Below are 72,089 nucleotides of genomic sequence, written 5' to 3'. Positions count from 1 at the left end.
ATTCAATACTGTACTGAAAGTGAAAAACAAAATGGTTATATGAATACTTAAAGTATAGTTTCTACTGAATATGTATTCTTTTGCACCATTGTAAAGTTGAAAAATCATAATTCAAAACATCATTAGTTTGGTATGTCACTTGAGTAGATACTGGGACTACCATAGCTGCCCTTGAAAAGAACCTATGTCATGTTTTTGGATACCCTATGAGACTTCTTTCTGGTCAAAGAACATCCTTCACTCCCCCAGCAACATGACAATGAATACACTCTAGTGGGATATGAAGGACTTTACATGCACCCCATCATCTGCAGATGAATGGAGCTATTCAACAATTAAACAGCTGCCTCATAAAGCAACTGAAGAAAGAGCATTAAGGAACTCTTGTAGTGGGTTGGTACTTCCATTTGACTAGGGCAGTGTGGACACTAAACACTGCACTCCATCACAAGAGAAACACAGCAATGCAGCATATGTTGGCAAACACTGAGTTTGTTTGGGGTGGAGGTGGACCAGGTAGCAGTCCAATTAGGCTGCACCTATGAAATTCCAATCTGAGTGCTCCTGGTCATTCATTTTCCTTTTTTCCTTTAAAGTGCAAATCTTGGGGGTGGTTTATGGTTCACACAATAGTGCTCCAGACAGTTTTCTAACTCTTATCGGGAAGTAATGCTTTCCCTGGGATCCTCCCTTCTATGGGATCCCACAGGGGTGGGTGACATCAGAATGTCAAGTTTATACAGAATGTGACTTCCTTTCCTGGCCAAAAGATTGACTGGCTCTGTCACGTGGGCAACAGAGCAAGACTCCATCTCAAAAAAAGAAATTAAGTTAAATTAAAAGTAAAATAAAATAAAATAAGCTTTATGTTAGATGATTTTGGCCAACTGCAGGCTAATGTAAGTGCTCTGAGCACATTTAAGGTAGGTCAGGCTAAGCTGTGATATTCCATATGTCAGGGGGTGTTAAATGCATTTTCAACTTATGATCTTTTCAATTTACAATGGGTCAAACATCAAGGGCAATCAACAGATGCCTGCAGAGGTAGTGGGCTCGGGACAGGGACAGACAGACAAAGTCATTACACCAACTCAGAACAACCCCTGTCTGATAGGCAGAGAACATCTGAGGCTGAGGGAAGGAGAGAGGGGAACTAACCTGTCAATTCAGTCTTTCTATAGGATCATGGATGCAGAGGCCTGGAAGCATGGGACCTTTGTGAGGTTTTCCCAAGCTGGGGACACTATGACATAGTGTTGGATTTGCCATCCTGGACCTTACTCTGTCACTGACCAGAGTGCCTTGTCCTGCCAGTGATCAACTATGCTGGCAATCCTAACACAATGGATTCTAGGCTTCTTTTGTCTTCCTCTGCGTATCCGTAAGTAATAAATCTGCTTCAGGTAACTTGTTGCATGTTAGTGTGTTCTGTCTCACTGGCCTCAGGCAATTGGTAACACTGGAAGTGTTTAGAATCCTATTCTTAGTGGCTGGCATAGTGATGATCTTTGTTGTCCTTTCTGCAGTGGGAGTCCCCCTTTGGGATTGGTTATTAGTGAACCTGCTTCACAATAGAAATATGAACATCAAAGGAGATTCTCTTCCAGAGAAGAAAAGAGAGAGCTGGAGAGAAGGCCTCCATCTTCTCAGATAATATATAAATAATCATGAGCAGAATATTGGCAGAAATACAGTGTTAAAGGCCATTCTGGTGAGATCTCAGATGAAAATCAGGAACATGTTATTGGAAACTGGGGAAAGGTGATTTTTGTTATGAAGTGGCAAAGTTGGCCAAACTTTGTTCTACTGTTTTGTGGAAGAAAAACTTGCCAGCAATGAAACTGGAATTTTTAGCTGAGGAGTTTTCTAAGTGTTGAAGGTGTGGCTTGTGCTCGCTTCGGCAGCACATATACTAAAATTGGAACGATACAGAGAAGATTAGCATGGCCCCTGCGCAAGGATGACACGCAAATTCGTGAAGCGTTCCATATTTTTCCAGAAGAGCAACTCCAAGACACATAATTGCCAGATTCACCAAAGTTGAAATGAAGGAAAAAATCTTAAGGGCAGCCAGAGAGAAAGGTCGGGTTACCCACAAAGGGAAGCCCATCAGAATAACAGCAGATCTCTCGGCAGAAACTCTACAAGCCAGAAGAGAGTGGGGGCCAATATTCAACGTTCTTAAAGAAAGGAATTTTAAACCCAGAATTTCATATCCAGCCAAACTAAGCTTCATCAGTGAAGGAGAAATAAAATCCTTTACAGATAAGCAAATGCTTATAGATTTTGTCACCACCAGGCCTGCCTTACAAGAGACCCTGAAGGAAGCCCTAAACATGGAAAGGAGCAACCGGTACCAGCCATTGCAAAAACAAGCCAAAATGTAAAGACCATCGAGGCTAGGAAGAAACTGCATCAACTAACGAGCAAAATAACCAGTTAATATCATAATGACAGGATCAAGTTCACACATAACAATATTAACCTTAAATGTAAATGGACTAAATGCTCCAATTAAAAGACACAGACTGGCAAACTGGAGAAAGAGTCAAGACCCATCAGTCTGCTTATTCAGGAGACCCATCTCACATGCAGAGACATACATAGGCTCAAAATAAAGGGATGGAGGAAGATCTACCAAGCAAATGGAGAACAAAAAAAAGCGGGGGTTGCAATCCTAGTCTCTGATAAAACAGACTTTAAACCATCAAAGATCAAAAGAGACAAAGAAGGCCATTACATAATGGTAAAGGGATCAATTCATCAGGAAGAGCTAACTCTCCTAAATATCTATGCACCCAATACAGGAGCACCCAGATTCATAAAGCAAGTCCTTAGAGACCTACAAAGAGACTTAGACTCCCATACAATAATAATGGGAGACTTCAACACTCCACTGTCAACATTAGACAGATCAATGAGACAGAAAGTTAACAAGGATATCCAGGAATTGAACTCATCTCTGCACCAAGCGGACCTAATAGACATCTATAGAACTCTCCACCCCAAATCAACAGAATATACATTCTTCTCAGCACCACATCGCACTTATTCCAAAATTGACCACATAATGGAAGTAAAGCACTCCTCAGCAAATGTACAAGAACAGAAATTATAACAAACTGTCTCTCAGACCACAGTGCAATCAAACTAGAACTCAGGACTAAGAAACTCAATCAAAACCGCTCAACTACATGGAAACTGAACAACCTGCTCCTGAATGACTACTGGGTACATAATGAAATGAAAGCAGAAATAAAGATGTTCTTTGAAACCAATGAGAACAAAGATACAACATACCAGAATCTCTGGGACACATTTAAAGCAGTGTGTAGAGGGAAATTTATAGCACTAAATGCCCACAAGAGAAAGCAGGAGAGATCTAAAATTGACACTCTAACATCACAATTAAAAGAACTAGAGAGGCAAGAGCAAACACACTCAAAAGCTAGCAGAAGGCAAGAAATAACTAAGATCAGAGCAGAACTGAAGGAGATAGAGACACAAAAAACCCTCCAAAAAATCAATGAATCCAGGAGTTGGTTTTTTGAAAAGATCAACAAAATTGACAGACTGCTAGCTAGACTAATAAAGAAGAAAAGAGAGAGGAATCAAATAGACGCAATAAAAAATGATAAAGGGGATATCACCACCGACCCCACAGAAATACAAACAACCATCAGAGAATACTATAAATGCCTCTACGCAAATCAACTAGAAAATCTAGAAGAAATGGATAATTTCCTGGACACTTACACTCTCCCAAGACTAAACCAGGAAGAAGTTGAATCCCTGAATAGACCAATAGCAGGCTCTGAAATTGAGGCAACAATTAATAGCCTACCCACCAAAAAAAGTCCAGGACCAGATGGATTCACAGCTGAATTCTACCAGAGGTACAAGGAGGAGCTGGTACCATTCCTTCTGAAACTATTTCAATCAATAGAAAAAGAGGGAATCCTCCCTAACTCTTTTATGAGGCCAACATCATCCTGATACCAAAGCCTGGCAGAGACACAACAAAAAAAGAGAATTTTAGACCAATATCCCTGATGAACATCGATGCAAAAATCCTCAATAAAATACTGGCAAACGGATTCAGCAGCACATCAAAAAGCTTATCCACTATGATCAAGTGGGCTTCATCCCTGGGATGCAAGGCTGGTTCAACATTCGCAAATCAATAAACGTAATCCAGCATATAAACAGAACCAAGGACAAGAACCACATGATTATCTCAATAGATGCAGAAAAGGCTTTTGACAAAATTCAACAGCCCTTTATGCTAAAAACGCTCAATAAATTCGGTATTGAAGGAATGTACCTCAAAATAATAAGAGCTATTTATGACAAACCCACAGCTAATATCATACTGAATGGGCAAAAACTGGAAAAATTCCCTTTGAAAACTGGCACAAGACAGGGATGCCCTCTCTCACCACTCCTATTCAACATAGTGTTGGAAGTTCTGGCTAGGGCAATCAGGCAAGAGAAAGAAATCAAGGGTATCCAGTTAGGAAAAGAAGAAGTCAAATTGTCCCTGTTTGCAGATGACATGATTGTATATTTAGAAAACCCCATTGTCTCAGCCCAAAATCTCCTTAAGCTGATAAGCAACTTCAGCAAAGTCTCAGGATACAAAATTAATGTGCAAAAATCACAAGCATTCTTATACACCAGTAACAGACAAGCAGAGAGCCAAATCAGGAATGAACTTCCATTCACAATTGCTTCAAAGAGAATAAAATACCTAGGAATCCAGCTTACAAGGGATGTAAAGGACCTCTTCAAGGAGAACTACAAACCACTGCTCAGTGAAATCAAAGAGGACACAAACAAATGGAAGAACCTACCATGCTCATGGATAGGAAGAATCAGTATCGTGAAAATGGCCATACTGCCCAAGGTTATTTATAGATTCAATGCCATCCCCATCAAGCTACCAATGACTTTCTTCACAGAATTGGAAAAAACGGCTTTAAAGTTCATATGGAACCAAAAAAGAGCCCGCATTGCCAAGACAATCCTAAGTCAAAAGGACAAAGCTGGAGGCGTCACGCTACCTGACTTCAAACTATACTACAAGGCTACAGTAACCAAAACAGCATGGTACTGGTACCACAACAGAGATATAGACCAATGGAACAGAACAGAGTCCTCAGAAATAATACCACACATCTACAGCCATCTGATCTTTGACAAACCTGAGAGAAACAAGAAATGGGGAAAGGATTCCCTATTTAATAAATGGTGCTGGGAAAATTGGCTAGCCATAAGTAGAAAGCTGAAACTGGATCCTTTCCTTACCCCTTATACGAAAATTAATTCAAGATGGATTAGAGACTTAAATGTTAGACCTAATACCATAAAAACCCTAGAAGAAAATCTAGGTAGTACCATTCAGGACATAGGCATGGGCAAGGACTTCATGTCTAAAACACCAAAAGCAACGGCAGCAAAAGCAAAATTGACACATGGGATCTAATTAAACTAAAGAGCTTTTGCACAGCTAAAGAAACTACCATCAGAGTGAACAGGCAACCTACAGAATGGGAGAAAATTTTTGCAACCTACTCATCTGACAAAGGGCTAATATCCAGAATCTACAAAGAACTCAAACAAATATACAAGAAAAAAACAAACAACCCCATCAAAAAGTGGGGAAAGGATATGAACAGACATTTCTCAAAAGAAGACATCCATACCGCCAACAGACACATGAAAAAATGCTCATCATCACTCGCCATCAGAGAAATGCACATCAAAACCACAATGAGATACCATCTCATACCAGTTAGAATGGCAATCATTAAGAAGTCAGGAAACAACAGGTGTTGGAGAGGATGTGGAGAAATAGGAACACTTTTACACTGTTGGTGGGATTGTAAACTAGTTCAACCATTATGGAAAACAGTATGGCGATTCCTCAAGGATCTAGAACTAGATGTACCATATGACCCAGCCATCCCACTACTGGGTATATACCCAAAGGATTATAATTACTCTACTACAAAGACACATGCACACGTATGTTTATTGCGGCACTATTCACAATAGCAAAGACTTGGAATCAACCCAAATGTCCATCTGTGACAGACTGGATTAAGAAAATGTGGCACATATACACCATGGAATACTATGCAGCCATCAAAAAGGATGAGTTTGCGTCCTTGTAGGGACATGGATGCAGCTGGAAACCATCATTCTTAGCAAACTATCACAAGAAGAGAAAACCAAACACCGCATGTTCTCACTCATAGGTGGGAACTGAACAATGAGATCACTTGGACTCGGGAAGGGGAACATCACACACTGGGGCCTATCATGGGGAGGGGGGAGGAGGGAGGGATTGCATTGGGGAGTTATACATGATATAAACGTCATGCACATGTACCCTAGAACTTAAAGTATAAAAAAAAAAAAAAGTGCAAAAAAAAAAAAAAAGAAGGTGTGGCTTGTTTCCTCCTGACTACTATAGTAAAATGCAAAAGGAGAGAGATGAATTAAAAAGGGAATTTTTTAAACAAAAGAAACAAAAACTTAAAGATTTGAAAAATTCTCAACCATCCATATTGCAAAAAAATCAAACTTTTTTCTAAAGGGAACATCAAAGATATGGCTGGATTATCGCTTGATAAAGAGTTTTTGGGATTCTATTAGCAGAAACACTGCCAGTTTGAACTGAAGGGAATGGATATGGGATAAAATAAAGGCTGCCAAATTTTTGGAATTCTATAGCACAAGATCATAGAGCTACTTGGCTGCAAATGCTTGCTCTTCTTCAAGAAAAGGGGAGAATAACCCAAAGGTGATTTCAGTGATCACCAGGGCTGCCACTCCCACCACAGGTCCAGGAGGGAAGGATGTTTCCTATTGTGTTTCAGAAAGTGGGGTACTTACAGAGAGCCACATGGAAGGGACCCTGGCAGAAAGCCATAGGGGCAGGGCCCTGGGAGAGCCCAAGGAGTATGACCACCCCACAGAGCCATGGGGGTGATGCTGTCACCCCATGGGTCCAGAAGATGGGACCATCACTTCAGTGGATCTGGAAGATGGAGCATCAAACAAAAGAGGATTATTCTTTTTTTTCATTTCAACTTTTATTTTAGATTCAGGGGATATATGTGCAGGTTACATGGGTTTATTGTGTGATGCTCAGTTTTGGGATATGATTGATTCCAACACTGAGGTAGTAAGCATAGTAACCAATAGTTTGTTTTTCAACCCTTGTCCCCTCCTACCCTCCTTTGTGTAGTTTTCCATGTGTATTGTTGCCATCTTTATGCCCATGAGTACTCAATATTTAGTTTCCATTTATAAGTGATAACATGCAACATTTGTTTTTCTGTTTCTGCGTTAATTAGCTCAGAAAAATAGCCTCTAGGCAGGCGCGGTGGCTCAAGCCTGTAATCCCAGCACTTTGGGAGGCCGAGACGGGCGGATCACAAGGTCAGGAGATCGAGACCATCCTGGCTAATACGGTGAAACCCCGTCTCTACTAAAGAATACAAAAAACTAGCCGGGCGACGAGGCGGGCGCCTGTAGTCCCAGCTACTTGGGAGGCGGAGGCAGGAGAATGGCGTGAACCTGGAAGGCGGAGCTTGCAGTGAGCTGAGATCCGGCCACCGCACTCCAGCCTGGGCGACAGAGCCAGACTCCGTCTCAAAAAAAAAAAAGAAAAAAGAAAAATGGCCTCTAGCTGTATCCATGTTGCTGCAAAGGACATAATTTCATTCTTTCTTATGGTTGCATGGTTCCACAGTTTTCCATGGTGTATATATACTACATTTTATTTAGAGGATAATTCTTTTTTTTTTTTTCTTTTGAGACGGAGTCTCGCTCTGTCACCCAGGCTGGAGTGCGGTGGCCGGATCTCAGCTAACTGCAAGCTCTGCCTCCTGGGTTTACGCCATTCTCCTGCCTCAGCCTCCCATGGGACTATAGGCGCCCGCCACCTCGCCTGGCTAGTTTTTTGTATTTTTTTAGTAGAGATGGGATTTCACCATGTTAGCCAGGATGGTCTCGTTCTCCTGACCTCGTGATCCATCCGTCTCGGCCTCCCAAAGTGCTGGGATTATAGGCCTGAACCACAGTGCCGGGCCTAGAGGATAATTCTTTAGCCTTAAGGTCTAATGAAATTTGCCTTGCTAGGTTTTGGACTTGTTTGAGACCTACCACCATTCTTACTTTCCAATTTCTCTCTTTTGGAAGGGGAATGTCTATCCTATGCCTGGCGTATCATTGTATTTTGGAAACTTGTCTGCTTTTGCAAGTTGACAGTGGGAGAGGAATTTTGCCTCAGAATGAATCATACCTCAAATCTCACCTATATCTGATTTAGATGATGTTTAGATGAGACTGAACTTTAGACTTCAGAAATCATGCTGGAGTGAGTTAAGACCTTTACAGCTGTTGGAACGGACTGAACATATTCTGCGTGTAATACGAGAATGAATGTTGGGGATTATGGATGGAATGCTATGAGCTGATTTGTTTCCCCAAAATCCATATGTTGAAGCCCTAACCCCTAACATGACTGTATTTGGAGACAGGGCCTAAAAGGAGGTCATTAGGGTTAAATGAGGTAGTAAGGACAGAGACCTAATCCAATGGGGCTGGGGACTTATCAAAAGAAGAGGCACCAGAGCTGTCTCTCTCTACTATGTGAGGACACAGTGAAAAGGTGGCCATCTAGAGGCCAGGGCTCAGGTGATCCTGCCACCTCAGCCTCCCAGGTCATGCCACCATGCCTGACTAAATTATTATTTTGGAGACAGAGTCTCACTGTCACCCAGGCTATAGTGCAGTGATGTGGTCATAGCTTACTGCAGCCTTGACCTCCCAGGCTCAAACCATCCTCCCACCTTGGCCTCCTGAGTAGCTGGGACTACAGCTGCACACCACCACCCCTAGCTAATTTTTAATTTTTTTTGTAGAGACCTGGTCTCCCCATATTGCACATAATGGTCTTGAATTCCTGGGCTCAAGCAATCCTCCCACCTTGACCTCCCAAAGTACTGGGATTATAGGCATGAGCCATCATGCCCAGTGTGAAGACGATAAAAAAAGAAAAAATCTACCGCTTGAAAAAGGCTCTGGTACCAGAGCCTTTGACAACTTTTAAAGAACAGATCATTGGTTTTTTCTTTTTAAGGTATTGCTCAGATTGTAACACTTCCCGATTTATTTTAGGATGTCAGAATAAATTGAAAATCCGTTTTCTAAATAAAAGTAAAAAGTGAAGTCTGGTATTCAAAAAAAAACCAAATTCAAGCAAGATTTGTTTCAGGAATGCAATAATGTTTGAACATCTGGAAATCTACCAACATAATCCATTACTATAACAATTAAAAGAGAGAAAAGTATACAGTGAGATCAACAAATGCCAAAAATCTTTATTTGACTAAATTACTAGCCATCTGTATTAAGCCATTCTTGCATTGCTATAAAGAAATACCTGAGACTAGGAAATTTACTTAAAAAAAGAAAAAACAGCTTTAATTGGCTCACAGTTCTGCAGACTGTACAGGACACATAGTGTAGGCATCTGCTTCTGGGGAGTCTTCAGGAAGCTTTGACTCATGGCAGAAGGCAAAGCAGGAGCTTGCACGTCACATGGTGAAAACAGGAGCAAGAGACGGAGTGGGCGGGAGGTGCTACACGCTCAAACAACCAGATCCCTCAAGAACTCACAATGCCCGAGGATAGCACCAAGCCATGAGGGATCTGCCCCCATGATCCAAACATTTCCCCCCAGGCCCCACCTCCAACACGGGGGATTATAATTCAGTGTGAGATTTGGTGGGGACATATATTCAAACTAGATCACCGTTCTAACAAAAATTCTAAGTAAATGAAAATAGAAGGAAACTGCCTAAATATAAAGAAGACCATTTAGCAAAATACAGTGGAAAATAGTTTTTTAAATGGCAGGCCAAATAAACAATTTACATTCAAATCAGAAACTAGGCATAGAATCATATTGGCACCATATTTATTTAACACTGTCTTAGAAGTTTTCATGAATACAATAAGATGAGAAAATGAAAGAACTGGCATAAAAATTTTAAAAGAACAGTTTAAATGATCTCTTTCTGCTAGTGACGTTATATACCTAGAAAAACTTAAGAAAGCTAGTGAAATACTTGTAGAGTTAAAAGATAAATTGGTAAGGTAGCTATATATCAAAGCAATATACTAAATTCAATAGGTTTTTTAATTTTCTGGCAATAAGCACCTAGAAATAAAAAGTGAGAAAAAATATTCCATTCATAATAATGGGAAAACTATATAAAGTGCTTCGGAATAAATTGAAAATAAAAATATGAAAAGAAAAAGAAAATTTTATTGACAGCTACAATTTAAGAACATTAGACCTGAGAAATGGGAAGATAAATTATATGTTTGGATGAGAAAACATAACAGAATAAAAATGGCAGTCTTTTCGAAAGTAATGTATTAATAGTTGTCATCTAGTTATGTTTATTTTAGAAAAGGATAAAAATAACTGTAACATTTATATGAAAGGCTAAATGCTACAGAACAGCCAAAAAATATAAGAAATAAGAATAGCGAGGGCCAGGCACAGTGGCTGAAGCCTGTAATCCTAGCACTTTGGGAGGCCAAGGCGGGCAGATCATGAGGTCAGGAGACTGACACCATCCTGGCTAACACGGTGAAACCCCGTCTCTACTAAAAATACAAAAAATTAGCCAGGTGTGGTGGTGGGCGCCTATAGTCCCAACTACTCAGGAGGCTGAGGCAGGAAAATTGCTTGAACCTGGAAGGCGGAGGTTGCAGTGAGCCGAGATTGCACCACTGCACTCCAGCCTGGCTGACAAAGTGAGACTCCGTCTCAAAAAAAACCAAAAAAAACAAAGAACAACTAAGTGGGATTTGCCTTATTAGATCTTAAACACTTGATACAAATACTGTACCAAATCAATATGATATTACAGTAGGAAAACACAAAAAACTCAATAACCTAGAAAGAGAATGTCCCCCTCTCTATATATGAATTTAATATATTAAAAAGGCTGGGCACAGTGGCTGATACCTGTAATCCCAGCACTTTGGGAGCCTGAGGTGGGCAGATCACTTGAGGTCAGGAGTTCGAGACGAACATGGCCAACATGGCAAAACCCTATCTCTACTAAAAATACAAAAATTAGCCAGGTGTGGTGGTGCACACCTGTAGTCCCAGCTATTGGGAGGCTGAGGCAGAAGAATCACCTGAACCTGGGAGGCGGAGGTTGCAGTGAGCTGAGATGGCACCACTGAACTCCAGCCTGGGTGACAGAGTGAGATTCTGCCTCAAAAAAAAAAAAAAAAAATATATATATATATATATATATATATATATGTATATATACACACACACACACACACACACACACACACATATTTAAAAAGATGATAGTTTAACTGGAGAGAGGATGGGTTATGTTTTAAATGGTGTGGCACAACTCGTTGCCCATCTGGAAGAAAATAAATTTAAACCAGTTATTTACCATATTCAAATATAAATTGTAGATAGAATATGACTGAACTTTTTTTCTAGATATTTCAAGAAAATAAAAGACCATATTTACAATTTAGGAGGGGAGAAACTTTCTTAACTACAAATGAAAACTCTGAAAACATACAAGAAATGGTAAACATATTTGAATTTAAAGAAACAAAAATAGGACAGGTGTGGCGGCTCACACCTGTAATTCTAGCACTTTGGGAGGCCAGCCTGGGCAACAGACCCTGTCTCCAAAATAATATATAAGAAATTAGCTGGGCATGCTGGCGCAGCCTTTAGTCCCAGCTACTAGGGAGACTGACACGGGAAGATTGCTTGTGCTCAAGAGGTTGAGACTGTGGTGAGCTGTGATCACATCAGTGCACTCCAGACTGGATGACAGTGACACTCTGTCTCAAATAAAATAGATAGATAGATAGATAGATAGATAGATAGATAGATAGATAGATAGGTAGATTATAGATAGATGATAGATAACAAAAATAAAAATAAAAAACAAAAAAATCCCCTTAATGGTCAAAATTCCAAATCAGCCAGTCAATTTCTACAATATGTTACATACAGTTGGCAAAATCAACTGGAATTTTGACTGAGATTGTGTTTATCTATGTAGCAATTTTCAAATAATTGACATCTTAACATTATTTAGCTTTTTAATCCATAAACATTGTACGTCTCACTGTTTAAGTTTTTTTTGTTGTTGTTGTTTTTTTTTTTTTTTTTGAGACGGAGTCTCGCTCTGTCGCCCAGGCTGGAGTGCAGTGGCTGGATCTCGGCTCACTGCAAGCTCCGCCTCCTGGGTTTACGCCATTCTCTCGCCTCAGCCTCCCCAGTAGCTGGGACTACAGGCGCCCGCCACCTCGCCCGGCTAGTTTTTTGTATTTTTTTAGTAGAGACGGGGTTTCGCCGTGTTAGCCAGGATGGTCTCGATCTCCTGACCTCGTGATCCGCCCATCTCGGCCTCCCAAAGTGCTGGGATTACAGGCTTGAGCCACTCTCAGAAATACCTAATAGTTTTCAGTGAACAGGTTGTTACAAGGTGAACAGGTCTGTGCAAACTTACCCCCAAAGTCCAGAGTGTTATAAATAAACTTTCAGTGCCACAGAAGAAATCACACTTGAATGTAAAATTTTCTTTTTAATTCTCAGCAAGGCAAGGTACTTCTATAGAAGGGTGCACCCTTACAGATGGAGGAATGGTGAGCACACACTTGGACAAGGGAGAGGAAGGGGTTCTTATCCCTGAAGCAAGTGGCCCCTGCTGCTGCTATTGGCTAGGGTTAGACCGCACAAATTCCAGTTGGCTAAAGAGAGTGATGGGGTGAGTGGTTTGGTGGGAAAAATGGTTATGACAGAATGAGCCAGGGTGGAGCAGGTAATCGGAATGAGTCAGGGTGGAGCAGGTAATCAAAAAAGGTTGCTTTATGAGGAAGTTAAGTTTAAAAGTAGAAGGCAAAGAATTGAACATACTGACATATTGATTCTTTGAAAAGAAATTTAGAACTTATATCTAACAAGAGGAAGCTAAGAGGCCAAAGAAAGAGGCTGATGGATCCAGTTTCTCAGAAAGAAACATTTAATAGAGACTTACGAACAGAAGCCATGTCCATGTCTTGAGCAGTAGGGAGACAAGATAGTGTCTCGCACCATTACTCCCAAGACCCAGGACTTACATACTGTAGGAAAAGCGTGATTCAGAAGGATGTGTGGGACAATTGAAGTACGATAACATTGTTACTGAAGTGCTGGGAAGGGAAGAGTGTGGTCCTTTAAATGATGAAGCGGGGAAGGGAGGAAGGAAACTGTTGGGTAGAGTAGGGCACAGTCCCTGACTAGGGCTCCACCCCCATGGACCTAGCTGAGGACGGGCATTCCTGCCTTGCAGCCCAAATGTTGCATTTCCCAAGACCATCTTGGCCCACCATGCCCCCAGTCCTGTGCCTATAAAAACCCAAGACCCTAGCAAGCACACCCACAAGCTGCTGGACGTGGAGAGGAGCAGATCTGTGGAAGAAGACACAAGCGGCTGGATGAGGGCTGGCATGCCAGCCCACCATCGACCAACGAGACAAGGTGGAGTTTGGCCCAGGCAGTCGGAAAACAGCCAAACCGCTCAGCGGTCCAACTCCAGGAGAAAACCATCTCCCTTCTTGCTCCCCCATCAGTGGAGAGCCACTTCCACTCAATAAAACTTTGCACTCATTCTCCAAGCTCACGTGTGATGCTATTATTCCACTGCACCAAGGCAAGAACCCAGGATACCGAGAGCCCTCTGTCTTTACGACAAGGTAGAGGGTGTAACTGAGCTGGGTGTAACAAGCCGCCTATAGATGGCAAACTAAAAGAACACCCTGTAAAGCACGCCCACAGGAGCTTCGGCTGTAAACATTCACCCCTAGACACTGCCGTGGGGTTGGAACCCCATAGCCTGCCCGTCTGTATGCTCCCCTAGAGGTCTGAGCAGTGGGGGCACTGAAGAAGCCAGACAAACACCCATCGCACACCCTGTGAGGGTGACAAAGGATCCTTTCTGTTTCAACATCAAAGTTGTTTTGACCCAAGGGCAAGATTTACTGTAAGTACATGCTGTTACACAAGGAACAATAAACTGGAAATCGTAGAGGTCTTCCCAGAATAGGAGTTAATCAGAAGTCAACATGGCAGATGAGCATCCAAGGTGGAGTTGCTTTGGCCTCCACAAAGATCTTGCTCATGTTTTGTTAATTGTGTCTTATGTATTTTATTTTTTTTTGGATGCTATTATAAATGAGATTGTGGACAGACACACTAGCTCACACCTGTAATCCCAGCACTTTGGGAGGATGAGGCAGGAGGATCGCTTCAGGCCAGGAATTTGCGATCAGCCTGGACAACAAGACAGACCCCATCTCTCCAAAAAAAAAAAAAAAAGAGGAAGAGAGAGAGAGGCCTGTGCTCACAAATTACAGGCTCACACCTGTAATTTCAGAACTTTGGGAGGCCAAAGTGGGAGAATCAGTTGAGCCCAGGACAACATAGACTGGCCTGGACAATGTAGGGAAACTCCATCGCTACAAAAAATGTAAATAAATTAGCCGGTCATGGTGGGATGCACTGGTGGTACCAGCTGCTTAGGAGGCTGAGGTGGGAGGGTCACTTGAGTTTGGGAGGTTGAGGCTGCAGTGAGCTATGATGGTGCCACTGCACTCTAGCCTGGGCAACATAGTGAGATCCTATCTCCAAAAAAAAAGAAAGAAAGAAAAGAAAAGAAAAGAAAAGGAAAAAGAAAAAGAAAGAAAAGAAAAAACAAAAAGAGCCTGGTTGCAGTGGTTCATGCCTGTAATCTCAGCACTTTGGGAGGCTGAAGTGGGAGAATTGCTTGAGCCCAGGAGTTCGAGAGCAGCCCGGACAACGTAGTGAAACCTTGTCTCTACTAAAAATACAAAAATTAGTCTGGCATGGTGGCGAGCACCTGTAGTCCTAGCTAGTTGGAGGATGAGGCAGGAGGATCACTTGAACCTGGGAGGCAGAGATTACAGTGAGCCGAGATCGTGTCACTGCACTCCAGCCTGGGTGACAGAGCAAGACCGTGTTTAAAAAAAAGAGAGAGAGAGAGAGAAAGAGACTGTTTTCTATTTTTGGTTTCCAAATTTTGCTATTATAAAGAAATACAACTGATTTTTGTTTTGTTTTCTTTTTGGAGACGGAATCTCGCTCTGACTCCCAGGCTGGAGTGCAGTGGCGCAATCTCGGCTCACCGCAACCTCTGCCTCCCAGGTTCAAGCAATCTCCTGCCTCAGCCTCCCGAGTAACTGGGACAACAGGCGCACGCTGCCAGGCCTGGCTAATTTTTTTTTTTTTTTTTTTTCAGTAGAGTTGGGGTTTCACCGTATTGCCCAGGCTAGTTTCAAACTCCTGAGCTCAGGTCATCCGCCCGCCTCGGCCTCCCAAAGTGTTAGGATTACAGGCGTGAGCCACTGCGCCCGGCCTACAACTGATTTTTTAACATTAAAAATCTTATATTTTGTCCCAGCTACTCAGGAGGCTGAGGCAGGAGAATGGCGTGAACCCGGGAGGCGGAGCTTGCAGTGAGCCGAGATGGGGCCACTGCACTCCAGCCTGGGCGACAGAACGAGACTCTCGAGACTCTGTCTCAAACAAAACAAAACAAAACAAAACTTTTATTCTGTGACTTGCCAGTTTCAGTTTGTGGTTCTAGTAGGTTTTTTATAGATTTCTTAGGATTTCCTACATTAACTATCGTATCTTCTATGAATAAAGAGAATTTTACTTCTTTCCAGTCTTTTTGCCTTTTATTTCTTCATCTTGGTGTATTACAATGTCTAGGACCTTAGTATAACGTTGAATAGAAGCGGTGAGAGCAGACAGCCTTGCTTTGTTTCTTATCTTAAAGGGAAATGTTCACTCTTTGACCATTATCATATTAGCTGTAGTTTTTCATAGATGTTCTTTAACAGATTGAAAAAGTCCTTTCCATTCATAGCTTACTGAGAGTTGTAATCATGAGTGTGTGTTGAATTTTGTCTTTTTTTCTGAATCTATTGAAATAATCTTATTGTTTTCCTCCTTTATTCTGTTAGTATAGTGAGTCGCATTCTTTGATTTTTGTTATTGTTGTTAAATCTATTCTGGATTACTGGAATAAACACCACTTAATCACAGCATATCAAACTTTTATACACTACTGGATTTAATTTGCCAATTTAAAAAATCATTTTGTGTCTAGAGTTATCAGGGATATTGACCAGCAGGGTTTTTTGTTTGTTTGTTTTTTGTTTTCTTGTAATTTCTGCCTAATTTTGGTTTTAGGGTAATGCTGGCATCATAAAATGAGTTTTGGCGAGGCATGGTGGCTCACACCTGTAACCCCAGCACTTTAGGAAGCCAGAGTGGGAGGAACCCTGGAGCCCAAGTGTTTGAGACCAGCCTGGGCAACATAGGGAGATCCCATCTCAATAAAAAATAGAGAAAATTTGCTGGGTGTGGTTGCGAATGCCTGTAGTCCCAACTACTTGGGAGGCTGAAGTGAGAGGAACACTTGAGCCTAGGAGGTCAAGACTACAGTGAGATGTGATCATGCCACTGTACTGCGGCCTGGGTGACAAAGTGAGACTCTGACTCAAAAACATAAAAAAATAAAAATAAATAACATAAAATGAACTGAAAATGTTCCCTTGTCCTTAATCCTCTGAAAAATTTTGTGTAGGATTGGTATTATTTCTTCCATCAAATATTTGGTAAAATTCACCAGTGAAGTCATCTGGCTCTGAAACTTTCTTTGCTTAAAATTTATAAATCATAAATTCATTTAATAGCTATGGTGCTATTCAAATTTTCTATTTTTTGAGTCAGTTAAAGGAACTTTAAAATTCCTGTCTTTAAAGGAATTTTTCCATTTCATGTAGGCATTAATTCACGTAAGATTTTCTTTCATGGATTTTATATCCATGAGATCTGTCATGATATTCCCTCTTTTATTTCTCATATTAATAATTAGAGTTTTCTTTCTTCTTATTCTTGCCAGGTTTATCAGTTGTTTTAATATTTTCAAAGAGGCAACTTTTAGCATTGTGAGTTTTCTCTACTTGTCTGTTTTGCTACAGATAATTATCTTTTAAAGAGATTAAACTATGAGAAAGAAATTTAATGTTCCTTTCTCAAAGATTTCTCATTCCAGGTACTCTTCATTCCTTTGCACAGATCCACATTTTCATAATTTTCCTTCTGCCTAGAGAACTTTGTTACAGCGCAGATTTACTTGCAATGAATTCTGTCAGCTTTCATTGATCTGAAAAGTTGTTACTTTAACTTCATTTTTAAATTTTTAAGTTTTTTTTTTAATAAACCTACATCACTCAACAGTCTCTCATCCAAGTACTAATGAGGTCGAACCATGCTTAGCTTCCAGGATTGGACGTGACTTCATTTTTGAAAGACATTTTCACTGGTAGATAATTACTGGTTGAATATTTTTTCTTTTGGCACTTTAAAGACACCATTTGATTGTTTTCTGGTCTGCATAACTTCTCATGAGAAAATTATTACTTTTTAAAAATCTTTATTCCTTTGGCTGCTTTTCTCTTCCACTGGTTTTCAACAATCTGAAACTGATTTCCTTTTATGGAGCTTTCTATATACTGCTTCTACTTTGGGTCTGTTGACTTTTTTGGATCTCTGGAATGACAGTTTTTATCAAATTTAGAAAGTACTTGACCATCTTTCAGATATTTTTGCTCAGCTGTCTTTTGCTAGGATTTCATTTACATATACATTAGACCACTTGATATTGCCCCTTGGCTCAATTCACTTATATTTGGTCTTTTTTCTGTATACTTCATTTTGTATAGTTTCTATTGTTCTTACCCAAGTTCACTGATTGTTTCTTCTGCAATGTTTAATGGGCTCTTAATCCCATCCAGTGTATTTTTCATTTAATAAATCATATTTTTATGTCTAAAAATTTTATTAACATTTTTATGTCTTCCATTTCTCTCCTCCTTATGTTCACATTTTCCTTTAATTCATTAGTGTATTTTTAAAATTTATAGTAGTTGTTTTAATGTTTTTGCTTGCCAATTCCATCACTTCTGTCATTTCTTGTCCCATTTCTATTGACTAATTTTTATCCTAATTATGGATCATATTTTCTGCTTCTTTGCAGGTTGAGCCATTTTTGGTTAGATGCCGGACACTGTGAACTTTACATTGTGAAGTATTGAATTTTTGTATCCTTTTAAAGAGTTTTGATTTTTGTTCTGATATTCAGCTTAATACACTTGAGGATCAGTTTGAACCATTTGAGGCTTCGTATTAAGTTTGTTATGGTGGGTCCAGAGAAGACTTCACTTGGCTGTTTGTCCACACTAAGACCTGACTCTTCTGAGGGCTGTACCCAATGCCCTGTCTATGATGAGGCCTCTCCAATCCAACTGATGGGAACACAAATTATTCTCTGTATGAATGCCAGTAATTATTTTGCTCACTCCTTTCCCGTGTCTGTTTCCAAAATTCCTTTCAGTCATGTGCAAATCAGTACTTAGTCAAATATTTTTTGAAACCCCTCTACAGTTCTCCAGAAGTCTCTCTCTACTCAGTGCCCTACTCTTTAGTTCTGTCTCACAATTCTAGCAGCCTAATCTCCCTGAACCGTGATTTCTGTCTTCACGAATTTTTTGTAATATTCCTTTAAATTTATTGTAGTATTCCTATGGAGTATTGAACTTTATTCTGGCAGGCAATTAAGTGACTTTTGGATCAACTTCATCTTTTCAAGGTTTGATTTTATGTATTTTAAGGTAAGTAGAGGTCGCCTTTACTATAGAACTAGTTTAGCTCCACTATTAAGCTGGAACCCTCTGGGATCTCTACTCAATGGCCCATTTATTCAATGAGGTCCCTCTACTCTCTCTGATGGGCACTAAAATGATTCCCAGGCTTTTGGGAGTTCTAGAAATTTTCTACATTACAGCACCTCTGTAAATGTTCATTCCACAGCATTTGTTCTTTGCCCAGTCTCATGGAGTTTCACCCTTCAGGCACACAGATTTGAATTTAGTCTCAAAGACTCAAGGGAGGAAACCCTATGCAAATTTCTGGAGTTCTTTTTCTAGCTCCTTTCTCTCCTATTTACTGTCCCACAAATTTTAGCGGCTTCGGAACCCCTGAACTTCAATTACTATCATCTCATCTTAATGAGACCTTCCTACACTGTGGTTAGAAATTGTCCCCAGACAGAAAGCCAGTGCAGTCATGCTCATCTAGATTATTTCCCTTCACTCAAAGATCACAGTCCTGTGCTGCCTGTTGTCCATTAGTTTAATTCCACCCTCTCCACCCTGTTTCTTGTTGTCTACAGTAGGAGGGAGGGGAGTCCCAGAGTAGTTATTTCTTCAAGCATGAAAGCAAAAGTCTAGCTTTGACTTAATAATCAAACTGATTCTTTGTAGCAGTCCCTAAAATTCTTAAACTTACAGAATCAGTGATTGAAAATAGTTGATGAAAGTTCCTTTGCTTTTGAACATGAAAGAAAGCTCATGAGGATGGAGGCAGTAAGATGCTATATTAATGCTGTCAAGCCCATAGTTCATGGCAATGGTTTTTCTAATGAAAATCATGCTAGGGGATATTATTATGAGGCCATAATATCAATTTATTTATTTATTTGTTAATTAACAAATTAACATATTTAATTTCCCTTTTTCCACAGAGCATCATAAGGGGTCCTACTGGGGAAGAGAAGAATCATTGAGTTTCAGCCGAGCTTTATCTCGTTATTGAATCATAAAAAATAATACAGCTGGCCGGGTGTGGTGGCTCACATCTATAATCCCAGCACTTTGGGAGGCTGAAGCAGGTGGATCACTTGAGGTCAGGCGTTTGAGACCAGCCTGGCCCACATGGTGAAACTCTGTCTCTACTAAAAATACAAAAATTACCCAGATGTGGTAGCAGGGGCCTGTAATCCCAGCTACTTGAGAGACTGAGGCAGGAGAATTGCTTGAACCCAGGAGGTGGACGTTGCAGTGAGCTGAGATCGTGCCACTGCACTCCAGCCTGGGCAACAGAGCGAGACTCCGTCTCAAATAATAATAATAATACAGTTCATAAAATCTATGCCTGGAGAGGTTTTTTGTTTGCTGCTGTAAAAGTGACAACAAATAATATACCCATTATTAATAAATGGTTTTCAATTATTTATTGATTTAACAAACTATTTTTTAATGCCTACAAAGTGCCAGACACTATAGTAGGCACTGGACATACAAATATAAATAAGAAACAGCATTTGATGTCAGGGAGCTTATGACACAGTGAACAGTCCAACTCCTTGTCTTAGTCCACTTGTGCTGCTATCACAATATAACATAGACTGGGTAATTTATAAAGAGCTGAAATTATTTCCCACAGTTCTGGAGGCTGGGAAGACCAAGATCAAGGTTCTGTGTCTTGTGAGGGCATGCTCTTCATAGATGGCACCATCTATGTGTCGTCACATGTCAGAAGGGATAACACTATGTCCTTTCACATGGTGGAAAAAGTGAAGAGAGTGAATCCGTTTTCTCAAGCCTTCTTCTAAAGTTCCTATCCCATCCATTAGGTTGTGCCCTCATAACTTAATCACCTCTTACAGGACTCCATCTTTTAGTATCACATTGGTGATTAAGTTTCAACATAAGAATTTTAAGGGGTCCATTTAGCCCATAATACTTCTGAATATTTCATTATGGTACATTATATAACTGCAAAACTAAGAATATATATAGGGCATTATGGGAACACAGAGAAGAAATATCTAATGCAGTTTAGAGGAGAGAAATTTGTAAAGTCAAATATAGCAGAAAAGGCCAGAGGAATAACTAAGAAATGTGTATTGGATTTGACAACATGAAGATTATTGTTAATTATATCAGAATAGTACTATGGGAGCAGATGGCATGGTTAAGAAGTGAAAAAAGTAGAGATAATGCACGAAGACATCCTTCTTGAAATGTGGATTAGAAAGGGAAGAAGAGGCCAGGCGCAGTGGTTCACGCCTGTAATCCTAGCACTTTGGGAGGCCGAGGTGGGTGAATCACTTGAGGTCAGTAGTTCGGACCAGCCTGGCCAACATGGTGAATCTCGTCTCTACTAAAAATATAAAAATTAGCCAGGCACGGTGGTGCGTGCCTGTAATCCCAGCTACTCAGAGGCTGAGGCAGGAGAATCACTTGAACCCAGGAGGTGGAGGTTGCAGTGAGCCGAGATTGTGCCACTGCACTGCACTCCAGCCTGGGTGACAGAGTGAGACTCCATCTCAAAAAAAAAAAAAAAAGAAAGAAGAAGAAGAAGAAGAAGAAGGAGAAGGAGAAGGAGAAGGAGAAGGAGAAGAGAAGAAGTCCCATTAAAGGTGGTGAAGAAATACAGTGTAGGATTAATATCTGAAGCCCTAGTGCTTGCATTTGGAAACTGCTCTAATGTTTCTTATTGTGATCTTGATCAAGTTACTTAAACCTCTCTGTCCCTTGGTTTTCTTTTCTTTCTTTTTTTTTTTTTTAGATGGCGTCTCGCTCTGTTGACAGGCTGGAGGGCAGTGGCACAATCTCGGCCCACTGCAACCTCCACATCCCGGGTTCAAGCGATTCTCCTGCCTCAGCCTCCCAAGTAGCTGGGACTGCAGGCATGCGCCACCACGCCCAGCTAATTTTTGTACTTTTAGTAGAGATGGGGTTTCACTATGTTGGCCAGGATGTTCTCGATCCCTTGACCTTGTGATCTGCCTGCCTCGGCCTCCCAAAGTGCTGGGATTACAGGCGTGAGCCACCGTGCCTAGCTATCCTTCTACTTTTAATCTATGTCTATGGGTTTCTTACAGAAAGCATATAGTTGAGTCTTGCTTTTTAATCTGGTCTGACAGTCTCTGTCTTTTCATTGGTATTCCCAGCCCAAATTAAGCCAATTAACAGGTACTGTCAGTGGATGACTTTACCTTCTTGATTACTAAAAACTAGATTGATAGATGTGTTCTCCCTCAACTTTCAATTATCCTATTTAATAATAATGGCAATGGTTGTAATTATTCAGAATTTTCTATGTACTAGACTTCCTTTTACATATATTAACTAATTTAATCCTAATAACAATTTTATGAGCACTATTAGTATCATCCCAATTTACAGATTAAGAAAATGGAGTGACAGCCAGGTGCGGTGGCTCATACGTGTAATCCGAGCATTCTGGGAGGCAGAGGCAGGTGGATCATGAGGTCAAGAGATCAAGAGGTTGTAGTGAGCCAAGAGCATGCAATTGGATTCCAGCCTGGTGACAGAGCAAGATTCCATCTCAAACAAACAAACAGCAACAACAAAAAGTAGAATAGAAAAAAAATACCCTGCAAACAACAATGAAAAGAATGCTATAATATCTATATTAATATCAAACACAATAGACTTCGAAGCAAGGAATAATATCAAGAATAAATAGTTACATTACATTATAATAGAGGGATTAATTTTCCAAGAAGACAGAAATCCAAAAAGTGGATGCATCTAAAAATAGAGTTTCAAATACGTGAAACAAAAACTAATAGAACTGTTGGCCAGGCATGGTGGCTCACACCTGAAACACCAGCACTTTGGGAAGCCAAGGCAGGCGGATCACTTGAGCTCAGGAGTTCAAGATCAGTTTGGGCAACAAAGTGAGACCCCCATCTATATAAAAAATACAAAAATTAGCTGGACCTTGTGGTGCATACCTATGGTCCCAGCTACTTGGGAGGCTGAGGTGGGAGGATAGCTTGAGACTGGGAGGCAGAGGTTGTTGCAGTGAGCCGAGATCCTACCACTGCACTCTAGTCTGGGTGACAGAGCCAGATCCTGTCTTCAAAGAAACAAACAAATAAACAAACAAAACAAACAAAAACAAACCTAATAGAACTGGAAGGAGAAACAGACAAATCCGCAGTTGAAGCTGGAGACTTGAGGAGACAGAAAATCAATAAAAATAGAAAAGATCTGAACAACTTTATCAATCAACTTGACCTAGTTGACATTTATTAAAAAACTTCACTCAACAACAGCATAATGCATATTCCTTTCAAATACCATAAAACGTTTGCGAAGATAGATCAAAATCTTGGCAATGAGACATTTAAACTACAATCATCTGTCAATATCCAAAGGAGATTGGTTCCAGGAACCTGAGAGGAAACCAAAATCTGAGTAGCGTTTGTGTCTAACCTATGCCCATTCTCCCATATACTTTAAATGAGAGTTCATAATACCTACTACAATGTGAATGCTATGTAAATAGTTGTTGTAGTGTATTGGTTTTTATTTGTATTACTTTTTATTGTTGTATTGTAATTTTTATTTTTAATTTAATTTTTTTTTTTTTTGAGACGGAGTCTCACTCTATCGCCCAGGCTGGAGTGCAGTGGCCGGATCTCAGCTCACTGCAAGATCCACCTCCTGGGTTTACGCCATTCTCCTGCCTCAACCTCCAGAGCAGCTGGGACTACAGGCGCCCGCCACCTCGCCCGGCTAGTTGTTTTTTTTTTGTATTTTTTAGTAGAGACGGGGTTTCACGGTGTTAGCCAGGATGGTCTCGATCTCCTGACCTCGTGATCCACCCGTCTCGGCCTCCCAAAGTGCTGGGATTACAGGCTTGAGCCACCGCGCCCAGCCTATTTTTAATTTTTCTGAGACAATGTATTGCTCTGTTGCCCAGGCTAGAGTACACAATCTTGGTTCATTGCAGCCTCAACCTCCCAGGCTCAAGCAATCCTCCCACCCCAGCCTCCTGAGTAGCTGGGATTACAGGTGCATGCCACCATCCTTGGCTAGTTGTTTTTCTGGTTGTTTTGTTTTGTTTTGTTTTTTGTTTTTTGTTTTTTTTTTGAGACGGAGTCTCGCTCTGTCGCCCGGGCTGGAGCGCAGTGGCCGGATCTCAGCTCACTGCAAGCTCCGCCTCCCGGATTTACGCCATTCTCCTGCCTCAGCCTCCTGAGTAGCTGGGACTACAGGCGCCCGCCACCTCGCCCGGCTAGATTTTTGTATTTTTTTAGTAGAGACGGGGTTTCACCGTGTTAGCCAGGATGGTCTCGATCTCCTGACCTCGTGATCCGCCCGTCTCGGCCTCCCAAAGTGCTGGGATTACAGGCTTGAGCCACCGCGCCCGGCCTGTTTTGTTTTGTTTTTAAGAGATGAAGTCTCACTATATTGACCAGACTGGGCTTGAACTCCTGAACTCAGTAAACCTCCTGCCTTGGCCTGCTAAAGTCCTGGGAGAACAGGCATGAGCCACCATACCTGACCTATTTTTATTTCTTAAAATATTTTTTGTCTGTGGTTGGTTGAATCCTCAGATGTGGAACCAGTGGATACAGAGGTCAGACTGCAAGTCAAAGAATAAAAATCATACGAAGTATGTTCCCAAGCCATAATAATCAAATTATAAATCAATAACAGAAAGAGATATTATGGCAAATCTCCAAATATTTGGAAATTAAATGACACATTTTAACATCATTGTATCAGCTTGCTATTGCTGCTGTAATGGAATTATCATTCTTTTTGTGGTTTAAAAACCACAAATTTATTATCTTACAGTTCTGTATGTAAGAAGTCTAACATGGGTCTCACTAGGTTAAAATTAAGGTACAGGGGCTGGGCACGGTGGCTCACCGCTGTAATCCTGGCACTTTGGGAGGCTGAGGCGCGTAAATCACTTAAGATTAGGAGTTTGAGACCAGCCTGGCCAACATGGAAAAACCCTGTCTCTACTAAAAATACAAAAATTCTTGGGGCGTGTTGGCACACACCTGTAATCCCAGCTGCTCGGGAAGCTGAGGTATGAGAATCGCCTGAACCCTAGAGATGGAGATTGCAGTGAGCCGAGATCGTGCCACTGCACTCCAGCCTGGGTGACAGTGAGATACTGTATCAAATTAAATTAAATTAAATTAAATTAAATTAAATTAAAGTGTCAGAAAGGCTGCATTCCTGTCTGGAGGATATAGGGGAGAGTCATTTTCTTTGCCTTTTTCAGCTCCCAGAGGCCACCTACATAGTTAGTTCACAAGTTCTTTTCCTACATCTTCAAAGCTCACTATGGTGGATCCCATCACTCTGATCTTGCTTTTGTAATCACATCTCTAACTCTCGTTTCCACTTTGAAGAACCGTGTAATTACTGGAAACACCTGGGTAATCCAAGCTCCTCTCCCTATTTTAGGGTCAGATGATGAGCAACTTTAATTCTATCTGCAACCTTAATTCCTCGCTTTGCCACATAACCTAACACATTCACAGGTTCCAGGAATTGGGATGTAGACATCTTGTGGCCAGGGTAGGGGGAGGGCATTATTTTGCTTTCTACAGCAACCCAGCTATCAAAGTGAAAGTCTCAATGGAAATTAAATTATATAAAATATATTAAATTTATTAAATTATATATTTGCTAACAAATACTATGTCAATAAATATATATATTAATAAATGTTATTAAGAACATCACTATGTTGCCCAGGCTGGTCTTAAACTCCTGCTCTCAAGTGATCCTCTTGCCTTGGCCTCCCAAAGTGCTGGGATTACAGTGCAAGCTACTGCACCTGGCCTAATAACAGCTGAATTTTAATTAAAACCTTTGCCAAGTAGGAATGAGTAACTGATAGGAGAAAACACTCAAATAAGTGGTACTGAATGCTCTAATTCTCAGAATATGCTAGCATTAATACTTACAAACTTCCCATCTGACTACAGCTGTTCCAAAGCTCTCCAGTCTCAAAATCACAAATCTGTAAGAATCCTCAGCCAAATTATTTCACCAGGGCAAAGCAATTTCTTTATTAAAGAGGCTATTAAAATTCTCTACAATGACTGATTTCTCGAGAAGATGGGAAAGTATAGTCATTCAGGCCCATCTTAAATAGACAAATATCTCTAGAATTTCCAGTTTCATATGACTACTGGTATCTAGTTTTTAAAAATCGACATACTGCAGACTGACTCATTGAGACTGTTACTATTCTGAACAGAAAGTTTTTAGTAATTAAAAAATTGCTGTTCACTTTGGGAGGCCGAGGTGGGCGGATCACCCGAGGTTAGGAGTTCGAGACCAGCCTGACCAACATGAAAAAACCCCGTCTCTATTAAAAATACAAAGTTAGCCAGGCTTGGTGGTACATGCCTGTAATCCCAGCTACTCGGGAGGCTGAGGCAGGAGAATCGCTTGAACCTGGGAGGCAGAGGTTGCGGTGAGCTGAGATCGCGCCATTGCACTCCAGCCCAGGCAGCAAGAGCAAAAATCCATCTCAAAAAAAAAGTTGCTGTTATACGTCCTATTACCAATCATCTCAAACATACACTTCCATCTGATATAATTAGGTAAGCTTCATGCTATGGTTATTTCAAAATACAATTTCTAAAGGCAAAATAAAATACAATTGACCCACCATTTGTGGGTTCTGCCCCTGTGGATTCAACCAACTGAGGATAGAAAATATTCAAGAAAGAAAATGTCTGCACTCCACACGTACAGACATTTTTCCTTGCCGTTATTCCCTAAACAATGTAGTATAACAACTATTTACATAGCATTTACAATGTATTAGGTATTATAAGTAATCTACAGATGATTTAAAGTATACAGGAGATTGGGAGGCCTAGGTGGGTGGATCACCTGAAGTCAGGAGTTTGAGACCAGCCTGGCCAACGTGGTGAAACCCTGTCTCTACTAAAAATACAAAAATTAGCCAGGCATGGTGGTGGGCACCTGTAATCCCAGCTACTCAGGAGGCTGAGGCAGGAGAATGGCTCAAACCTGGGAGGCAGAGGTTGCAGCGAGGCGAGATTGCAACCTTGCACTCCAGCCCGTGCAACAAGAGTGAAACTCGGATGTGCATAGGTCATATGCAAATACTACACTATTTTATATAACAGACTTGAGCATTCATGGATTTTGGTATCCACGAGGAACCCTGGAACAAATCCCCCATGAATACGGAGGAATAACTTTACATATTTACGACTAAACAACATTTTTGGTTTCTTTACTTGCCCTCCCTTTTTAACTCTTGAGATTGTATAATTGTATATTTTTAATAGAAGCTGGTGGAAAGATCTGAGAATCTGAACATTGGACTTAAATTCCTTTTTTGACAAGCATATGTACAGTTTCTTGGGACACTTTTAGTTAACAACTTAGGGGAAAATGGCTTGTGAACTGTACCTTCTCCCCTCTTCCACCCAAGAGTCATAGGGTTTTGGAATATTCTTGTTTTCTACAACTCAGAAGAAAATCTCCCCATAGTTTCCTTCTTTTTAATGTTGAAAAGGACACCTAAATTTTGAATTACATTGGCAGCTTTAAATGTATGCTGGCCAACCCGGTAAATTTTATTGAGCGGCTAGTGCCTCCCTGTGGCCAGTGACTACAATTACAGCTCAGTTTGTTGCCAGTGAGAAGCATTTGAAAGGTTGCTTAAGGTGTAGAAATAGTGGCTTTGGAAGCTACAGAGGCCAGGCATGGTGGCATTCGCCTGTAATCCCAGCTACTCAGGAGGCCGAGGCAGGAGGATCACTTGAGCCCAGGAGTTCTAGACCAGCCTGGACAACATAGTGAGACCTCTATCTCTGTTAAGAAGAAGAAGAAAAAAAATGCTGCTGCGAAGAACTTAGGGGAATGAGATTAGAACTGACCCAAAGCTGTGGGGACCTGGGCTACACCGGGGAGGGTAGATACCTAAGCAGGGACTGGATTCGGATTGAAAGGAGAAAGGGGTGTGCATGCTGGGGAGATATCAAACATGATCACTGCACATATTGTTGTGTATTCTTTCTGTGTTGCCTCCCACACTACAACATGATCACTACACATATTGTTGTGTATTGTTTCCATGTTGCCTTCCATGCTAGAACATGATGGCTACACATATTGTAATTGTGTCTGTGTTGCCTCCCACACTAGAATATGACCTCCATGACGGCAGAGACATCTTGCCAGGCACTCAACAACAAAGGTTGTTGAATGATTGAGCAATAAAGGAATAAATGGGATTCGTTCATACAAATTACACATTAGTTGATAGCTGCTATCCTATTACCCTTATTAGAGGCTTAAAATGGAAAATCCTTTGAGTAAATTTTTTTCTTTTTTTTTTTTTTTGAGATGGAGTCTTGCTCTGCCGTCCAAGCTGGAGCGCTGTAGTGCGACCTCGGCTCACTGCAACCTCTGCCTCCAGGTTCAAGCAATTCTCCTGCCTCAGCCTCCCAAGTAGCTGGGATTACAGACACGCGCAACCATGCCTGCCTATTTTTTGTATTTTTAGTAGAGACGGGGTTTCACCATGTTGGCCAGACTGGTCTGAAACGCCTGACCTCATGAGATCCACTTGCCTCGGCCTCCCAAAGTGCTGGGATTACAGGCATGAGCCACCGCACCCGCCTGCTTTGAGTAAATTTTATTTAACAAGGCTCCATATGCCCAGGAGTATTTCTCAAACCTCATTTTCGATACACAGTATTTTATAGGCTTAGCTTCATTCATTCCTTTGTTTCAGTTAACACATATTAATTGAGCACTGCATTCCAGGAACTGGAGATACAAAAATGTGACAGACACAGTTCTAGCCCACATCAGACAAAAATCCCTGCCTTGCTGGCAAACCCCCAATTTCAGCTCCCACCACTCTGGCGGCTGCAGGAATTGTGTTTTGTTTTGTTTTTCTTCAGGTTCCTTTATCTCTCTTGTTGTACTCCTGTTTTTCTACACTTTAGCTCCTAATACTCAATTTATTCTTTTTTCAAATGATGCATATTATAGTATATTAACTCCAGTTCCTTGAAATGTCTTGTACTTGTAGAAAAGTGATACAGAAACAGTGCATCTGTAAGTACTAGAATTTCTCTAAGTAGTTATAAAAGTGTTTTTGAATTCTCCTTTTGTCTCTGAGGAAAAATCTAATTGGAACAAGAATGTATTCTCTGTAACAATTGCTAAAAGGAACCAATGTTCAATGGAGGATTAAAAATGCCTTGGGGGTACAGATAATTCTATGTAGAGAAATGAAGCTGAGAAAATACTTAAATGACGATGTGAAAGACATGCATAGATAATAGGGGCAAAGTTGGAAATAGTTTCTTCCAGTTTTTGAGTTTCTTATTCTTTTACTACTTGTTCAGCCCTACTCTCTGTTTGCCTACATAACTTAATATAACCAGTGGATGTATAACGATGATGGGCTGTAAAAATATACACATTTCATTAGGCTAAAGTAGGGTTTCTTGACCTTGGCAACATTGACATTTTGGGCTGGGGCACTTGTTGTAGGGCACTGTCCTGTGCATTGTCGAATGTTTAAATGCATCTCTAGCCTCTTCCCACTAAATGCCAGTAGGGAAAATATCACCAGACATTATCATATGTTCCCTGAGGAGCATAATTACCCCGGTGAAGAACTAGTAGACTAAATCGACCATGTTTAGTTAAGTTCCTGAGCAAGTTTATTTCAGTTCCTACCACTCAGTTGAAACAGTTCAAATCAAAATTTCCAATTGCTCTCTTGTAGCTAAACCAGTAGATACTTAAGACACATAAAGACCAGTCCATACTTAACTTCACTTCTCAAAAACATTTCATGATTCCCTTTTGCTTAAAATGTTCTCTGCTCCTTAATATTAACTTCCCCAGTTTTCCTCTAATTCTTTGTGTATCCCTTTGCAGCTCCTGTTCCTCTACCCATCTCTTAAAAGTCATTGTTCTCAAGTGCTCTGTCCTAGGCCCTCTGACCCTCTCACTTTATACACTCTCCCTGGGTGATCTCCTCTACCCCTATGGAAGCTATTTCTCTCTGTGCATTGATGATGTCTTTGCCCTTTTCTCAAGCCCAGATCTCTCTCCTAAGTTGTTGATTCATGAAACCAATTGCCTACTAGATTTTTATACTTGAGAATCCCTCAGGCACTTCAAAATCAAAATGTACAAAGCCAAAAAAGTACAATCAAAAAGTGTTTTTTTTTCCCCTCCTGTGTTTTCTATTCCAGTGAACGTCATCACCATTTACCAGTTGCCCAAACCAAACCTGCAGGACTCGTTTTTGATTCCTCCCTCTCTCTCACTTTCTCACTTTTCGTAACCATTGCTCCCCAAGTCTTGTTAACTCTACCTTCCAAGTCAGTGCTTTACAAACTTTACCATGAATAAGAATCACAAGGAGGGCTTGTGAAAGAAAAGGTTCTTCTTGGATTCAGTTCCAGAGATTCTGATTTATTGGGGGTAGGGGGATGGCAGAACTGTATTTCTAACAAGCTTCTAACTGCTGCTGTTGCCCTGAAGACTGCATTTTATGTCACACCGTCCTAAAAGACTTCTCATTGTTCCTACAGTAAGGCCCGAGCATGACTTTTCAAGGTTGTATAGAATCTTATTTACCTATTTACATTCATCTCTCACCATTCCTCTGACTTGCAATCTATATTCCAGCCTCACCTACTTTTGGTTCTCTCGTCTCACGCCTGGTACTTGTCTGCCCTGAAATTTGAAAACCTATCACTTTGCTTGTCTGATTCCTCCTTCTCCTTCAATGTTTAGGTCATTTTTAAATTCTAATATTCTAGAAATTCAGGTAGATGGGTTTTCTTTAGAAAAAAAAATTTACTTTTCTAAAATTAAACTTACTTGTTTGGTTACTATTCTACTGGGTAATATAAACCACATCTCAATGTGAGTACTCTTAATAAATTCTATCTCCTCCACATCTTGCCCAGGTTTTATCTGTGTTTGAGGAGACCTATGAAGTTTCAAGATGCTAGGCAGTGGGATCTCAGTTATCACCATCCATATATGCTGGTATCCACCATATATCCACAGTCTCATACTCACTTGGCCTTCAAGTGTTGCTCTATCCTTTTTGTTCCACCAGCAAAGTCCTCTAATGTAGGGTTACCAACCATCCTAGTTTGTCTAGGAATGAGGGGTTTTCCAGGATGCAGGAAATTCAATGTTTAAATCAGGAAAGTGTTGTTCAGCTCGTAAGAAACATTTGAAGACTCTGTGTAGTGCTGGCATTGAGGAAACTGTGTAAGCCTATTTCAGGCTTTCTGTCTAGACACTCCATGCAGCTCTCTCTACTCTATGCCTTCTGGTCCATATTAGACACAAGTGAGCTTCACAAAGCTTGTTACCTTCTTGGATTTCATTGAGGAACGGAGAAATATGCTTCCTTTGGTCTTGGATTCCTCAAAATTACTTGAGATGTTATCATTATGAATATATTGGGCTGCAAATAATAGACAACCCTGCTATAGTAAATTATTATATAAGTTAGGTGTTCTTCTCCAATACAAAATCTAGTGACAGGCAATGCAGGATTAAGAAGCCAACCCAAGACTATCTTTCTGCTCTGCTGTCCTTAGTGTGTGATTTTTATTTCATAGTTGCAATACAACTGCTGTAATTCCAAGGTTATGAATGCAAGTATTTCTTTTTTTATTTCTATAGTAGAGAAAGGTAAGGCAGAAGAGTTTGGAATGTTTGAGCAACATACAGTACCTCCCACAAGAACATTAGCGATGTCTGACTCTACTGCTTTTCCTATAATTCTCTTTCACTAATACTTATCAATCAAATGATGACTCTGATGGCTTATGTATTTATATTTTATGTTTTTTGTTTAAAAAAACCCCAAAAAACAGGTGGTTTGGGCTTTGGAAAATCAAAATTCAAAAACTACCAGCTAATATCCTATCAGAATCTCCCCTCTCTCCTTTTTATTTAGAGACAGGGTCTCACTCTGTTGCCCAGGCTGGAGTGTAGTTGGTACAATCATGGCTCACTGTAACCTCAAACTCCTGGGCTCAAGCAATCCTCCTACCCCAGCCTCCTGAATCATTGGGATTATAGATTTGAGCCACCATGCCTGGCCACAATCTCCCTTGATACATAGGATGCCTCATGGTACATAGAAATATTAGGGGCATATACCCACAAGTTGGGTATATGATGTGACCATTTACTGAGATGGGAAAAACCAGGGGAGAAGCAGCTTTTGGAGGAAATTTGAAGGATCCATTTTAAGCATACTGTATTTGAGACGTCTACTTGACACCTAAGTGAAAATGGTAAGTGAGCAATTGCTTATACACACGTGGTACTCAGGAGACAGATTAGAGGTGAAAGATATAAATTTAAAAGACATTAATATACAGAGGATATTTCAAGTCATGGGAGTGGATGAGATTATCCAGGGAGATAATTTTTCTGGAGAGACCTGAGTCTGGCATCCAACTAACATTTAAAAGTTAAGAATGGGTAAAGGACTCAGAAAAGAGATGGAAAAGAAGTACCCAATGAAGGAGGAGAAAAGGAGAAGATTGCAATGAGCTGGAAGACAATAGAGGAGCACGTACCATGAAAGAGAGAGTGGTCAGCTGAGTCGAATCTGCTGAAATGTTAGGAAAGTGAAAGATAAGTATGTCTTGATCTGACTTATCTTCTCCTGGAATAGCTGGGTTAGTTGCTGCTCCTATGTGGTTCCATAGTTCCATGTACATGTTCTATAGTATCACCCACCATACTTAATTGTAACTGTTTTAATTACTTGTGGTTCTCATTAGATTGTCAGTTCCATGAAGACAGAAGCCATGTCTAACTGAATCACATTTGTAGTACAGTGTCTGGCATATAGTAGAACCTGAATATATATTTTTTCAATGATAAATGAATGAGTGAAGGATGAATGAACCAGAGTTATGCAAAGACCATTGACAATCCTCCATCCCAAATGAAAAATAAGAATTATCTGACTCCTCGACTCTAGCTATTTCATCAAAATTCAACAATTGAGGTCTCTACATGGTTATATGATCATACTGGGATCATATTGGTCTTTTTTTCCCCCTTGCAGATGGAGTCTTGCTGTATCATCCAGGCTGGAGTACAATGGTATGAACATAGCTCACTGTAGTTTTGAACTTCTAGGCTCAATTGATCCTCCCATATAGCTGGGACTATAGGTGCATGCCACCATGCCTACTTAATTTATTTTCTAAAATTTATTGCAGGGCCAGGCTCAGTGGCTCACTCCTGTAATTCCAGCACTTTGGGAGGCTGAGGCAGGTGGATCACTTGAGACCAGGAGTTCAAGACTAGTCTGGGCAACATAGTGAAACCCCATCTCTACAAATACAAATAAATTAGCCAGGCATGTTGGCGTGCAGCTGTAGTACCAGCTATTCAGGAGGCTGAGGTGGGAGGATCACTTAAGCACAGGAGGTCAAGGCTGCAGTGAGCCAAGATTGTGCCACTGCACTGCTGCCTGGGCAACACAGTGAGACTCTGTCTCAAAAAATATATATTGTAGAGACAGGATCTTGCTATATTGCCCAGGATGGTCTCAAACTCCTGGCTTCAAGCGATCCTCCTGCCTCAGCCTCCCAAAGTGCTGAGATTACAGGCATGAGCCACCATGCCCAGCCCAGGACATTGGTCTTAATTCACAAGTGTTGCAAGAAGAGGGGAGAAAGGAAGAGTCATTCCAAAAACTAGATCTCATACACATTATAAGTAGTCCATAAACTCAACTTTATAACACCGCAAAACTGGTTCTTTCCCTCCTATAGTAATAGAGCTGCATTTTACCTCTGTGCAACAATTTTTCCCCATTTGATATTGTGCTACATGTTCATTGTTAACTTGATTTCACCTGTACAATTATTCCCATTTTTTTGTTGGGGGAAGAGGAGCTACATGAATTTGCACCTTATCATGCCTCAGTCCTCACCAGTCAGGAATATATTTTGAGTTACACACTCACTGAAGTGGCCTCACATTTTTGCAGCTCTTCTCTAAGGAGGAACTAGAGTTCTAGTTTTGTTTTGTTTTGTTTTTTGTGGCAGTCCCTGTTAAGTTTATACAGACCAATCATAGTTGACTCTAAGACTGACCTAAATTCTTAGGAGCATAGACTGTCCCAGAATTGGCCTGAATTTCTTTCAATGCTTGGACTATTACAGGCTACTTGTTTTCTCACAATATACTTAAGTATGTTTCTTATGGGTGCTGTAACAAATGATCACAAACTTGGTAGCTTAATACAACACACATTTATGCTCTTTTAGTTCTGGAGGTCAGGAGTCAAAATTAGTTTCACTAGGTTAAAATCAGTATATCTGCAGGGCTGAACTCCCGCCAGAGGCTCTAGGGCCTCCTTGTCTTTTCCAGCTCTGGTGGCTGTACGCATTCCTCTGCTTATGGCTACATTGCTCCATAATCTGCCTCTGTGGTCACACTGCCTTCTCCTCTTCTGGGTGTGAAGCATCTCTTTCTGCCTCTCTCTTATAAGGATACTTGTGATTGCAGTTAGTGCCCACCCAGATAATCTCCCCATCTCAAGATCCGTAACTTAAATCAAAAAGACCTGTTTCCTAAATAAGGCAACATTTACAGGCTCCAGAATCTAGGAGCTGGTATCTTAGGGGCTGTTAACAGCCTATCACAATTTACATCTGTATTTACCCACTCTGTGCTCAAAAGTATGCCAACCTACTTATTGTAACCCATGAAAACTTGCACTACCTTCTTAAATGTCAACGCAAGCTAAATGTAAAAACTTATTTTAACTTCAAAAATTATTTTGGCTGAGTGTGGTGACTTATACCTGTAATTCCAGCACTTTGGGAAGCTGAGGCTGGAGGATTGCTTGAGCCCACAAGTTCAAGACCAGCCTGGGCAACATAGCAAGACATGCAAGATACCGTCTCTACAAAAAAAAAAATTTAAAAATTAACCAGGTGTGGTAGCACACACCTGTAGTCCCAGCTAGTCGGGAGGCTGAGGTGGGAGGATTGCTGGAGCCCAGGAAGTTGAGTTTGCAGTGAGCCATGACTGTGGCACCGCACTCCAGCCTGGGCAACAGAGTGAGATTCTGTCTCACAAAAAAATTACTTTGTTTTACAATAAAAAAAAATTTTAATTGCTTTGATTTAGTGATAAATGCAAAGTAATGCATTTAGGTTCTTAGATGACCAAGCTGTTATATGATCAAATGCACATGATTTGAAAAGTGGTTGAAAGGATTGGCAGTATCGAAAAGAAGAAAACAGAAGGCTTAAAGGAAGAACATACAGCTTTCTTCATATGTTTATAGGGAATAGGGATTCGACATGTGCTCTATAAATAGAAACAGAAATAATTAATTGCAGGTGAAGAGAAGCAGATGTCAATCCAATATGAGGAAGTGCTCAGAAAGAACAACGGAAGGTGCTCTCTCAAAATGAAGTTCTTTCCTAGTTCTGGAAGTGTCTATAAATGTGCAAAGGCCCTAAGGGGAGGAATGTGGAGGAGAGAGGTAGAAAATATATCTTTAGATATAATCATGAGGATATTTTATAAAACATAGAGTCTCTTTAATGGTTGGTTCTAAACAAATCTAAAATATTATCCTTCTCCAATTCACTTTTCAGATTATAGCCAGAGTGGTCAAATTATGATTATGTCAGTCCTGTTACAAAAATCCTTCATTTGCTTAAAGACCATTTCAGTATTGATCCCCAACTTCCTCATGGTCTCTTCTGGAGTTTTTTCCTCCCTAAATTCTAATCACATTTACAGTTGCTCAACTTTAGATGCTCCTTCCTATCTGAAGCCATCGAACATACTGTTATCTCTGTTTGCAAAGCTCTCCTGTCCTTCCTGACTAGGTTACTCTTACCCAAAGATAACTTTCTCCAGGGAAAGCTTCTCTAGCATGCTAAATCAGTTGGGTTACCATATATGCTTGCAAGATACTCTGAACTATTTCATCAAGATGAAAGCATTTATTGTATAATTGACTATGTCTCCCCTGATAAAATGTAAGCTCTATGAAGACAAAGACATTTTATCTTGTTGAGCACAGTGCCTGGCATATGGTGGGCACATGAATGAATTAACCGACTTTTTTTTTAAACCTGGTTTGAAGTGTGAAAGAAATTTGATTTTTTAAAAAATGTTTACCTGACACCAGGTTTCTAGTTACAAATTTTCAGAAATACTAGTATGATTTCTTGGAGGAGTATGGTTTCTTGGAGGCAGGCTGGGACTGGTGGCTCACACCTGTAATCCCAGCATTTTGGGAGGCCGAGACAGGTGGATCACTTGAGGTCAGAGTTCAAGACTAGCCTGGCCAACATGGTGAAACCTTGTCTCCATGAAAAATACAAAAATTAGCGGGGCGTGGTAATGGGCGCCTATGGTCCCAGCTACTCGGGAGCCTGAGGCAGGAGAATCACTTGAACCAAGAGGCAGAGATTGCAGTAAGTCGACATCAGGCCACTGCACTCCAGCCTGGGCGATAGAGCGAGACTCCGTCTCAAAATTAAAAATAAAAACAAATAAAAAAGAATGGGGATGCAGATGAGAAAAAACAAGCAATCATCAAACAAGCCGCCTCAAGGTGGAGTACCATGGAATGTCAGAGGCTTCATGAAAGACAGAGAAACTGAAGAGTCCTTGGGGTTAGGAAATCAAAGGTGGGCAGGTCTTATACAGACCTCGCCCTCAACAAACCTACAGCCTAATAAGAGTCGATAAAATAATTTCCATGGCGTGTGTAAAGCCCCGGTAAAGGGGATATACTGGTGTTAGGAAATACCTAATTTTGTGGGGTGGGGGAATGGAAGGATCGGGGAAGGATCGGGTGGTCAGAGACGCGGTTTAAGCTGAGACTTGAAAGATGATGGAGTAGTTGACCAGGCGGTCAGAGGAACTGGGAGGCGCTATGATTCGGGATCCCACAGAGAGATTCGAGGGCACCTTGACAGATTTGGTTTACAGTGACCTCTGGTGTAAGAGATCATTAGCCTTGTGAACATCCCCTCGGCAAAAACGATGAAGTTCTGCACTTCATTTCACTAGAGCTGGGCTCACCTCAAATTCCTGGTTCCTTATTCCCGCAGGCTCCCACCAACTGCAGAGCAGAGGTGGCTCACAAGCGGCGGGGCTCTGCCCTAGATTGCCAGTAGGCGCTTGACTCACATCCAGCTCCACCCCTGGAGATGCCCCAGAAGCCCCGCCCACGTCCAGGCACGTTCTTCTGGGGCTAGTCGCAGGGGCCGCCCCGGCCGCGGCGCTCACGTGACCCGAGGTGTGACGTAGGAGGAAGGAGACGCCATTAGAGGGAGGCAGAGGGATCGTTCTTCGCCTTTCCTCCGGTGCCTGACGTGGTGGGCTGGGGCCCTTCGTTCTCGGACTTTCCCTCAGCCCTTCCAGGCCTCGCCCGAGGAGGGAGTGGGGACAGCGCCCGTCGGCGGAGCCGGGGTGGTGGGGGCTGAGCCGGCTGTGGCTGTGAAGGCGCTGCCGCGGCTGTGGGGAGGGCGGCGCGACACTCGGGCTCGGGCGGCCGGGAAGCGACGGGATGGCTGCGGCCGGCGGCGGCGGGGCGGCGGCGGCGGGCCGAGCCTACTCGTTCAAGGTGGTGCTGCTGGGGGAAGGCTGCGTGGGGAAGACGTCGCTGGTGCTGCGTTACTGCGAGAACAAGTTTAACGACAAGCACATCACAACTCTGCAGGTGCGGACCTCGGGGAGCGGGAGGGGGCGCCTCAGGGCCCCTACCCCTCCGGGGCTGGGGAAACTTTGCCGCCCCGGTCCCTTGGATCTAGGCTGGTAAATCTCAGGCCTGTCATCTCCGCCTTCGGTTTACCTTTCCAAATTCGTCCTGGGGAATCACCAGGTTGGGGCAGCCTGTAGACGCGAGGACAGGCTGGTTGGAAGGGAAGTGGAAGGGCCCTGAAAAGTACCCAGTGTCTTCCGTGGTGGCTGCGCACGTTGTGGTCCCCGTCCGTGGGCTGTTTTTTCCCATTTACTGCACTTCCTGGGCCCCAGGTGTCTTCAGCGTTGCAGTCTTCAAATGTTAGAGCTTCTTTTCTTTCTTTCATAATTAGGAACTTAGCTGCGGATTCGATTTTGCGAATTAGTGATTTGTAACTTCTGCGCTTACTGATGACTAAGTGTTTATGCAAGTTCCATTTTGTCCTGAGTAACAGGAATGGCAAAAGAGCCATCTCTGGAGGTTTTTTGAAATGACCGCTTGCCCAGGCGTGTTACGCAGTTTCATTGCAGCCTGCGTGGGTCTGACTTGTGGGTCACTCATATTATGCGAGGTCGATTGACCCACGCTGAAACATCAAGTGAATATTGACCAACAATTGGTCCCCAGACTAAAAGCCGCTGCTGTTACTCATTTTCTTTACTTGTAATAAAAGGCCGGCTTCTACAGGTACATTGGAAAGGTGTTAACATGTTATCATTGATTGAGAGTGAAGCCAGGCCTTTAAGGGAGTTGTACTCACCCCACTGTCCCAGCGAAATCAGTTTTCATGTATTAGAAGAAATTTATCCTACTAATTTGACTTATCAATTTGGTCAAAGGCAGTGAAGTCTAGTGGACTTTTGAGCCTGATTGTCTAGGTTCATGTCTCACCTCCATCCATTTAACTAGCTGTGTCATATTGGGTAAGTTACTTAACCTGTCTGTGCCTGTTTCTTCTGTTAAAATGGCCATAATGGTAGTATCTAGCTCATAGGGTTGTCAGGATAAATATACAGAAAAAGCCCTGATGACCTGGTCCATTGTAAGTTGTCTCTCTTTACTGCCCCAACTTGCACAATAGATCTTAATTAGTAAATGTGTAGTATGTGAGAACATCAACACTACTTAATAGAATGCGTAATCTCCTAATTGTTGTGACATTGGATGTTTGATGCTATTATTAAACTACTGAGTCTAGAATTTACAAGACGCTCTGGCTCTGATTCCATGTTCTATTTTTACTCTTCTGTTTTTACTCGTATGTAAAGCATATCTGAAAAAGTGAGTGCCAGGAAACTGCATTAAAAAAAAATCCTTGTACTAGAGCACTAACAAAATTTTAATAATGAATTGTTATTGTTCAGTGTCCCATTAGTGAGAGCCTTGTGTTTTGGATCACGAAAATTCACTGGACAAATACCCAGGATCATTTAGAAGTTTAGAGATTTACTTAGGTAAAGTGGTAACAATAGCTAACATTTAGTGAGTTCTTACTGTGCTGATTATTTTGCTTGATTTCTGTCATTTAATTCTTATAACACCCTATGAAGTGGATAGTTTAGTGGATAGCCCTACAGGTGAGCAAACAGGTTAAGTTGAGTAATTTTGCTGACAGTAATATTACCACAAGTCAGTGGTACAGGAGTGTCCAAGCTCAAATTTGAACCCCTGTCTGACTTCAGATTTTGAGCAATTAAATCACATAACCTCTGGATATTGGTAAATAACCCATCTAGTGTTTTCCTTTATGCAAAGATCTAAGATAAAAGAAAACTGTTGTAATTGAGGTCTTCGCTTTTTTTTCAAAGGATAACTTGAATCTTGCCCTTTCACCCAGGCTGAAGTGCAGCAATCTTCACTCACTGCAACCTCCACCTCCTGGGTCAAGTGATTCTCCTGCGTCAACCTCCCAAGCAGCTGGGATTACAGGCACGTGCCACCATGCCTGGCTAATTTTTTTGTATTTTTAGTAGAGACGGGGTTTCACCATGTTGGCCAGGCAGGTCTCGAACTCCTTACCTCAGGTGATTTGCCTGTCTTGGCCTTCCAAAGTGCTGGGATTACAGACTTGAGCCACCGCACCTGGCCATACCTTTTCATAAATTTCTAAAACATTCATGAAGCTAAAAGCAGAGTAAAGGTTTTTAAATATATGAAAAGCCACTGCACTCCTACACAGGGGAGGACGAAGTTACAGTAGATATCCAGTGTTAATATCTGAATTATATTATAGAATTTAGGATTTTGTTGTACACCAATGTATGTAAACAGCAATGTGTCTAATCCCTTTCAGAGATACCAATTCACCTCATCTTTCTTAACAGTTTTTCAGAGGCATTTGATTTATGTGACTTCCGTCTCAAAAAAAAAAAAGAAAGAAAAACAGTTATTAATGGAGTGCTATACGTATTAATAATAATGGAAGACTGACTCTATGGGCTACTACCTAGTGGACTCAAATCCCTTAATAAAATGTTAACAATTTCTCCAGCATTGCAGTTCTCCTTTTTGCCCAAGCCACATCTATCTTGCCCACAAGGTTATCATGAGATGCTTTGTCAAATTCTTGCAGAAGACAAGATACGCTGTTTCTGCAGTACTCAGATCTATGAGGAGGCCATATAAGGTGGTGAAAAGAGAACGGACTTTGAAGTTAGACTGGGGTTTGAATTCTTACTCTCACTTCATAGCCATCATTATCCTGACAGGATATTCTAATGCCTGTAAGCGAGCTCCTTTTCTGTAAAATGGGAGTACCTTCCTTATAGGACTTTATGTGGATTACATGGACAGCCATCATATGTAAAGCTCCTAGCACAGAGCCTGGGACATGTTTGTTTAATAAATGTTTGCTGTTTGCTGTTAAATGAATAGATGATGCTGGATTTATGATTTTCTTTCAAGGTAATTCAGTCAAAAAAGGTAATGGGATTATTTTCACGTGAATTATTTTGAGAACTCATGCTGTCTCTGAGGGGTCATTACATTTTAAAATTGCTTATAGATTAGATAAATATTTTAAAAATAAAGCAAATCCATTCTGGTGTTTTATCTACATTTCCGGAATTCACTTTCTTTCTTTCTTTCTTTTCTTTTTTTTGATTGTGACATTTGCCATACTTTGGTGTTTTAGTGTGGCCCTCTTTTTCCAGAGCTGCTCCAAGGTTACTGGTAGTTATGGAGTAATCCTGTAGGTAAGCTCTCTTAACTTATATGGAGTCCCCAAGCTCTCTTGTGTGTTTTCCTTGCTGATTTGAGGCTTTGATAAATTTGGCAGAAATAAGAAAGACAATTAGAGTGAGGGAGTTACTTCTGTTTCTCTGGAATTTGTGAAGGCAATACTGTTGAATCTATGCAGTTAAATTCAAGAAACATTTATTTCATATATGGTATATGTCAAACATTGTGTTAGACGGGGAATATAAAGATGAGCAAGGTACTTTAAATATCAGTTACTTTTCTTGACTTTATTCTTAAAGGATTGTGCCATTTTGGTTTTAACCACTTCCTCAATTTGGTATGCCCTCTTTATATCTGTGCTTCTACGTTATGTACTCCTTTTTTTTTTCCTCCCTTATTGAAGGTGCTTATTGAAGATTAATCGAGATCAACAGTCCCCTTTCTTTTTAGAGTCCCAACTATAGAATTCTGTCTGTCTCCTGAAGTCTAGGATAGGTGCCTGGGTAATTAGCAAAGTAGTGCTATAAGGTTGGCTAGGCAGGTAGTATCCTGACAGTTTGGCAAATGAGGAAACTAAGACTTGGATTCAGCCGGGTGCGGTGGCTCGCACCTATAATCCCATGCTTTGGGAGGATGAGGTGGGAGGATTGCTTGAGGACACAAGTTCAAGACCAGCATGGGTAACATAGCAAGACTCCATCTCTAGTTAAAAAAAAAAAAAAAAAAAACCGCTGGGCATGGTGGTGCACACTCATATTCCTGGATACTCAGGAGGCTGAGGCTGGTGGATCACTTGCGCCTAAGAAGTTGAGGCAGCAGTGAGCTATGATCATGCCACTGCACTCCAGCTAGGTCACGGAGTGAGACTCTGTCTCTTAAAAAATAAAAAATACTTGAATTAAATTTCCAAGGTCCCACAAATGGAAATGATGTACCAGCTGAGCATAGTGGCCCAGTAATCCCAACACTTTGAGAGGCATAGGGAGGAAGATAGCTGGAGCCCAGGAGTTTAAGACCAACCTGGGCAACATAGTGAGACCCTGTTTTTAAAAAATAGAAACAAAAGGGCCAGGCATGGTGGCTCATGCCTGTAAGCCCAGCACTTTGGGAGGCTGAGGTGGGTGGATCACCTGAGGTCAGGAGTTCAAGACCAGCCTGGCCAACATGGTGAAACCTCGTCTCTACAAAAATACAAAAATTAGCCGGGCATGATGGTGGGTACCTGTAATCCCAGCTACTCGGGAGACTAAGGAAGGAGCATCACTTGAACCCGGGAGGCAGAGGTTACTGTGAGCCAAGATTGTACCGTTGCACTCCAGCCTGGGTGACAGAGCAAGACTCCCATCTCAAAAAAATAAAATAATAAAAAATAAATCAATAAATTTTAAAAATAGAAATGGTGTGCTTTTTTTTCTTAAGCCTAGTCTACTGCTTTTTTAAAGTAAATCAGTGGTTTTACGTTTTGCATCATAGTCTTAGTCTAGGAATCTTGGTTTCTTTGTTTGCACAAAGAATATTTTGAGTGTTCAAAGTGTCTTCTAAGTATCATTGAAAGCCACATTACTGTTGATTTAAGTGATTTATTATATCTTCATACAGTATAATAATTGAAGTTCTTTTTAAAATCTTTTTCCCCTTAGTATTTTATGGAAGTTTGGGTGATTTTACTTAAGAAATGAGTTTTTCTGAATGTGGCCACAAATTTCTATATCTGACTGCCATTTTCTGCTTTGTGCTTTGAGTTACTCTTTAAACGTGATTCTTTGACTTTCCTTTTGAAAGTCTTTATTTGGACTCTTAAACTAATTATAATCCTTATTTTTAGGAACTAAGAAGAAATGTGGAAATATTCAAGCACCTAGCTTAGTTTTTTTTTTTTTTTTTTCCTGAGATCGAGTATCACTCTTTCGCCCAGGCTGTAGTGGAGTGGCATGATCTTGGCTCACTGCAGCCTTTGCCCCCTGGGTTCAAGCAATTCACCTGCCTCAACCTCCCAAGTAGCTGGGATTACGGGCGCCCACCATCGCGCCCGGCTAATTTTGTATTTTTAGTAGAAATTGTTAGTCAGGCTGGTCTCGAACTCCTGACCTCAGGTGATCCACCCACCTTGGCCTCCCAAAGTGTTGGGATTACAGGCGTGAGCCACTGTGCCTGGCCTAGCTTAGTTTTTTGATAGCTAATTTTCATTGCCTTGCTAGAGAGGGCTAATTTTATAAATTAATCTGCCTGAATTCTGTCATGTGTTAAGTCTGGAAGTGGTAATGCTTTATTCATTTATTTTTTTATTTTATTTTAAAAATTGACAATTGTACATTCTTTAAATACTTAAGTCTGTACCAGTGTTAGCAACTAGCAAGAATATTTATTTTGCACAGGCACACTCTCTCTTACTCATACACTCCCCCACCCCAGGCCCCCAATTAATGAAGTCTGTTGAATTTAGTTGATACTAGATAAAGCCAGGAAAGTATTTGTTCACAGTGTAGTAACTATGTTGCTTTCAACAGATACCTTATAATTGTCAAATACTACTTTAGGTGGTTTGCTTTGCCAGAACAGTAGTTAGCAAGCACAGCAAATGGTCTGGCTAACAGAACCAAAAAATTGATTAAACAAGTTACGAAAAGACTTTAATTTGGCAGATATATTTTTTCCCTATTATTTCTCTCTTAGTAATCCTTTTCTTTTTAGGTTTTTAAATTTTTAATTTTTTTCCTCCTCCCTGTGATTACCTGTCTTTTTTTTTTTTTTTAATAGCATTTTCTTTTTTTTTTGTCATCCACTATGATTTCCGGTAAGCAGTTGGGTAAACAAGAATTAGGTGTTAATACAAGTTACAGATGACAACCTGAGCTAATAAGATTGTTAATTTTTTAATCTCACTAAAGCATAGAAGATGAAATAATTGGGATTAGAAGATGTACTGGCGAAATAACTCAGGATTTGAAGGAGATAGGGTGGAAAATGTGCCATTACTTACTTGGATCCTTGCTAGTAATATTTTGTGCCTGTCCTGAGAATATTTGGGGAGGTTAGGGTCCAAGAACACTTACTAAGTGGAGGAGTGCCAGGTTAGGAAATGTGTGTATGTTCTAGAATAGTTAGCTTTGTGCAGTGGAAAAACTATTGTGGGGTCAGACAGGCTTCCACCCACTGTAGCACCCAGCTGAGTTGTCTGACCTTCCGTGAGTCACTGTATTTTTTAAAAAATGACAGGTTCGCAGCTGTAAAGTAAGACTAAGTATCTGCTTCACAGAGTTGTTGAAAATTAAACGAAAAAGCCCAAGCACAGTGCTTGGCACATAGTATGGTTTTTTTTTTTTCCCCACCTTCCTATAGTCCTAGAACCTTTTGAATTGGCTATTGTTCAGTGTCACTCTCCTTCCTTCCCTTTGTACACTGGGGGTTCTTTACTGAGATGTTGCCAGGCATTTGTAAATCTCTTGGACGTACCTGGGAATTGTTTTTAGTATGTGCATATGAGGGGTGTTTTGGGGAGTGAGTAGGTTCATGGCTTTCTTCATATTCTTAAAGAAGTTTGTAATTACTTCTCCCACCTTCACTACCGTGTAAGAATTAAGAACCACTGCTCCAGAGTAATTATTGTAACTTCAGTGGTATCTCAGTAGTCTGGCCAAATTAAGTGTGCCTGGTAGAGGTGGTTAAAAAAGAGAAGACAAATTTCAGCCTTTTGATTGTTTGCTGCTATCTTTTTTTATAAATTAATTTTTATTTTTATTTCAATAGTTTTGGGGGTATAGGTGTTTTTTGTTACATGGATAAGTTCTTTAGTGGTGATTTCTGAGATTTTGGTGCACCTGAGCAGTGTACACCATATTCAATATGTAGTGTTTTATCCCATACCCTCCTCCAAACCTTCCTCCTTGAGTACCCAAAGTCCATGATACCATTCTTATACCTTTGCATCCTCATAGCTTAGCTCTCACTTGTAAGTGAGAACATACAATATTTGGTTTTCCATTCCTGAGCTACTTCACTTAGAATAATGGCCTCCAGCTCCATCCAAGTTGCTGTAAAAGACATTATTTCATTCCTTTCTATGGCTGAGTAGTATTCTATGGTATATATATACCGCATTTTCTTTATTCACTTGTTAGTTGATGGACACTCCGGTTGGTTCCATATCTTTGCAATTGTGAATTGCGAATCATGCTGCAATAAACTGTGCATGTGACTTTTTCTTATGATGACTTCTTTTCCTTTGGGTAGATGCTCAGTAGTGGGATTGCTGGATCAAATGATAGTTTTATAATACTTTTAGTTCTTTAAGTAATCTCCATCCTGTTTTCCATAGTGGTGGTTCTAGTTTACATTCCCACCAGCAGTGTAAAAGTGTTCTGTTCCCCTTTCGTCACATCCACACTAGCATCTATTGTTATTTTGACCTAATTATGGCCATTCTTGCAGGAGTAAGGGGTGTCTCATTGTGATTTTAATTGGCTTTTCCCTGATAATTAGTCATGTTGAGTATTTTTTCAGATATTTGTTGGCTATTTGTATATCTTCTTTTAAGAATTGTCTTTTCGTGTCCTTTGCCCACTTTTTGATGGGATTATTTGTTTTTTTCTTGCTGATATGTTTGAGTTCCTTGTAGATTCTGGATATTAGTCTTTTGTTGGATGCTTAGTTTACGAACATTTTCTCCCACTCTGGATTGTCTGTTTACTCTACTGGTTATTTGTTTTGCTGTGCAGAAGCATTTTAGTTCAATTAGATCCCATTTATTCATTTTTGTTTTGTTGCATTTGCTTTTGGGGTGTTAGTCATGAATTCTTTGTCTAAGCCAATGTCTAGAAGAGTTTTTCCAATGTTATCCTCTAGAATTTTTATGGTTTCAGGTCTTAGATTTAAGTCTTTGATCCATCTTGAGTTGATTTTTATATAAGGTGAGAGATGAGGATCCAGTTTCATTCTTCTACATGTGACTTGCCAGATTTCCCAGCGCCATTTGTTAAATAGGCTATCTTTTCCCAAATTTCTGTTTTTATATGCTTTGTCGAAGATCAGGTGGGTGTATTTGGCTTTATTTCTGGGTTCTCTATTGTTCCATTGGTCTATGTGCCTATTTTTATACCTGTTTGCTGCTATCTTGATGTTTCAGCTTTCTTCATAAATATATTCATAATTTTAGAGCAGGGCTTAAGTTTTTCATTATGAAGGAAAAAAAAATTACTAGGGATCCTTTGATAATATGCTTTACTAGTGCATCATATATCTGAGTTAAAATAATTTGATTAGTAAGGAAACTTAGGAGCGTATCTCCTACTAAATTGAATTATACCTGCATCGATTTACCAGGGCATATTGTAGATGTGCTTATCTATAGTAACAGTATTTGACTGTCTATTATAGGCAGGGTACTATGACTTCCCCTACTTCTTCCACAAGAGAGGAAGTGTTAGAGAGCTCAGATCTTAGTCTGGGAAGTATCGTAGCATAGTAGTTACAATTAATATCTGGAGCCAAACTGCCTGGGATTTCACATGGCACTGTGTCACTTACTGTGTGACCTTATTAATGATTTTGTGAAAAGTACATAGCACAGTACTTATGCCTCATTTTCCATGTCTGTAATACATGGATAACAATTATCTCTGACTCAGGGCATTATTGGCACCTGAGAATTAAATGAATTAATATTTGAGAAGCTCTTAGAACACTGCCCATTTCATTGTAAGTGCTGTAAAAACGTTAAATAAAAATATGTAATCTAGTTAACAGAATACTTACACCCACGAAAATATAATTTGTAGTATAAGATAGTGTAAGCTGCAGTAAATGTAGAGTTGATTCCCTAAAATTCTTTAGGATAGGAAAATTTAGCGTGCATTGCATGCATGAGTATAAGAGAACATGAAATTTCAAGGAAAAAGAGCCATATTTGGATAAGTGGAATTTAGATAGAGAACAGAGAATAGGCCCAAATTAGTGGGGGATTTTATGGGCAGAAGAATTGAAGAGGATGCAAAAAAGCCATACAAGTTGGAGAATAAGTAGAGAAATGTTGGAAGCTATCATAAGAAAATAGATGTGGACACATTGTGGAAGTCTTTGGATATAAAGATAAGGCTTTGATACTTTTAATTCTAAATGCAGGCTCCCCAACTTTCATAAAGAAGCAGCTTATTAATGATTTTGTGAAAAGTACATAGCACAGTACTTGGCAGAAAATGAACATTTAATAAATGTTAGCTCGTATTAGCAGCAGTAGTAGAAATGACTGTCTAGTGTTTTTACTACATGGATGGGCTATTTTTGTGAATTTTTAACTACTTACCTATTAATTGAACACAGATAATTTCATTGTTTTTGTTTTTCTGTATAATCAATGTTGTGATATGTACCTTTTCCGTAAAAGTGTTTTGGGTATCCATAGTTCCTTAGGGGAGACTTAATACTGTCCTTTAAATTTACAATGGGAGAGTAGTGGGAAATTTTGGAGGGGACAGTAGAAAAGAAATGAGGGAGCTTTACCAACTCTGATGCACTCCCTTCTTCTGAGAAATCTCTACAACACTCGACCAAAAGGTTATGATATTAGCTGTCAGCAGGGATATTGAAGCATACTTATTAAAAATGATAACCTATTAGGGAACCCTTCGATGAGTTTAAGTTTTTTTTTTTTTTTTTTTAACCAGGGAAGCTTTGGGAAGATAATATGGCATGCAGAGTAGGGTGTGAGGTGAACCAGAGGTATTATATGTTATGACATAGTAAGAGACTTGTGGTCATAGACCCCAGAGGAAATGTGAAGACAAAGCTTGGTAGATTTTGGAAGCATATAGACTGACAAGGGCTTAAGAAGATATTTTTAAGGTTCTAAACTTCAATGAGAAGGCAAATGTGATCAAAATACTAAAATCAGAATGAAAATCCAATTTTGGGGAGAAGATTGGTTCAATCTTACATGTGTTTGAAACAGAGGCATTTAAATTGACCTATCCATTAAATATTCGGATAGGATTCAGATTTTTTTTTTTTTCCATATGGCATTAATTAACTGAGACCATGAAAATGATTGAGTTCAGATAAATTACACAGCTAGTATGTAGCAAAGCTGAGATTCAAATCCATAGGTTCTGCTCCAAAGTTCATATTCTTAGCCCCTATGCTAGCATAAATGGGAGACGTCATTTATTGTCATAACATGTATTTGGTCTTTGCATTTTTCAGGTTACCTTGCTGTTTTGGCATTTAATTTATTTTTCTCCTTTTCTGTATAATTTTTATTTTATTTACTAAAATATCTTGAGGATAGCTTGGGCCTTGAGGGCAGACATACATGTGTTTGAACCCAGATCTGCAATTTATATTTATCTGTAGACTCCTTAGTTAATCTCTACATCCAGTGGCCTTGCCTTAGTTCTGATTTTCTGTGGTGTGCCCATAGCAAAAAGACCTTCCTGAAATTGAGATTTCTTGCGTTTCTTTCCTTCAGTAATTCACCATCCTGACTTTTTATCTGTTTCACCTTTTTTGCACTTTCTTCTATATAAATATACCAAATGTGGCTGTCTCTACACAGGTCTTAACTCACCTCTATTCCTTTTTTTAAACGTGTCGGCTGACTCTGGATTCTGGATATATTTTGTCTTCAGTAACTCTTGATTCTGTTCTTTCTTTCCTATCTTCATGGTCTTAGTTCAGATCTCCTTTTTTATATTTTTCCCTAATTTTGTAATAATGTTCTTTCTACCTTTCTAGTCCAACCTCCCTTCCTATCCCAGGGTCATTCTCTTAAAATATAGATCTGTTTCCCCATTGCTTGAAACCATTCAGTGATTCTCCATTGTCAGTAGTCCTGTGTGTTCAAACAGTTGTTCTTTAGGGTGAATTAGGTATTTTTCTAGGAAAAAAAGGTTCAGTGCTATACAGAAGAAAATCAGGCAAAAAGAGTTCAAATGAATTTGGGAAATGCTTGTATAAATACAGTGAGCTAGCCTTCTGTTTAGCAGCATCCTAATGTGTTAATGTGCATTGTTAGTGTATAAAAATCAATAAATAGCATTTCCAAAGTATACCTGACGTGTGTGTGGGTGTGTGTCTAAATACATGTCTGGTATCTTAGAACAGGTTTTATTGAGACTATAAGGTAAAGTCCATCTATGATCTATGTAGTCTCATCTCTGGTATTGACCATATACCCACTTGGAGTTGCCTGTGGGATGGGGTCATGTGTTTGAGGCTTCAGTGGCATCACTCATCTATCAGGAAAAACCCCTACTGCTCCTAAAGGGGAGATCATTACCTTCTCTCTGAAGCCTTCTTTGACTCATTCAGACAACTGTTACACTTCCTTTCTGAGTACTATCTTTACAGTGTATTTGGCAAGACCCTCCATTTTAGCAGTTATCACATGGAATTGTAATTCTCTTTATTTTTATTTCTCTAATAGAGTATAAAAGCTAGAACCATGTCCTATCATTTCTCTCACTTTAATGCTTAGGATAATTATTGAATATATGTTAAACAATTGAGTTATGAAGTAATTGTGGAACCATTTTGAATAATATTGATATTTGTACATTAAGTAAACCACCAGTAAACACTTATTTTATCTTAGAAATCTCTTAAACTCTTTCTGTGAGTAGATAAGGTAGCATCAAATTAAATGCTCTAGGGAAAATTTTGTTCCACATAGATAAGGAAAAATATTAAGAAAAAAGTACTTATTTTCTGTGTATTTTTAATAACCTATGTTCAGAAAACAAGATTTTTTTTTTAGGTAAAAATGTAAATAATGTCTTATCTTTAATGAAACAATTTCAATCATTAATTTGAAATTCAGTGATTACTTTTTCTCCCAGATAACTTTTACATTGAGATGATTCATTCATCTGTAGTTGTTAGGATAAAGAACCTTATTTTATATGAAATGTTGTTTAATGTATATTTCTCTTTTTAGGCATCATTCTTAACAAAGAAGTTAAATATTGGTGGGAAAAGAGTAAACCTTGCCATATGGGTAAGTGAACTTTTTCAACTATTATACATGGAGGCTTCTTCCTTTTTTCTTTTTTTTTTTAAGTTTATTGGCGCTTAGCCACAACTTTTTTTTTTTTTTAATTAAAAATAATCTTAAAATCTGGTTGAGAATTATATCTGGAATATAATTGAATATTTGAATATTGGTGTCATAACTTTTCAGCTGGAGAAGGGTCAACTCAGGAGGGTTCCACTTCAGAGAGAGGACAGGGTGGGTGGACAGCTTGCTTGGCCTTTTTTCTCCACCCTGTGTCTCCATATTCCAACCTTCCAAGGGAATGACTGATGGAGAGTAGGGTGAGGATAATGGAGCAGGGTACTTGTTGACCAGTGATCTTGATGCATGTGCTGTTTCCCTGTCTCTCCCAGTGTGGGAACTTAAACTTAGGGCAGAGCCTATTCCTGGCTTATAATACTGTGTTGGCTGTTTTGGCCCTCTGGCAACTGAACTGGTTTTTTAATGGGGTTGGGGAAGTTGCTGAGGAAGAGGAAGGTTGGGAGGGAAAAAGTAACTGTCATATATCACTAAAACATTACATATTGGTCATAACTTAAAATTTTTGTGTGTGACCTGTTTTGCTGTTTTGTTTCTGTTAGTAGGGTTTTGTGGTTGTCTGTGACTTTATGCTATATTTTCCAGTTAATCAAAAGTTCACCACAGTTGCAATTGCAGATTTGTATTTTTCTTCTGATCTAATAAGCATTTGTTGCTTTCTTTAGGATACGGCAGGTCAAGAGAGATTCCATGCATTGGGTCCAATTTACTACAGAGATTCAAATGGAGCTATTTTAGTTTATGACATAACAGATGAAGATTCTTTTCAGAAGGTATTCTATTTATGGGTAGATGTCTTAGAAGGACAATAGTAATTTTTCAAGTATCCATTAATATACTTTTGTTCACTAATGTGATTAGTTTTGTTTTTAAAAATAAAGTATATAATTTGTGCGTAACTGGTGACAACTTACATTTTATTTTTCTTTTTTTTTTTTTTTTTTTTTTTTTTTTTTTTTTTTTTTTTTGAGACGGAGTCTCGCTCTGCCGCCCAGGCTGGAGTGCAGTGGCCGGGTCTCAGCTCACTGCAAGCTCCGCCTCCTGGGTTTACGCCATTCTCCTGCCTCAGCCTCCCAAGCAGCTGGGACTACAGGCGCCCGCCATGTCGCCCGGCTAGTTTTTTGTATTTTTTAGTAGAGACGGGGTTTCACCATGTTAGCCAGGATGGTCTCGATCTCCTGACCTCGTGATCCGCCCGTCTCGGCCTCCCAAAGTGCTGGGATTACAGGCTTGAGCCACCGCGCCCGGCCACATTTTATTTTTCTTTTCACCTACAACATGGAGGTATACTCCTATGTTTAATGAAATATTTAATTCATATGAATTAATTTATGTTAGAATAATTAATGGCTTATTACATGGCTTTCTCAAATATTAGGGAAGGAAAATACTTGAAGGTGAGCTTCAGAAAAATATGGGGGCTTTTGTTTCTCCCCCTTATGGAAAAATCACACTTATTTCCTTAATTCCATAGCATTGGGCTCTTAAACTTGGTGTGGCTGGACAAGTTCCTTTATTGTGAAGAGAAAAAAGGAGGAGCAAAATCACATTTAAGCTTTTTCCTTGCCAAATATAATAAAAGTTTTAAAAGGACAGTCTTAAAATTATCTCATTAGTTTACTTCCCTTCAATACACACCACATATGTATGACTCCTAAAGTTGTTTGGGACCAAAAATGAGTTACCATTTAATTTACCTCTGACTGTAATTTATTTCATCACAGTCAGATGGGTTACTTATTTGACCTTTCCTCCTAAAGCCATTCTTGGAATATGTCAACAATGTGTAACCACAAGGAGTAATGCCAAGGAAGAAGCTTGTCTTGCCTTGACTTACAGGCTTGTTCTTGGTAAAATTACTTACCTTGTTTGTTTTTTCTCTTTATTTTTTTTCCCAGTTAAATCTGATAGAGCAGATATACAAGTTAGCCCTTGGGTTATTAACGATATATGGAAAAGCTTAACCCAAGAAGTAGAAAATGAAACAATAGGTACCTTGTAGATTTAATGATTTTTAAAAGTTATTTTGGTGCTGCTGTTTGTTATCTCCCTCTGACTTTTTGCATGAAAAGACATAGTTTAAGTATTTATTAAGAGAAGATTGAGGCCAGGCACAGTGGCTCACACTGTAATCCCAGCACTTTGGGAGGTTGAGGAGGGCAGATCACTTGAGGTCAGGAGTTAGAGACCAGCCCAGCCAACATGGTGAAATCCCATCTATACTAAAAATATTAGCTGGGTGTGGTGGCACATGCCTACAATCTTAGCTACTTGGGAGGCTGAGGCAGGAGAATTGCTTAAACCGGGGAGGCAGAGATTGCAGTGAGCCTAGATCGCGCCACTGAACTCCAGCCTGGGTGACAGAGCGAGATGCCATCTCAAAAAAAAAAAAAATTGAGTCATTTAGGTTGAAAAGTGACCAGTTCTCTACTGCTATGTAACAAAACTCCCAAAATTTTTGACTTAAAACAGTAACTTATTATTTCTCATGATTCTGTGGGTTGACCAGGAAGGTTCACTGCTCTTTGTGATGTCACTGGAGTCACTCATAGAACTGCACTGAACTGGGAGTTTGGCTGGGGCTGGACTATACACGAAGGCCTACTTCTCCATCTGGCCTCTCACTAAATCTGGTGTCTTATCGTCCAGTACTCTATGTGCTCTCTCATTATTCTGTTTTCTACCTTAGGCTTTTTATATGACAACTGGATCCCAAGAGTTAAATGTAAAAGCTACCAGGCCTTCTTAAGGCTTAAGTCTGGGATTGGCACAGCATTACTTCTGCCACATTGTCTTGTCAAAGCAGGTTACAAAGCCAGCCCAAATTCAGAGGGTGGGGAATTTGACTCTGCCATATTTGATGGGAGGATTGACAAAGAATTTGTGACCATCTCTAACTCACCAAAGATGTATGGGGTAAAGAATAGATAGAATGCTTGTGGAGGGGTATCTAATTTGAAATGACTAACAAACTTTTTTTTAAAAAAATGATTAGATTAGTAGGTTGTGATACTATATGCACATGGAAGAGAGGAATACATAATTAGATTCTGCTGTGTTTCTTTTGAGGTGATGAAGATGTATATTTTATGCCAATAGGGTCAAATTTTTCTTATGTGAAATCAATAAAGAGTGGAAGTTAAATGCTTTGAAAACTTTATACATATATGTGAATGAAACAAAAAGGTAGGGCTATACTGAGAAAACTGTCATTCAGTGCTGCTATAAAGATAATGTGATGATAACTACCTTTGCTTTTGTAAGGATTTTGGGTTTGCCAAAGGTAGTTCCTCTGCATTCTGTAGAGAATAGGAACGTGGAAGTGTTACATTTGTACACCATAAGACCAGATGCACAGTAAGTGGTTACCACATAGCTAATGTAATTTTTGGAATTTACAGATATATGTGTATTTTTTCAGGAGGGTATCTAAGTTCAGTGTGATTTGATTACATCCATATTAAATTTTATTGCAAAGAATGAAGGCAGGTGTCCAAGTTTGCCTTTTATTCTGTTATTATAATCAACATTTAAAATCATGAGTTCAAAAGAGTGATCTACTTAATTCCAGTTTACTGCCAACTGTGTCTACTACTATGCTTCATTCATACCGGAGAATCAGTTCATAACTGGAGTTATTGTATATCATTGGTTCTCTACAGAGGATGACAATGCCTGGAGACATCTTTGGTTGTCACAACTGGCGGATGCTCTTGGCATCTAGTGGGTAGGAAGTCAGAGATGTTACTAAACATCATACATTGCACAGGACAGTGCCTCACAACAAAGAATTATCTGTACTAAGATGTCAGTATTGCCAAGGTTGCAAAACCCTGTCATACACTAAATGATGAAATTATTTTAGCACTCTTAGTTTTTTTTAGTGCTTATATAAATTATTTATTTATTTATTGTCTTTTATTATGTGACAATGAAGTGCCTATGCCCTCTATTTAGGAATCAATTAGGGTATAAAAGACTGTTTTAAACCCACGTGTTCCTAAGTCCAAAGTGACACTGGTAATCTGTATTGTAAAGCATCTATTATCAGAAGCTGGAGTTGATATGCTTTTGCTCTAGTGAATAGCTTTGCTTGGATCTGTGGAAGACTGTTGCAAGTTTATAATAAGAGTTGCTTCTGTGTATTTTTCCATTGTTGTATTTATGTGTATATGGTTTACAGTACTATCTGGCAATAAATGATTCTTCAGTGAATCATTTCTGGTAATAAGTAAATAATATAGACTCTTAAAATTCTGAGGTATTTTGACAGTGTTGAGTTTTTTGGATGTTGTGATAGTAGTAATTCTAACAGGATTTGTTTTAATATGTGCTTTTTTGTATATACAGGTAAAAAACTGGGTCAAAGAATTACGGAAAATGTTGGGAAATGAAATCTGTTTATGTATAGTTGGTAAGCATCATTACTTTTTTTTAAAGAAGTCCTTTGTTTGCTTAATGTTTTATTGAGGACATTATAAACAAGTAATTTTTGTTTTAAAGTTATGTAAGAAAGGAAGAATGACATATTAATATAAATATTTTAGAATAATTTAGGATTTAGCCTGGTGCGGTGGCTCATGCCTGTAATCCCAGCACCTTGGGAGGCCAAAGTTGTTGGATCACCTGAGGTCAGGAGTTGAAGACCGGCCTGGTCAACATGGTGAAACGCTGTCTCTATAAAAATACAAAAAAAAAAAAAAAAATAGCTGGACATGGTGGTGCGTGCCTGTAATCCCAGCACTTGGGAGGCTGAGGTAGAAGAATCGCTTGAATCCAGGAGGCAGAGGGTGCAGTGAGCCAAGGTCACACCATTGCACTCCAGCCTGGGTGATACAGTGAGATTCCATCTCAAAAAAAAAAAAAAAAAAAAAAGCTGGATGCAGTGGCTCACACCTGTGATCCCAGCCCTTTGGGAGGCTGAGGCAGGCAGATCATCTGAGGTCAGGAGTTTGAAAACAGCCCGGCCAACACGGTGAAACCCCGTCTCTACTAAAAATACAAAAATTAGCCGGGCGTGGTAGCGGGCACCTATAGTCCCAGCTACTTAGGAGGCGGAGGCAGGAGAATCGCTTGAACCCAGGAGGTGGAGGTTGCAGTGAACCAAGATCACGCCATTGCACTCCAGCTTGGGTGACAGAGCGAGACTCTGTCTTAAAAAAAAAAAAAAAAGAATTTTGGATTTAGAAGTGATTTTCCAGGAGATTTAAACTCTAAGGAATGCCTTGGGGAGCAAATTGAAAACTAAACACTTGGGGCTTTGAGTTTCCTAGCCTTGCTTCAGTTTGATCTTTAGTTTTTCACTCTATGGTTTTGCTTAGAAAAAGTTTAGTAACTACTTTATAATAAAATTAAGGAGATGACTTAGGCCTGTGTTCTTGTTCTGTATATTTAACTACACATTTTTGAGTAATTGTCAAATTTGACCACAAGGATACAAGTAGATCATGATCCCATGGTGGAGCAATATTCCTAATGGGTATAAAGGAACTCTGCAACTCACTTTTGGACTTCTGGAATTTCGCTTTGGTTCTCTTTTTCTTTAGATTGTTATTTCTATGATATCACAATTATTGAACAATAAAAGTGTACTAGACACTGTGCTGTGTACTCACAGACGTTATCTCATGTAATCCCCATAATCCTACGAGGGTTTTATAGAGGAAGCTGAGTCCTGGAGATAATAACTTGCCCAGTGTCAGGTAGCTTTCAGAGATTGGATTTGAAATGAAGTCATTCTGACTCTTGTGTTACTAAACCTTACGATGTATAGCCTCATGCTATTTTCTCTCTTTTTTCTACATACCTGATAATATTAAAAACAATATGGGAGAAGCCAGGATAGGATCATTTCAGTGGAAGACAAAGGTAGTATCTGGGGAAATGAAAGAATGGAATGGTCAGTGTGGGGAAATTCTGCTTTTAGCCTTAAGAATTTTTTTTTTTTTTTTTTTTTCTTGAGACGCAGTCTCGCTCTGTCGCCCAGGCTGGAATGCAGTGGCGTGATCTCAGCTCACTCTACCTCCCGGGTTCAAGCGATTCTCCTGCCTCAGCCTCCCAAGCAGCTGGGACTACAGGCACGCACCACCACGCCCAGCTAATTTTTGTGTTTTTAGTAGAGACGGGGTTTCAACCATATTGGCCAGGCTGTTCTCAAACTCCTGACCTCATGATCCACCCGCCTCAACCTCCCAAAGTACTAGGATTACAGGCATGAGCCACCACCCCCGGCCAAGAATTTTAACTTGAGTTTACATTTCTTATCTCTTGTCACCATTACATTGGTAGCTTTATAGTCCCAGATCGGGGCAAGTCTTGGGGGAAAAGAGCAAGATGATTTCCCCTGCGTTTTGATCTAGATGCTAGATGTCAGGCTAGGCAGGAATATTTCAGACTGGAACACTGAAGTAGTAGGCTACTTGGAGGTTTGGAACCAGAGCTACAGCTAATCATTACTGAGTTTTGTGTAACTTTGTGTGGTATATGGACTTACTAGGAGTGGAAGTGGCCACAGTAGATGAATGACTGAAGATTTAATATTTTGGGATTCTGATCATCTTTCTGAAGATAGAAATTACTAACGTATACATAAAGTCAAGGAAATTCCAAAAGCTTGTTACTTGACCAAAGTCACAAAGTAACATTTAAAAAAATCATCTAAGTTAAATAAGCTCATGAATAGTTTAGGGGGTGTGTGTGTGTGTGTTTTAATGTTCAACGAAGTACCTTTTATGTTGCCACTCTCTAAAAGTTGAAGGCATAACATTAAATTGAACCTTAAAGAAGATACTTTCACTGGAGCATCAGAGAGAGTGGTTGCCAGATAGTGAACTGGTTTCTTTACAAATGTTTCTATATAAAGTGTATATTTTTAATGTTCATATTATAATAAGTTTTAGGACTATTGGATCTGGTAACCTAGTGCCTCCAGTAGGGTCAAATACTCCATTTAATATTATAGAATATTTATTATTAGTGTGAAGTATAGAAAGCTCTTACTTTCTTCTGTTGACAGGTATGACATGGAATTTTATTTGGAATTCAGAGTTGGGAGAATTCTGAGAGCTCAGAGACTGATTTGAGTAATAATAAAACTCCGGTCTCCCGTTAAAAAAAAATAAAAAAGAATTCTGAGAGTTTACCACTTTTCCCAAACTTATTAGGATAATTCAGAGAATTAAAAAAAAAAAAAGATTTTTGGGCCTCATTATAGATACACTAAATCAAAATCTCTGTGAATGGGACTAAGAATTAATTCCCTGTTTTCCCCCCACCTTTCTTCCTTCTATAAGTATTTTTGAGTGGCTTCTTTGTACCAGGCACTGTGTGCTGTTAATTCTGATTTAGTGTACATACATGCAGGTGTTGGAAAACAACTTATTTTTTCTGACAAGTGCAAGAAACGAATTTGTCTTCACGTTTAGCTAAAATCATACTCCCTGTATCCTTCACTTTGAACTGATTTTTAAAGTGAATCTTTCATTGTATGTACAGAAAAGTGTACAAATCTTCAATAACATAATTTTCACAAAATGAAAATCGCACAGTGTAAGCAGTACCTAAGGACCCGGAGTTGTGTTACTTTTTCATCCCAACACTCCCAGTTGTTTTCCCCTCGCCATTCCCCACCCCCCGTTACTGTCCTTTTTACTGCATGAATTAGTTTTGTTTTGAATTTTATATAAATGGAGTCATATAATATTAACTCTTCTTGTGTCTGGCTTTTTTGACTTTACTTTGTGTTCCTACGATTCCTCGATGTTGTATATAGTTGTAGTTCATTTTATTCTGATTGCTGTCTGATACTTTATGAATACTCCACAGTTTATCCGTTTTGCTGTTGATGGACATTTGCATTGTTTTTCCCACTTCTCGATTTTTATTCTCTGTTGTAGTCGTTCAGTGTTTATTCTCTCTTCTGTTTTATTAGTAACTTTGAAATAATACTACTTCTCAGGGTTATGATGAAGATTATATAATGATTTGAAAAATACTTGGCATAGCGGTAGACATTTGACAAGAATTTATTCTGTTTACATAAGATAACCCTTCAGGCATTTGAAGACTACTTAAACAGCTCACTTTAAGTCTTAAATTCTCTAGATCAGCTGTTTTTTTATGTGGCCTACCTTCTAGACATTCTGATCATCCTGATCATTTTCTCTCCTAGGTTTATTTTACTGTATCAGTATGTCACCCAGACTTGGAAATCAACAATAGAATCTAAATGTTGTTGAGCTAGTATGTACTTATAAGCCCTATCTCTCTCCTCACACTGGCCTTCTATCAGGATTGCCTGAGATTGCTTAAACTTTTTAGCAGACATGTCAACTAGTCGCTTTTACATAGATGATAGTTATCCAAAATCTCAAGTCCTTTTTTATAAGTGTTGCTATTCAGTCCGGTTTTTCCTAGCTTGTTCTCAAGTAACTATTTAAAGCCAAGTGGAAATTTCAGTTTGTCATGTTTTTGAAACTTTATGTTTGATATACAGTCTACTAGCATTTTCATGTGTAAATTAAATACTTAACCTCCTAGGTCCTTATCTAAGCCACTGATCTCCATGTGCTAACCAGTAATAGAGAACCACATGTTTCAGTAGCAGAGACTTTTTCCTCTAGGTTGTCATTAATCCATTGATAGGCACCCTTGGCTGTGGTTGATAGTATTCTGCATCTAGTCTGTCCTTAACATTTGTATTTTATTTCATTTAAGCCTCCTGACAATGCTGCAGGAAGACCATTTCATTTTACAGATGAAAAAATGTGCTTAGAGAGCTTGAAACTTCCCAGAGTCACATAGCTTGTTAGAAGTAACCCTGGGATTTTAACTCAGATCTGCCTGCCACTTCAAGCCCATATCCTTAATAAACACTTCATTGCTTACTATGTACCAGGATTTGGGAATAGTGTAGTGAATAAGTAAACAAAATAGATACGGTTCTTGTCTCCCAGAGTTTCTTGTGTAGAAAAAGAGACGAAAACAAGCTACTTATTATATATTGTAATAAATGCTATGGAAGGGAAATGCAGAATGGAGTGCTATGAGAGCACAAAAGCAAACCAACTGGATTTGAGATGCAAGGGGGAGATAAGGGAAAATTTCCTAGAGCAAGTGTTGTATAAACTAAGTTAGCTAGATGAAGCCAGTAGGATGATGGTAGAGTATGTTACCTCCAAGGCACGGTGGCTCATCCCTGTAATCCCAGCACTTTGGGAGGCTGAGGCAGGCAGATCATTTGAGGTCAGGAGTAAGTTTGTGTTACCTATCATGGACTTTAATTCTCTCATAACAATATTGACTTTCCATTTGATCATTCACTGTGATGAATGTCGTTAATAACTGTTCTTTATTGAGCATTTAGTATATGCTAGGCCTTTTACATATATCTTATTTTCTCATCAACCCTGCAAGCTTTGTTAGCCACACATGCACAGAGTGAGACTAACAGGTTAACTAATTTGTCCAAAATATTACAATTATGGCCAGGCGTGTTGACTCTCGCCTTTAATCCCAGCATTTTGGGAGGCCAAGGTGGGCAGATTGCTTGAGTCCAGGAGTTTGAGACCAGTCTGGGCAACATGGCAAAACCCCATCTCTACAAAAAAATACAAAAATTAGCCAGGTGTGATGGCGTGTGCCTGTAGTCCCAGCTACTCAGGGGGCTGAGGCAGGAGGATTGCTTGAGCCTGGGAGGTGGAGGCTGCAGAGAGCCGTGTTCATGCCACTGCATTCCAGCCTGAGTGACAGAGCAAGACCCTGTCTCAAAAAAAAGTAAAACAAAAAAATTTACAGTTATGGAGTAAGCAAGGACTTAAAAACAAGTTTTATTACTTATTTAAAAGCTTTTTGAAATATTTTTTCCCCTGTGCCCCACAACCATCCAGTCTAAGCATAATATGATTCTAATTCTATATCATTGTTAGGCCCTTTGCCTTTAGCAGTGGGCATATCCCTTCTATATTCTTAATTCAAATATGTGTTTTTAAGGAAGATCTGCTTAACTTAGAGGGTAGCTTTTTCCCTCCCTTTCCAATAGTCTCACCCTATTTGTTTATTTTTTAAATTTTTTATAGTACTGTACGTTTAAATAGGTGCTTACTTTGGTGGTTGTCCTTGTTTTCAGATGTTTTAAGCCTATCAGAAAGTTCCGTATGTAGCTGCACAGTAGTATTGAAGCAGATATGAATCTCAAAGCCTTAATCCTTAGCTGTCTTGCTTTTGAAAAAAATATAGAAACTAAAAAGGTTTTTGAGCTTTGGAAAGAGGTCAGTCACTAGTCAGTCAGGTTTCTGCAGTATATTCTGTGCTGTCAATCCATTGTGAATGCTGATTATTCAAAGAAATAATAGTTGTTTAGATTTAAAATGTTTTAAGTTTAAAATAATAGGTTATTAAGATAGATAGCTATTTATTAATGGCCTGATTTATTAAAATTAGTCATTTAAAATATTATTAAATGATAAAGCAGTGTCTGAATAATTTCTCCTAAATGTTCATTTGAGACGGTAAGGTGACTGCCTACTTTTCCTGTCTTCACTCTTTTTATAGGTATTGATGAGATTGGTGGAATTTGGAAAATGAGGCATTAAGTACCTAGAAAAAAAATTTCATAAGGTTTTAGATAATTGAAGCAAAAGTAATACTGCTACCTTTAGTAGGAGACTATCTTATTTTACCTTTATGAGGCACAATCTTGTTCCTGTTTGTTGGAGCCACTGGCCACCAGGTGGTGCTTTTTGCATTCTTTACAGAATAACACGACAGTTTTTCCTCTGGTTACTGTCAGACTTTGTCATATTTAGATAATTAAAATTTCCAGTGACAAATATAATGTGGGAAGTTAGAACTAATATGAAACTTCTTGCTATGGTAAAATGTTTAGCACTGAGGTGGACTAGTCTTTTATTGGGTGCTTTATTTTATTGGGTGCTTATCTTTTATTGGGTGCTTATTTCAATGCCTTATCTGAAATTTATCTGAAATTGTCTCCTAGAATCTATATGGTTCCAAGAAAAAAAGTAACTTTATTTATAAGATTTCTCTTATCCCTAAAAGCCATAATAGAAGAATAAAAATGTTTGTTTGAAGTGTCCTTCCGTAAGGTATTTTTCCTTATCGTTATCTACTGTTTTTATTACCTTTAGCACTCTGTGTGTCCAGTCAAGTCATCTTAAGTTCAAGGAATCAATATTTTGCAGTTTCTTCATTTTTGTTCTGGTGGCTTTTTTAAAAATATAATCTCAGCTTGGTTCCATTGTTTAAGGAGAGCTAAGCTTATAATTTAAATCTGCATGGTACACATATATTAAGTTTTAATAACTCACTAAAATTGTTTTTTAAACAAAGAATGCAGTTTTCCCCCTTATGATTGTGGAGTACTTAAAAATCTGTACACTTTAATTTTTACTTTAACCGGCTTATATCATCCAGGAAACTTGAATACTCGTAGGATCCAAGAAACTAGCTTAATATATTTTAGTAAACACTAAGATAGCCATACTTGATTGTTGACTGGGTTTAAGTTAATGGGAACTGTAGAAAATTTTGCTCTTACTTTCGATCATTTACACTTGGCTAAGAGTCATAGGTTTATCTCTAGGTCTCTGGTATCCCCCAAAATCAAAAAAGAGTGCCCATCTCTTTGGAAAAGTTGTTTTCTTTGTCAGGGGCTGCAGATTCAGGAAAGGTATGAATTGAGTCATTTCAAGGAGGATGGGGCATGATCAGCCCTTAGATCACAAGGCTTAACTTTATAATTTCAAAACATTTAGAAGTCTGGTGGGGATTTGCATTGTTTTTGCCGGTAATTAAAATGGCAATTTTATATTTAGAATTGGCTTAATTTTGTTACGAAAATAAATCAGCATAAAGATAAATATTTACTTTTTTCAAAATAGGTAATAAAATAGACTTGGAAAAGGAAAGACATGTTTCCATTCAAGAAGCAGAGTCGTAAGTACTGTGACCCTCCCATTCCCCATCACTCCCTGGTAGAAGTCTTCCTCTTTATACATTTTGCTTTGCCATTTGGGTATTACTCAAATCTCTTAATATAGATTGCGGTATTGGATTCAGTGAAGCATGTTTACCTGGTAGTTTCTGGGCTTGTGGTAATAAAGCCCTTCCCTTTTTGACTTCAGTAAAAAATACGAGTGATATAAAACAAAACTATCGTGATCAAATAGGCAGTAAGCTACAAAACTTTTAAAGTATTTGAGTCCCAAATTAATCTATAAAAATTTCAAGGCTTATTATATTTGTATTATTTAAAATTTAATTTAATGTATAGAGAAGTTAAACAGCTATATAAACTTAATTTCACTAAACTTGAATAAATTAATATGTCACTAAAACTGTTACTATAAAAAAGCAGTTAAGACAAAATCATGAATAATATTTTACATCAATCACTGATGTTACTTTTTTTTAAGGTATGCAGAATCTGTGGGAGCAAAACATTATCATACGTCAGCCAAACAGAACAAAGGAATTGAGGAACTCTTTCTTGACCTTTGTAAAAGTAGGTATATTCAGATTTAGTTTGTTTAGAAATGGTTTTTGGTTTTTACTTTTTAAAAAATAATAATCTATTTTACACCAGTGTTACTTTTCAAAGAATTGGTTCTTTTTAAACTATTGACTATTGGTAATATTTCTAAAGTGCTGTAACTTTTTTTTTTTAGTGGTTAAATACCTACTTTAGCTCTGTTTCAAGCAGTAATATGAAGTCATATGTATGATATGGGCTAAATGTGTATTATTATATGCATAAGTGTTAAAAGTGGAAGGGGAATTTACATATTAAAACAGATTTAAGACCTGTAATGACCTACTGTAATGAATGGACCTTATTTGGACACTGATTTGTCAAACTAGTGAAAAAGAGTGTTTGTGAAACAAGATATTTGATTATATTAAGATACTATTAATTTTTTAGGTGTGATTATGGTATTGTGGTTATGCTTTATAAAAGGAGTTCTTGTCTTTTAAAGACACATTAAAATAATTTAGGAATAAAATTATGGATCTGAGATTTGATTCAGAATAATGGTAGGGATGCTTAGGGTTATGGATGAAATTGGGTGATGGATTTTCATTATGCTGTATTTTCTACTTTATGTTTGAAATTTTCCATATTAAAAAATGTATAGTTTTAAAGAAAAAGGAAAATAAATTTATATATACTCTGAAAGTCATTTCTCATATTACCAATAAAATGCGTACCTGAGTTTATGGACTTTAGACTCTTTTAAGAATTTGATGAAATCGTGTACACACACACACACACACATTTTGGAATAAATTAGTTTCATAAAACCCTCAAGTCATTCATAATTCTTCTAGAATAGTGATTATCTAAGTGATGTCCCCTGATCAGCAGCATCAGTATCACTTGAGAATATGTCAGAAATGCAAATTCTTGGGCTCTCCAAGCCTACCGAATCAGAATTTCTGGGGATGGTGCCCAGAATCTGTGTTTTAACAAACTCTTCATATGATTCCAGTGCACACTAAAATAAAAAACATAACAACTTGGGGGTCTTATTAAATGCATATTTTGATTTAGTAGGTGTGGGATTGATTGAGGTCCTCATTTCTACCAGCACCCAAGTGGTGGTGATGCTAGTCCTCAGGATAACCTCCTTCCTTTCGCTTCTTCCTTTCTTCCTTCTTTCCTTCCAATAATGCTTTTAAATAGCAATGTACTAAGTCAGTGGCTTACAAATGTTATAAATGTCACATCTTCAAAACAATTTTTGCATGCTCCACATGTTTATTTAGAAATTATATAACATGTACAAGTACTAATATATTATGTACATTTTAAAACATAACTAAAAAATAGAAATTTTGGAAAGTTAAAAATAAGTAGATATAGAATTTGTAATGTTTTCTTATTTCATCTTGTTGGATTGTCCCATATACCTCAACTTGTAAACCATTAATCAAGAGCAGTCTCTAAGAGCCCTTTTCTATTTTAAGGACACCCTCTTTTCTTCCTTCATCTTGTCAAATACATGTTTTGTAAATATTTTCTCCCAGTCTGCATCATGTATTCCATTTTTCTTACCTGTGTCTCTTAAAGAGCAGTTTCAAGTTTCAGTGAGGTCCAGTTTTTCTATTTTTCTTTCATGATTCATGTTTTGTGTCTTACATGAGAACTCTTTATGTAAACCAAAGTCACAAAAATTTTCTCCTATGAAGATTTTTCTCCTGTGTTTTCTTCTGGAAATTTTGTTTCATGTTTTACATTTAAGTGTATAATTCATTTTTCGTTGTTTTTTGCATAAGGTGTTAAGGTATGGATTAAGGTTTATTTATTTATTTATTTTTACAATAAATGTCCAGTTCTATTAATAGTACTGTTTCTTAAAAATATTATTCTTTCTTCATTGAATAACCTTGGCAACCATGTCAAAAATCAAGAGACCATATCTACGGGGGTCCGTTTCTGGACTGTGTTTTTTTGTTCCACTGATCTCTCTATTTCTTCTATCATCGTCTCACTGTTTTGATTAGTGTAGCTTTATACTAATTCTTGAAATCAGATAATGTGAGTCTTTCACATGTGTTCTTTGAAGTTCCCTCATCTTAAACTCCATTATTCTTCAAATATCTGGTCAGGGACAGTGGCTTGCACCTATAAGCCCAGTGCTTTATGAGGCCAAGGCCATAGGATCGCTTGAGCCCAGGAGTTTGAGACCAGCCTGGGCAACATAGTGAGACCCCCAACTTTAGCAAAAAAAAAAAAAATCAGCCAGGCATGGTGGTGCATACCTGTAATTCCAGCTACTCAGCAGACTGAGGCAGGAGAATCAGTTGAGCCCAGGAGTTAGGGGCTGCAATGAACGAGTGATGATCACACCACTGCACATCCAACCTGGGTATCAAAGCGAGACCCTGTCTCTCAAAACTAAAAATAAAAAAAATCATTTACTTAAAAGTATTACATTTCTAGTCGAAGAATAAATTCTGCACCCTAAATATTACTTGGAATAATTTGAACTTCTTTGACATATTTCTAAGTATGTTTGGAAAATCTTAAGGATTGTACTTGTACACAGACATTTGTTCAAAGCAAAAAAAAAATTTTTCTTTATTGATGTCACTGTGGCCATTATACCATTGGATAAATAAGCTTACTACTTGATACTAGTTTTTTAAAACATGCAGATGAAGCTGTTTTAGCGAGCTGACACAATGTTCATTATATTTAGTTTCTTTGTTGGTTGAAAGTCAGAAATAGCTATCATAGTGTTACACTGAAATTTTAGAAAGAGAAAACGCAAAGATTGTGATCCTAATAATGTTTGCTTTCTCTCTCTCTTAGGGATGATAGAAACAGCACAAGTGGATGAGAGAGCAAAAGGTAATGGCTCTAGTCAGCCGGGAACTGCAAGGCGAGGTGTACAGATTATTGATGATGAACCTCAAGCCCAGACCAGTGGTGGAGGGTGCTGTTCTTCTGGATAACTGTTCACGCCTGAGAAATTAAAAGACAGAACAAAACTGTGGATCATTGCCCTCAACATGAAGACTGCCATATTCCAAGTCACATTATTTTACCAATGGAATTATAGAATTAACAGTATTTTAAATTACGTTTATAACACTGCAGAGACCTTAAGTGCTAAACTTAGTGGAGTTTGTGACCAGAGAATTGGCATTTTCTACAAATGTTAACAAAGCAATTACCAATGGCCTTTTTACATTTTTTTTTTCTTTAATGAGGAATAATATGCATGTAGAAAAGACCTACTTAAAGGCTTCATTTATATTCTTTCAAATCAAATCTTTATTTAATAACTTATATATGTTGTTGGAATGGTTACATTTTTGCAGCCCTTTGTATTTTGTGGTAGTTTGAATTGTATCACTTCTAAACAGCAAACTGTTTTTGTTTCTGTTTTTGTTTTTAATTAGCAGATATCTGAAGTACTATTTTTGCAGGGTTTGCACAGGCCCATAACTGTCTACTACTTTGATATAATCTGTATACATCCTGTATGCTGAGCTGGTAAAATACATTGTAAATTACATATTAAATATTTTATCTGCTTTTACAAGCGCAAGGTGCAAAAATATATACAATAGTCTCATTGATGACTGTAAAGTGAATTAACATTTGGTGATTATGCCTAAGCTTTTTTGACTAATATAAAGATCATAACTCCCCTTCACTTCTGTCTTAACTTGAACATGGCGTGTTTAAATTTTCATACATACTTTACTTGAATTATTGCTGTTGTCACTTATTTTTGCCTCTGTGAGTTCATCTGATGATTGAGCAGTAGCATTTGCCTTTTGGTTTCTTTGTTATTATAGAAGAGATGACTTCTGCTGATTTTGCTTTAGAATGGTTACCTTAGAAGAATTTGGGTGGCTCATGTTGAATTTCACTTTTGCAAAATCTTTAGTTTTCTCATAGGCTTTATAAGAGATAGGTTAAGTGGTATGAGCAGAGGAAGTACCCAGATAGTAGCCAGTTACCAAGACTCATTCATACAGCATGCCTGAGGCAGCACTTTTAGATCCTTTGTGAGCAAGTTCTATTTGTTCATTGCTTGCCAGAGATGAACACAGAATGTTCTGTTTCATTTTATAAGAACTATCCTGAGTTTCTGTGGATGGAAACATTACATGTAATTTAGTTATAGTGAACACTGGAAAGATTTATTAAAGAATTATATTTGTGTATACTTTATAAATTAGTCCCTCATTAGATTTTTTTTCTTAAGCATAAGACTGAACTTAAATGTGTTAATTTTAGTAGAATCAGGCACTGCTCACAGAAGGAACACAGATTGTAGAAATTAACATAAATTGTTCTTGTTCTAATATATATATTTTTTCATTTCTGTCATGCTTGGAAAACTAGTAAATATTATGTCTAAGATAAAATGGAATGGCCCCTGGATTTACTTCTTATAAGAAGCAGTAGTATGTAATAAAGCTCTTAACATGAGCAATTAGGAGGCTATAAAGAGATTATAGTTACAAAAGAAATACTGCCATATTTTTAAGTTAATAACTTAAGCCTTCTCAGATGGGTTAAAAGTTGAATGAATTGACACCCTGATGTTACGATGTTAGAATTTTAACTTAAACTAGAAGGCTTTCTGTGAGCCTTCACTTTACCTTCTTTAATTATTGTCCTTACTAAACTCAACACAGACTTTTCTGTTATGTGTTTTTGAGGAAGTTGGGGTGGGAAGAGTCGGAGATAAGCTAAAATTGTCTTCTTTTATGGGGTAATTGTACTCTTGGTTTCCTGTGAAGTTAGTGTTTATGTGGGGGGGGTGGGGGGAAGGCAGCAAGAATCATGAGTATCACTTGTTTTTGCCCTCCTGGCTCTTTCAGACAGAGTGAAGAAAGCTTTTCCATTCTTACTGTTGTAGATGTAGATGGGAAATAAGCTTTTCTCATTGCAGTGAAATACGTTTTAAAAACTAGAGTTGCTGGGTGCAGAAGCATGCACTTTTAGGGCCAGCTACTTGGGAGAGTGAGGCAGGAGGGTCACTTGAGCCCAGGATTTCAAATCTAGCCTAGGTAACACTGAGACCTCCATCTCTAAAAGACACAAAAACTAGTTAGAGATGAAATTGAGCTTTATTTTAAAAAACGTTCTAAAGCCTGATAATTGGAGAGCTATGCTTTGGCTTTTCATCCTTCTTTAATGAAACAGCCAGATGGGAACCTCTGCTGCAGAACTGCCAGATAATTATTGGTGGGTTATAACTATTCTCCATATATATTTTTTTCTTTTCTCTCCTTTGGTTTCTGTGTTATCTTTCTTAACTTCCTGCATTTCTGTATCCTTTTTAGTGGTGGCCTGTAATTCAGGCTAATTCAACAGCAACAATACACAACATGATATGGCTGCTGTCACTTTAAAACCTGAAAGGTCTTTGAGTAGGAACAGAGTAATGAAAGAGGACCAGTCAACTTCAATATATATACAAAGGAAAGACAGATGATAAACCAAGGCTGAGGAAATTTTTCTGATACTTTCTTCATTTCTCCAATGTATCTTTTGCATTCTTTTTCTGATAATTGTGCTATTAGGAGGAAGATACAAGTTACCACATTGTGTATTAAAAGCAGTAGGTAGGTTGAGCCAGTAGTTTTTCAACTGGTAAGCATATACAGTTATATAATTAAAAATTGTTTTAAGATAGTGATTAAAATTACCTGAATATAATGTTAAAAGTATACAGTCATTGTTTCTGTAATGATGATGGGTATTCTGCTTCTTGTTTTTCATTGTAATTACAGGGGAAGATTGTTTTTAAAAATGTATATTGCCGTGCTTTTGGGATAAGCAGTAATATGAAAAGAAAAAATATGAAAAGAAAAAAGCATTATGTTACTGTATGAAATATAAGCGTTCAAATTTAGGGGTGTTGCCTAAGAATACCCTAAAGCTATGACTGTTACTGCATTGAAATCTTTTTTTTTTTTAATAGTAGCCATATGTTATTAGTGGAGTACTTTATATTTGACATTAAAGGAAGAAGAGTAGTACTTCACTTTTAGATTTTTAGTAATGAAAGATAAAATTTAAAAAATAGGGAAAGAGCGTAGGGAGTAGTAGAATGGAAGTCAAGTAAATAAAAAACTACAACCTGACAGTTTTTAAAATCACTTTGAAAAGTACATTACTTTTATCAGAGTTAATAATTAAGGCAAACTATGCATTATGCCAAATATTAAGAACATTTTGAAAATGGATTGTGATACTGTTTATTTCTTTTATTATATAATTTTTGCAATTTTCTATGTTATAAGTGCTATCAGGATTCTAGGTCGTTGACCTTACATATTCAGATAATACAGTTTACTCTTATATTATCTCTAAAAGTAGTTTGATCTGTGCCTTTAACTTTTAGAATTTATCTTTTGACTTGTTTGCCATTGTAGAGTTTTCAGTTTTCTCTGTAGATTCAATGTGAGAAAGAGGGAATACATAATTTGTGACCATTTAAGATGGTGAGATTTTCTGGAAAAGGATATAGATAGTAGTAGTGACCAGCAGGAGCCTCACGATAATGTCTGAAGATATAAAGACTGAGTAGATCCCTAAGTACTCTTCTCTAAATTACAAAATGCATTACCTAGGCTTTAATAGTTACAAGCTGGGATTCATTGAACCACATCTACTTGATTTCATCATATGCATTGATTTTAGTATGTTGCTGTTCTGTTATCTGTAATCAACTATAACAGTAATTTATCTGGTATTCTGGACCAAAATTCGTGCTACACATATGTCTGACTTTGATGGCCTTTATCTTTTCAAGAAAACAGTTGCAATTTTGAGCAAAATTTTCCTAGTTGTAATATTTTAATAGTGTCATGTAATGGAAAAAATTGAGAAATATACTCCTAAGAGAGTTTTCAATTTCAAGCAGAAATGCTTCTCTTCTAAATAAATGCCACTTAATTGATAGACCTTTAGCAGTTCTTGTGCTATCTAGGGTTTATACATTTTTGCTTTTCTGGAAAACTGCTTTTGCGTGTTAACCCTTCTACTGCAACATTTTCTCTTCAGTAGATAACGTGAGTAAATGAGATGCGTTAATGTTACACAGCATACCCAGTTAGGACTCTTCTTCTAACTCTCTTTAGAAGTCTGCACGTATTTTCAAATGCATCACATTAAAGCCACAAGTCAAGAGGAGGTGGGGTTGCCTACTTCAATGGCCTTTATTCTCACTATACTAGATCTCACTCTTGATTTTGATACTTCTTGGCAACTTGTCATCTCTTCACTATTAAGTATTTAAGAAAAAACTAAGGTGATTTCCTTAAATTTGAACATGTGTAGATCAATGAGAGAGAGGTGAGGGATAGCAAGGATAAAGTATGTTGAAAAGTAGAAAGCAGTGGTATCTGCTGAACTCTAGCTTATAGTAGCAAGCTATTTTAAGGAAATCATCATATGTAGTACTTCCTAGAAATGTAAAAGTTACTCATTTTGTATTTAATTATGTAAGAAACTGTTCTAGGAAAAGAATAAAAAATATGTATCGTCAAAGTGCCCTTTGGTAGTGCTCCCAAATGGTAGTAACTGTTGGTCTTTAGTATATACTCCTCAAGTATCTTTTTGCTATGTATTAATGTATCTATATGTTTACATATAGAAATACATAGTATTGTGGGTTTTAAGTTTTCACATAAATTGTGTCTTATCCATATGTTTTGCCGTTTGCCTTTTCTCTTGCCAACATGTCTAGGAGCTCTTTGGTGAATACAGACTTTTTCGTTTTATCTCCTCCCGCATTTCTATGGGTGTGTCTTGGTTTGGTTTTGTTTTGTTTTGTTTTGTTTTGTTTTTTAATAGCCTCTGACTCGTGAAACCTAAAAAGGAATCTGGTCTGTTAGGTGGATTTCATTAGTATCCAAATTTATTTATTTTTTCATTTTTTTGAGACAGTCTCGCTCTGTCACTCAGGCTGGAGTGTGGTGGCTCAATGATAGTTCACTGCATACTTGAAATGGCCTCAAGTGATCCTCTTGCCTCAGCCTTCTGAGTAGCTGGGACTACATGTGTAAGCCACTATGCCTGGCTAATTTTTATATTTTTAATTTTTGTAGAGATGGGAAGTCTCTATGTTGCCCAGGCTGGTCTTGAACTCCTGGCCTCACCAGTCCTCCCACTTCAACCTCCCAAAGTATTGAGATTACAGATGTGAGCCACCATGCCCAGTCAGTATCATAGAATTCAAATGCAAGCCAATGCTTAGACTCAGGGTCTGCTTTAAGCTTGTGAATGAGGAAACTAGAAGGCATCTTATAATTCATTTGAAGTTCATTACTTTTGGCTGACAGTTGACTGCTTAGTATATAAAGTCTAGCAGTTAACTTTAGCAGATTCTTTTCTCAGAATACGTTTTTATTAGAGGGAAGAAGGCAAAAGAGGAAAGGTATAATTGATGGGGAAAAGTACAAGATAAACAAGTCTTTATACAACTCTGACAGCAATTCCCATAACACAGGACATGATGCTACCAAAAATTCAAACTTGTGTTTGATCTGTGCCTTTAATACAGAGTGAAAACAAAAGTCCCTTTTTAGATCTCCCTTCCCTCATCATCCCACATCCCTTTTTAGAGGTAACCAGTGTTAACAGTTTGGTTTGTGTCTTTATTATGCAGTTTTACATTTATATTTGGCCTTTGTAAATTTTCCGTTCCCTGAATGGAACTTCTACCCTATATCAAATTCTACCCTCAACTGACCAATTTACCAAGGCAAGCTAGAATCATACTTATTTTTCTAGAAGTTTTTTTTGAGACAGGGTCTTACTTTGCCACACAGACTAGAATGCAGTGGCATGATCATAGCTCATTGCAGTCTCAAACTCCTGGGCTTAACCAATCCTCTCGCCTCAGACTTCGAAGTAGCTGGGATTACAGGTGCATACCACCACCACCCACACCTGGCCAACTCTTGTTTTTTTATGGAGATGCTCTCGCTTTGTTGCCCAGACTGGTTTTTGAACTAGTTACAAAGCGATCCTCCTGCCTTGGCCTCTCAAAGTGCTAGGATTACAGTCATGAACTACCATGCCCACCCTAGAATCATATATTTTTAAAGCAAGTTAAATCAGCAATGATAGTTCTGAAACTAGAAGTTAACTACTTACTGGACTTGTAAGATGTAAGTTTATCATACATCAAGTTTAAAAACTGTAGCATTCTGGGAAAGTAAGTCAAACTCTTGAATGCTATCCTCTGTGGAAATAGGGTTGGGAAAGAGTAATGTGCAAGTCCAGGCTCCTTAATACACATATAACTCTGGGTTAGGCTCATCATCTTGGTGTATTTTCCTACTTGGGGAGCATTGCAGTGTCCAACAATTTATAGGATCTTCTCTGCACTGTCAAGACTATAGCATATGTGTGCTGTGACACAAGGTAAAACGTGTGCCCCAGAACAAACGCATTTATTCATGTTTGACTTTAAATGAAAATTCAGAAAGCAGGTTAAGCACATATGTGAGTTTAATAATTGTTTCTGTATTGTCTTTTTAAAAATTTAAAACATTCAGCTTTTTATGACTTTGGTCAGTTTCACTCATTTGTTGAGTGCCTTCTGTTATATGCACAGTGCACAAACTGCTGTGTGCCCAGTGTACGTACATGGGAGAACCAGATAGCCAAAGTGCCTTCCTTTATTGTTGGAACCTAGAGATGAGGAGCTGATACCTGTTGCCTATCGTCCGAGATATAAGTAAGTTATATGGGGATATAAGGTCACCCATGCACACATGTTC

At 38.8% G+C, this 72,089-nt stretch overlaps 1 protein-coding gene, 1 long non-coding RNA gene and 1 other non-coding gene across 3 annotated transcripts; all 3 read left to right on the top strand.

Moving 5' to 3' along the window:
• Positions 1-1,888: 1,888 nt before the first annotated feature.
• LOC117091300 lies at positions 1,889-1,995 on the top strand. Its single transcript, XR_004440391.1, has one exon. It is a non-coding gene; the product is annotated as a U6 spliceosomal RNA (small nuclear RNA).
• A 35,121-nt stretch (positions 1,996-37,116) lies between these two features.
• On the top strand, positions 37,117-65,347 carry RAB21 (RAB21, member RAS oncogene family). Its single transcript, XM_033221260.1, has 7 exons — positions 37,117-37,546; positions 49,674-49,733; positions 50,474-50,581; positions 54,159-54,222; positions 61,709-61,763; positions 62,243-62,331; positions 65,143-65,347. The coding sequence occupies exons 1-7, from the start codon at positions 37,394-37,396 to the stop codon at positions 65,283-65,285; spliced, it is 672 nt and encodes a 223-aa protein (XP_033077151.1). The 5' UTR covers positions 37,117-37,393; the 3' UTR covers positions 65,286-65,347.
• On the top strand, positions 52,127-52,997 carry LOC117089736. The gene is made up of 2 exons (XR_004439731.1): positions 52,127-52,614; positions 52,878-52,997. It is a non-coding gene; the product is annotated as an uncharacterized LOC117089736 (long non-coding RNA).
• Positions 65,348-72,089: the final 6,742 nt, after the last annotated feature.

The sequence above is a fragment of the Trachypithecus francoisi genome, unplaced genomic scaffold (assembly GCF_009764315.1).
Source record: "Trachypithecus francoisi isolate TF-2019V2 unplaced genomic scaffold, Tfra_2.0 Lachesis_group11, whole genome shotgun sequence".
Lineage (NCBI taxonomy): Eukaryota > Metazoa > Chordata > Mammalia > Primates > Cercopithecidae > Trachypithecus > Trachypithecus francoisi.
Note: the sequence above shows the minus strand (reverse complement) of the source record. Positions and strands in the feature narration are given on the sequence as shown.

Excerpts from the sequence above, each read along its gene's own strand:
- RAB21 (XM_033221260.1), top strand. The coding sequence starts at position 37,394 with ATGGCTGCGGCCGGCGGCGGCGGGGCGGCGGCGGCGGGCCGAGCCTAC. Across the intron at positions 49,734-50,473 it reads GAGTAAACCTTGCCATATGG|GATACGGCAGGTCAAGAGAG; the intron begins GTAAGTGAACTT and ends TGCTTTCTTTAG. Across the intron at positions 62,332-65,142 it reads CTTTCTTGACCTTTGTAAAA|GGATGATAGAAACAGCACAA; the intron begins GTAGGTATATTC and ends TCTCTCTCTTAG.